The sequence below is a fragment of the Heteronotia binoei genome, chromosome 6 (assembly GCF_032191835.1).
Source record: "Heteronotia binoei isolate CCM8104 ecotype False Entrance Well chromosome 6, APGP_CSIRO_Hbin_v1, whole genome shotgun sequence".
In the NCBI taxonomy this organism is placed as follows: Eukaryota; Metazoa; Chordata; class Lepidosauria; order Squamata; family Gekkonidae; genus Heteronotia; species Heteronotia binoei.
This window is the reverse complement of record NC_083228.1, coordinates 85,759,982-85,832,070: the sequence shown is the minus strand read 5'-3', so window position 1 is coordinate 85,832,070 and position 72,089 is coordinate 85,759,982. Positions and strand designations below refer to the sequence as shown.

Here is a 72,089-nt window from a genome sequence, read left to right as displayed (position 1 = left end):
ACCCCCACGGTAGAACTTCAAATTCCACAGATCTGGTCAACCCAGTTATGATCACTCTAGCATAGGGGTTTCCTCCCCCTCCCTAGGTTTTATCACCCTGGAGTGTTTCACCCTATGGTTCAGGAGTCCCCTCCCCCCTAGATAACTGTCAGCCTTGTCATGTTTAAATCCTGGAAAAATCATTTTAGAAGCTAGACCTATGTTTCCTTTTCTTATCTCAGTGCAAGCATATCTAAGATCTAAAAAAAGTCCTCCACTAACAACTAGAGTTGTGAGAACAGCAAAGACCTTAAAGAAGATAAATTCAGCCAATGTTGCCAACTTCTGCCACCCTGGGGCCAGAGCATGCCATGGTGAATGAGATTCTACTGTCTTGGAAGGACTTGGCTCTCCAAGATGGACATAATCTCATTTAGCACTAAGAGGTGTGCAGGTCTGCTAGGAGGGAAGCTTGAAGGCAGCAGCAATGGCAAAGGAGGCACACTACTGAGAGGGATGCCTGAATGTGCTCTAAGGCATCCTATTCAGGAGCTTGATTTCCTTTGCCATTTTTGTTGTCCTCAAGTTTCTCTCTTAGCACACCCTTTGTCTCGCAATGAAACACTACCCCAAAGGCTTCTGAGTAGGAGCAAAGGCCTAATTGGGCATCTACAGGTGGGTAGAGGGTTACTATTATCATAGAGGTTTTTTTTACAAATGCTAGAGCACCCCCCACTTCTGGGTGAAGTCATCATGCTAGGAGCATCATGGTTGCCAGTGCTCTTTGGGGGCAAGGCTTTCCCCCCTGGCTAGTTCCATGGCAGCAGGTTGGAGGCCCCAAAATGGGAAAAATCCCAACCCCTAGCAGGAGGCTGGGAACCCTAAGTGGGCAGCACCTCCTGCTGAAAAATACCACCCAAGGCAATGTATCCAGTTTGATGAAAACCCCACTCACATGCTATTATATGGTTTTAGAATTTCACCATTTCAAAGGCAATGCCTCAAAAGTTGCCTTGCAGCACATGAGGCACTGCTTCTCACTCAGCACTAAATGAGAAAATGCCCAAGAGTATATTGTCAGCTTCACAGGCACCCCTGAGCCTCACTCTCATTGTTCCGGGGTGGGGGGGTGGATCCTAGGAGAAATGCTTGAAGGAACCAGCATTGAAGAGAGAAACCAGAGTGTAGTACTGATCAGACAGAAGTCAGCACACTCTAGAGCTTCCTTTCTGACTGGTATCTCTCTCAAATGAAGTGAAGTGGTGGTCACAGAATCCAGGACATAGCTGGACAACCTGATGAGCAACCTTTACAAATTCTATTGTTGTTAAATGAAGGATACCAATTCACTTGGCCATCATGGACTCATTTGCATACTAGGCCACACCCCCTGGCATCACCAGAAGTGACATTACTCATTCAGTAGGTTATTTTCCACATATTGACACAGAACAGTACAGTGCCATCAGCTGCATTTCATGGGTGTGTGTTCTCATAGCCCAATGAGAGACTTTGTTTTGCTCCCCCCAACACAGCTGGAAAGAGAGCCACGTGTGGTGGAGCAGGCAGCGGCAGGCCCAGCTTCTTCCAGGAAGGGGTGCTCCTAACATCTCTCGCTCTCTTCGCAAGTCCATTGGAGGTTGGAGGCAGCAGAGAGGACAGTGCACAGTCTGGGAGCACATGGTTGCTTAGTGCCTTCCCTCTGTCAAAGACCTTTTTTTGAGCCAGAACCTTGGCCAAGCCAACCAGAACAGTGTGCCTGTGTGTTCCTGCTAACCCCTCCCCCCACAAAAAAAGTCCTGTAATTAAAGATCATTTCAAGTTTCTGATAACCCTCCAACAATCACCACGGCATACACACAGTGGGTAAGTGGCAAAAAAGTAGATTATTTTTCAAGCTCACTCAAGGGTGTCAGTGATCACGAAGGATGATTGCAGGCTATTAAGATTGAAGAACACTGTGAACTATTTAGCCAGGGCATTCATAATTAATCTTTCCATTTCATATGCCATTCATACTGCCTGCAGAAACATCATAAAATCACCCTTTTTCACATAAGGTACTTATTTTAGGAAAGTGTTCTGTGCTTAAACATAAGCATTCTTATTCAGCTCATGCAATTCTGACACTAGTATTTCATAGGTACTAGTGTACACATGCATTTGGGCTTCATTACCGAATTTTCTATAGTTGTGAGGCAGAGGAAATAGCTGCTTGTCCCCCATTGGAGCAACACTTGGAAATGTGGCAGCCCCACCTCCCAGAGCTAATGTGCAGAGAAGTAGTCTGGAATGAGTTTGCAATTTAAAATAATGGAGACTGCAGCCTTGTGGGTGTTGCCAGAGGTGCTTTCTGGGGATCTGACACAGCACCAATGGATTTATTGCCTGTTGTCAGAGTGCCTACTTGTTTCCAATAAGCCTTGCTTGCATATTGGAAGGTAAAGCAACTATTACAAAGATACCATATAAGATTCCTGGCAATTTCATCCCAAGGAAACTAAACCCTAGAAAATACTGGTATACTTGGTTTATTAGGGGAGTTTCTTTGCCCTCAGATTTTGCATTTCCAAGCATCTCTCCTGCTCCTCTTGCCATTTTTGACCCAGAGGTAATTTATAAGTTTCCCTAGAGGTCATGCTCTAAATGCTGAACTACGGTAACAACCTACCCCAGCCCCTTGTTTATAATCTCTCACAATGTCACTAGCATGAGCATGTGTTTGACCACATACACATGCCTTATACCAAGTCAGACCAAGATCTCAGGCACAGAAAGGTTTTTCCCATTGCCTACTCTAATGGGAAATGCTAGGCACTACACAAAAAAATTAGATGCTCGCCACTAGGGTTGCCAAATTCCTGCCCACCTGTGCAGGGGAGGTATAGGGTGGCAAGCTCCAGGATGGAAAATTCCTGGAGCTTGGGGGTAGAGCCTGAGAAGGACAGATACTCTAGTGTAGTATAATGCCATAGAGCCCACCCTCCAAATGCATCCATATTTTCCAGGGAACTGATTTCTGTGGTCTGGAGATGAGCTGTAATTCTGGGGGATCCTCAGATCCCAACTGGAGGCTGGCATCCCTATCTGCCACTGAATTACCGTACATCCTTCCATGAACCCCAACCAAAATGGATAGGAAAGTAAGGAAAATTAGCATTTTTAGACCACTATTAATTTATTGTGACTGTAACTGGCTTGTTAATGTTCAATAAAGGGTGATTTAATCTGCATTAAATGATCATCGTGCACCCTTAGAATAAACTGCTTTCCTTACCTTTCCCAGAAACCTGGCATAATGACAGACAATCAGATGATTGGTAGAATGTTCAATTATTCATGTCACTTAGAATTTGCAGCCTTGCTGCTACAGCACATTGCAAGAAAGGACTCCAGTGCTAAACTTCCATAAGTGGAAATTCTTACTAAAAAGCAAATCTGACAAAAGAAAGGATAACATTTTAGCAGGCACTACTGGAATCAGCATCTCACCAAGAAGAGCCTTGAAAAATTCAACTGCTTGTCCGCAGTGAGTAGATACTTTTCCAGAAAGACCTGCAGATGCAAAGCTTTCGTTTAACTGGTGCCGGCTTTTTGTGGGGCAGTAATATTTTTCCCAAGGTGAAAAAGAATATTGTTAGAAAGATCAGACAATCATTATGTGTCCTTTTAAAACCAGTTGGTGCAACAAGCATACAGCATTTTAAATTTGCACCATCCAGACAAGTGTGGAGAGGATGCTGCTGGATTTGCTTTAAAGAAACCTACTAGTGAGGAAGAGTTGATACAAACAACAACAACAATAATGTGTGAAGCAGGGCCCAGAATGCTAACTGGTGGTTGAAATTTGAGCTGCTGCATTTTCCTGCTGAGAAAGTTATCTTGGAGCAATTGCAGGCATCTGTAGAGAAAGACATCAAGCTGGTTCCTCTGACAGTCCATTCCCAGGATAGCCTCAAGGACAGGCATCATCCCTCTATGTCACAGCCTGGGAGAAGGAGTTGCCCATTCTGCCCTAAAATATATATATGACCAAAAAGGGAAATGATTTTTGTTTGCATTTATATCTGCACAGTCAGTGAAGGACCTCATGGACTAATCACCCGTCTTTGCACCAGACTGAACTAATCTTCAAAGACTTGCTTTTATCTTCACTGTTATGGCAGAGACATACATAATCAGTGAGAAAAGGACCATGTCTAGAAAGAGTTTGAGTCTGTCAGCATCCTGTCTGCAACAGAGGAGAAAGCCACACAATTCACAGGGGATTTAAATTTGTTTTCAGTATTCTGTGCTGCAAAAAACAAGTTGATAGCAATTGCACTCGACCCACTACAAATGTGAGGGGGAAGCTTTAAATCACCACATGGTAACTTTAGGAAAGATCTCCCTCAGCATATATATACAGAGAGCGGGGGGGGGGGGAGCCTGGTCAGTGTTTCTGCATCTTGAAATTTCTGTTGATTCTCTCTCTATTTCCCGGATTTTGATTAATTTCAGATTTTTTCCCATGCCTTGCAAATATCTGGTGGAGGGATCAAGGCCTCTGTGCTCTCAGAGTAATAAAAAAATCAAATAGGGATTTTCCTGAGATTCAACCAGTGTTAGCTGATTCCTACCTTCTCCCTATCAACACACTCAATTTTTCCAGCAGGACTGAATTAACAAAAACAATTTAAAAATGGCTTCTTATCTCAAATCTTAATTGAAAGAGCACTGCCCTGTGCTTAGGAGGAGATTGACATTCCAACTAATGTGAAGCTTATAGATCACAAAAGTTCAAATGTTATGTGTGTGCATGCATGTAAGAAAGAATGCTATTAAAATGCATTATGTTTTTATTAAGATCAAAGATCCAAGGAACAGTCATTATGCTGAAGAACATTCAACTGTACCTGTGTATCTTCTTTGTGTTTGCATTTGGGATATTTTACGAGCTGTCCATTGAACCTGGTTGCTTCTTTGACTGCAAACCTATTTCCAAGAAGTTTCTGACTCAGAGAGAAGTCATGACCCAGGGCGAAAAAATCATCTTTCTGGAAACAACCGATCATTTACAGCCTCCTCCACTAGTCTTATGTTCTGTGGAATCTGCTGCTAGAATTTACTTAGATAGGCCTGTTGTTTTCTTTATGAAAGGGTTGGACAACAATAACACATTAGTGGATATCAAGTCTTCCTATCCAGCACTTTCAGCCATATCTGCTTTGAAGAATATTTTCATTTTCCCACTGAAGATGGATATTTTGTTCCAGGACACACCTCTACTGCCATGGTACCTCCAGGTGAGATGCACTGGATAACAGTTTGGGTGGGGTGCTGGAACTGGACAAGTTTATTTTTAGTAGATCACAGTGACACCACTGAGAATCAGTGTTGTATAGTGTTTACAGTGTTGGACTAAGATCTGGGAAAATCAGGCTCAAACCTCCATTTTGCCGTGGAAGCTTGAAGCTTGTTGTTTGACCTTGGGCTAGTTATGCACTCTCAGCCATTGGAGATAAAGGTAGGGTATAGGTGTAGCAAACAAATAAATAGTGGTGACAAATATTGATCTTTCTGGGGAGAAAAAACACTAATTGGTGCTTGTTTACTAGTTCAGGGTTGGGGGATGCCTTTTCTACCAGGACAGCCCTTCTGCAAAGAGCTCAGGGCTGGAGCATGTGCTTTGAATGCAAGAGGTCCTAGCTTTAATCCATTATATCTCCAGTTAAAGAGTAGGGAAAGACTGTCGTATGGAACAGCTGCTAGAACTGGGCAGCAGCTCCTCAGCATGATTACCCAAGCTGGATGTTAGTGAAAGCAATAGCTCAGGGAAGAGGTCCTTAGGCAGTGTGGCTGAGTCAATAAGTCACACCAGAGCTGGGAAGCCAAGTTTGCAAAGGAATGCAACTTTATTGCAATAGAGGAAGCTCTGTTAGCCAAGATATTCAGCCTCAAGAGCTTAATTAAACAACAGCAGCATACAATATTATACCTGAGGTTGCCACTCCTCAAAACCACCCCCATTGACATCATCGGGCATGCTCAATTGGAATTTCTTGGTTTAAAACCTGAGCATGTGTATTAACAAAACATATTTGTCAGCACTTTTTAAATGAATGGTGCTGTTGACCCCACCAGCAATATAATATTACAAACCCATGTTTCAAGCCATAATTTCAAACCAATGGTTCAAGGTTCCATCTCCAGATACTTATTGAGCAAAACAAACTATAAATTTCAAATAACAAAAATTCAAAAGACATGATCAGGCCTTATTTAATAAAATTTACATAGCAAATTTTTTATAGCAAGTTCATGAAGAAGATACATGTTGAACTCCAGATGATCCTGTCCATTTCTCCCATTACATACAACAGGTGTTTAACTTACAGCCTTAGTGAGGACTAGTTTTGTAATGTGTGCCAAGTTTAGCTGGTAAGCGACTTCAAAATGCAGCTGCATGTCTGTGAACATAGCTATATGGGATATTTAATGCTTCAAGGCCAAATTCAAAGCTTATTGTCAACCTTTTGCTTAGAGAGTTCACATTTAAAGTTCAGGCCTCTCCTTTTTACTCCAACACCTGATCTGAATTATTACTCAGTAATCAATATAAAGCTAGAAACAATATTCTTGGGGGAGGGGGTCCTTGACCCTTACACTAGGCCAGAAGTTACTTTGGACCACCAGCAATAACCACACATTGGAGAGGAAAGCAGGGATTCCTGGGGTGGGGAGTGGAGACTTCAGTTAGTCTAGTCTCTAATGATTGCTATTGGCAATGGCAGAGGATTCAGTGGTGTAGAATACCAGGAATCAAGCAGACCAGAAACCTCTAAAGGGAAGGATAATTACTCTTTCTGAGTAACACTATATTCTCATTCCCTAAGGAAAGAAAGAGCAAGCAGTGAGCAAGACCGTCTTTTCTGCTGGGATTCCTGTAAGAGATAGTATGAGGGAAGTCTGCCTTGATGCCCCCCCCACCTATATCTGAAGGCCATCACTTCACAGCTGGCCAGAGACACAACCCATGGCTGACATCTCTCCCTAAGCCATCACCCATCTAGGACTGCCAAGCCCTGGGCCGGGTGGGGGTTCTCCTGGCCTGGAGGTTCCCAACCCACTGGCCCATATTGGGCCGGTGGGGGGAACCTTCCCGGACATTGCCAGTGCAATGATGTCACCCGGAAGTAATGTCATCACACTGGTGATGCCACATGCTGGCCGCTCTAGGCATTTCCAGGAAAACTCTATGGTTTTCCCAGACACTCTAGTAATTTGGGAGGGAAAACAGAGGCCACGGGGAACTTGGCAACCCTATGCCCATCAGAGCAGGCAATACAAAGATAAATAGAATTATCTGACTCAGTATTGTTGAGCTGAGAACATGTAGAATTTGTGTTTGGTGCTGCTGAGGAAATAAAATTCACACAGAGCCTACTTTTATTTATGGCAAAGAAATATGAATACTTTATTTAAAGGAACTCTGTTCAAGATAGGACAGAAGAGAAAGAGCATTCCTATACTAGAATAGCCATGGTTGCAAGGTGGATAGAGAGAAGTGTTAGCTGGAAGTAAGGAATATTCCTTGACAGTAGCAATCTATATGTCAAAGGGACAGTATTAGAGCAGCAGAAAGGAAGGGATACACAGGTGCTGACCTATCTATCACTCTGGCTCTCTATGATGGTGGTGGAAAGTGCTGTTAAATCCCATCGGGTTTTCAAGGCAAGAGGCATTCAGAGGTGGTTTGCCATTGCCTACATCTGCGTCATGACCCTGGTATTCCTTGGAGCCTCCAAGTTGGAGGTCTCCTATCCAATCCTGCTTAGCTTCCAAGATCTGGCAAAATTGGAGTAGCCTGGGCTATACAGGTCAGGGCCTGGCTCTCTATAGTTCTCCTCTAAAGTGTGAGCAATGGGAGGGGTCAGGAGGCACATAATTCCATACCTTGACCCCTAACTTCCATATTACGTTAGATCTACACTGAGTCTCAGAGAGTTGGTTCAGAATTTCTACTTTCCATAGTTTATAAATTCCATTAAACATAGGACAAAGAATTTAGTAACATGGTTGCTTATTATTTGAGAAACTGTTATAAGTATTTGCAAAAAGTAAAGTATTCATCTTAGAAATGGAAGGCTATTTGTGATTCTCTGTCCGTTTTGAACCCTGTAGATCAATACAACAAAGGAGAAGTACTGGGTCTATGTTAGCTCTGATGCAAGCAGGCTTGCAATGGTCTGGAAATATGGCGGGATTTATATGGACACAGATGTCATTTCTATCAAACCCATCCCAGTGGAAAAATTTTTGGCAGCTGAGTCTTCCCAGTTCTCCAGCAACGGAATCTTTGGCTTTCAGCAGCATTACTGGTTCCTCTGGGATTGCATGAAGAATTTTGTTGAGAACTACAATGGAGATATTTGGGGACACCAGGGCCCTTATTTAATGACAAGGATGCTGAAGAGGCTATGCAATCTTACAGATTTTCAGAATATGGAAGATCAAAGTTGTCACAATATTTCCTTCTTGCACCCCCATCGCTTCTATCCCATCTCCTATTCACAATGGATGAAATACTATGAAGTGTGGGACTCAATGCCAGACTTCAATTACTCATATGCTTTACACCTATGGAATTTCATGAACCATGAAAAGAAGAATATGACCATTGGAAGTAATACACTAGTGGAAAACATATACAAAACATATTGTCCAACTACTTACTGGAGTCTCGTTCAAGAAGCAGAAGGAAGTAAAGGGACATCTCTAAATAAAACGAGCTGACCAGTAAAAGAGGACAAGGTGATTTTTCTATTTAAAACCCTGGTAATTCTTGGATAATATAGATCAGGGGTAGCCAAACTGCAGCTTGGGAGCCACATATGCCTCTTTCACACATATTGTGTGGCTCTCAAAGCCCCCACTACCCTGTTGGCCAGCTTGGATAAGGCATTTGTTTCTTTAAATTACTTCTCTAAGCCGAATCAGCTTGGAGAATGCATTTAAAGTTGCTTTCTTTCAATATTTCCCTCCTCATCTATTTGCCTTCCTTCTATCTCTCAAACATCTGTTGTTCATGTCTTACAGATCTCAAACATCTGACATTTATTCTATGTGGCTCTTACGTTAAGCAAGTTTGGCCACCTCTGATATAGATGATCATATGGGCTTCCATTTTAGCCTCTAGTTCTAAAACACTGCAGTTATACAGATTACCTTGCAGCCAGGGAGTCAAAACACAAACATAAAAACCCGTTCAGAGGGTTCCTTTCACACCAATGAACTGGAACTGAACCTAAGCCTAAAACCTCTCCATTGCCTTAAACACAAAAAATTGTAGCAAGCTCAGTAAAAGTGGTTCAGTAGCCAGCGAGGCATTTAGGTGATTCTGTTAAGGCCTGATTTTTGTCTAGTAGCACCTTAGAGACCAACAAGACTTTGGAGGTATAAGCTTTAAGAGAGTAAAGGTTTTGGTTTCTTCCCCCCCTCCCCCCACTTCAGCTTTATTACTTATTTCATAGTAAGCCATCCGGAAAGAATGAAGAGCAGGAGAGATTGGTAGGTAGTGCCTAGGATTGGTAGTCTTTTTGGCATTAGAGTCTTGCCTACCCAAAAGCTTTTTAAAATTATTATTCCAGAAGAGCAACATAAAAAATTAAAATACAAAGGGCGCATAATATTATTCCTGAATTTAAAAGATGTACGTATTTTAAAACATAGGTTAAAATTCACCGAAAAATCAACAGGGCTGCTTCTTATCCTAACACTGAATGAATGGTGATGGTTCAGATTTCAAGAGCAGTTGAAATATATTTGGTGCCAATATATGGTGTGAGGAATTTCATAAGAACTTAAGAAGAGCCCTGCTGGATCCAACCAGCATCCTTTCACTTATAGATAGGACATTAATTAAGTAAGAATCATCTGAACAGTCAGGAAACGTTACAAGAAAGGGGGTTATCAGTAGAGCTTTTAAACTGCCATAGAATTGGCATGCCAAAAAAAAGGTTCTTCAAGTTTCAGGGACAAAGCCTTTGACCATGTGGGGTATTGAAAAGCCTATCAAGTAGCTCTAAAACTGGTAGTGCATTAAAACAGGCCATGGAGGGGGAACAGAGGCATGAGAGAAAAGTAAGAATAGATACTTATTTTTAGCCAAAGGCCTCGAGGGTGTGAAACGCAAATGTAGTAGAGGACAAATTCATCTGGCTTCTGTTCTAAGATATTCCCAGTCAAGTAATTCAAACTGGTGTGTTTAAACTCTACTAAACCCTAACTCAGTCAAAACAAAAATTAATTCTAAAATGTTGGAATCCAAGAAGTGACTCCAAGCACTAGCAAAAGAATCAGAGCAGAACCAGAGCAAAAGGGGTGAGAGAGACTCTAAGAGATGTAAAGCTGATCTGAATTTTATAGCAGCAAACCAGATAGAAGTGGCAGCTGTTTTATACCAGTTTCTAGTGGTACAGCGGATGATGCAATGCATTTGGGAGTACCAAACAGTGCTCAGAAAAGATGATTGGCTGACTTCCATATTAGAACTGAAAGCCTGGGTCCAAATAAGAGCTAGGCAGGCTGCCATTTTTGCCTAAAACAATTGTAAAACTGATGGGATATGTTGTCCACCAACAGGGAAGAAAGATCTCTGGACAGCTGCTATGTTGGATCTAGTACTCGCTAAAATATAGAAAGAATGAGGAATCTGTGTGAGAGAGGCATGGACTGTCTAAAAGCTGTTGTCCAGCAACAAAGTTCAGAACTGAGAGTTCTTGAACTGAGGATACAAGCTTCTTGTGTTTTCTAGGCACTGTAGTTACCACTTGCTGTCATTCTATTGTATGTAAACAGGACTGGCTAATGCCTCTTTTTCTGTGTATATATAATATGTCAGAGTCTGAGACACATAAGCCTCCAATATATAACATATTTTTGCACTAAAACTGCCCAAATGGCCTCTTTAGATTCATTCACAGACAATTTGGTCTTATGGGTACTGTTGCAATAATGAAGTACAATAGCCTTCTAACTTACCAAACACCATCTGGTGTTTCTCAGGACCACTGCATATCCCCCCACCCCCACCTTCAATGATCTTAAATGGGTAGTATCCAGCTAGGTTACCACCACTCTCAGAAATGTTTGAACTCACTCTTTGATTTGTTTTATTAAAATGATACTGTTCAAAAATCTCATTTTTACTCGTCATACAGTGCTTCTCAAACTTTTTTTTTATCACAACAATAGATTTGTAATTTGTTGTTAGGGAAAAAATCTTCAGCTTGGGGCCTTGCAGGGTTCAAAAATAGGCTATTTTCCTCTTATCTAGTTGCTCCACAGTTCTACCGGTTTCAGTGAACAAGTAAAAAAAAAAAAATTGAGTGTTTGAGTGTTACCTGGTTGGTCCAAGCATCATTGGAGAAATCCAGTATATCTGGGACTCTAAATTACTGCTTTTTTATTCTTATACACTCTTTCCAACTTCACTACCACTTTTTAAATTTGTACCATATTCTTGGTACCATGTGGTGTTGTAGCCTTGCCAATCCCCAGGTCCCAGCAGGGGATTCTCCCGCTCTCCCAGGCTCCTTCCTGCTCCCAGTCAGCTGGCCGGTGAGGGGAAGCCCTGCCTCCACAGCCACCATGTCCCTTTCCACCTCTGGAGGCTTCAGACTCCACTTGGAAAGACTTCCTCTTGGGATGGCATGTCTGTGTCTTTAAGGTTGAATGTGGGTGGGGTGGAGGAGTAGGCAGAAGAACATGGCTGCTCCCGGTGGCTGTGAAAGCAGCCCAGACCCTCTGTTGGTTACACAATCTTTTCAGAGGTCCTTTGCATAGGAAAGGTAAACTTGAACCTTTTGTTGCTCTGTGTTATTTTGATGAAGTTTGAAGTTCAGGAACCCATGAGGAGAGATGTCAATCCCCTGCTTCAGAGTTGTCAGAAACGGGGTTGGGGGGAGGGAAATGTCTGCTGGGCACTTCATTATTCCCTGTGGAGATTGATTCTCATAGGTTATAAGGGAGAATAGATCTGGGGGTATCTAGGGCTCTTGAGAGGCTGGGTTTTTTTAGTTAGAAGCATCAACTTTTCAGCATAGCATCTTATGACTCTCCTCAAAATGCTCTCCAAGTTTCAAAAAGATTGGACCGGGGGTTCAATTCTATGAGACTCGAAAGAAGGTGCCCCTATCCTTCATTATTTCTAATGTAGGGAAGGTGTGTGGTTCCTTTAAATGTGATGGCCAGAACTCCCTTTGGAGTTCAATTGTACTTGTCACAACTTTGCTTATGGCTCCACCCCCAGTGTTTTCTGGCTTCACCCCCAAAGTCCCCACATATTTCTTGAATTGGACTTGGCAACCCTATGGGGTTCTCTGGTAAGTAATGCAGGAATCTTTACAAGTTAGCAATACTTTATTAAAATTAAGAATCAGGGGACAACATTTTTAGAGGAGCTTTCTGCTGGCTTTGTTAAAGTTCCTGCGCCTGATAACCACACCCCTACTTTAGTCTCTATCTGGTTGTTCCTTCCAACCCATCTCTCTGGAAAGACAGGAAATTAAAGAAATCGGAATAGAGTTGCAAACCTGCAGGTGGGGCCCAGGGTTCTCCTGGAACTACAGCAGATATCCAGATGATGGTATTCCTGCTGAGCACACTCCCAAAACACTGCCCTCCCAAGGCTCGGCCCCATATCTGCAAGAATTTCTGTACTCAGAATTGGCAACTCTAAGAGGGGAGGTTATATTTAAAAAGGAAGTCTAAGAGATAGGCTTCCCAATCCTCAGGTCCCAGTGGGGGATCCCCGGCTTTTACAGGCTTCTCCCCACCCCCAGCCAGCTGGCTGGCAGGGGAAGCCCCACCCCTCACAATCACCATGTCGTTTTAGAGCTCCTGCAGGTCCGTTTTTAAAATATGTGCCTTTAAGCCTGAGCAGGAAACAGGAAGGGCTTTGGAGAACGGCCCCTCCCTTTGTTTTGCTTTCGTTTTCAGATGGAGTAAAGTTCTGCAGTAACAAGCCCCAGTAAGTATTTGTGTGTGAGAGAGAGGGAGGGGGCAGGGGATTCCCTGGTTTGGAGGCCCTCCCCCGGCTTTAGAAAGCGTGGGGGGGAGGGAAATGTCTACTGGGCACTCTATTACTCCCTATGGAGAACAATTCCCATAGGGAATAATGGGGAATTGATCTGTGGGTATTGGGGGCTCTGTGGGGGCTATGTTTTGAGGTAGAGGCACCAAATTTCTAGTATAGCATCTAGTGCCTTTCCCCAAAATAGCCCCCAAGTTTCAAAACGATTGGACCAGGGGGTCCAATTCTATGAGCCCCAAAAGATGGTGCCTCTATCCTTCATTATTTCCTATGGAAGAAAGGCATTTTAAAAGGTGTGCTGTCCCTTTAAATGTGATGGCCAGAACTCCCTTGGAGTTCAATTATGATTGTCACACCCTTGCTCCTGGCTCCACCCCTGAAGTCTCCTGGCTCCACCCCCAAAGTCACCAGATATTTCTTGAATAGGACTTGGCAACCCTACTAAGAGATATGGAGGAAAGTTAATTCAGTTTGAATAAAACTGCTTAGCTATTTCAAGGAGATTATAACTCCGTTGTTTTCCAAAGGCTTTCTAGTGTAGCTAGGCCAGAAGCTTAGTTTTAATATTATATAATAGTACTGTTATGTAAAAATATGGAAATATCAAAATCACCATGTTGTCTCCTCTTTCACCAATTCTAAGTGTTTTTAAGATCATGCAAACCATTGTTGGTAGGGTTGCCAAGTCCCCTAGCACATGAGGGATCCCCCAATTTCCAGTGTTCCTCAATGCTAGCCAGCTGACCAGTGAGGAAGAGTTACCACCCCAAACATGACGTGCCTACATCATCTGGAAGTGATGTCAGGGGTGGAACACTGTATTTTAGGCAAAACTCTATGGCAGAATTAATAGCGGCCCCGTGGCACAGAGTGGTAAAGCAGCAGTACTGCACTACTGTGGTCAGAACTCTCTGCTCATAACCTGAGTTCGATTCTGGCGGAAGGTTGACTCAGCCTTTCATCCTTCCGAGGTCAGTAAAATGAGTATCCAGCTTGCTGGGGGGGGGGGATGTAAAAGACTGGGGAAGGCAATGGCAAACCACTCCGTAAAAAGTCTGCCGTGAAAACATTGTGAAAGCAGAGTCACCCCAGAGTTGGAAACGACTGGTGCTTGCACAGGGTAGAGTTAGCTTTAAACCATAGAGTTTTGTCCAAAAAACAGCATCACCCCAACGTCACCAGTATGCCTCCAACAACACTGACATGCCTGCATCACCCAGAAGTCTGATCAAGATGTAAAACAGATGTCCCCAGTCATTTTGAGCTTGCAGGCTCCTTTGGAATTCTGACACAGTGTAGTGGACACAGCCACAAAATGGCTGCCATACAATGACTGCTGCAGGAGGTGCAGACAGCTACAAAATGGTTTTCTTAGCTTACCTTCAGCCCTACAGTGAGGATTCTTGTGCTGTGGTGGCAACTGTTGTCAAAACAACATTTTTTTAAAAAAAACTGCCACTCAGATCTCCAGTGGGCAATCAGAAATTTTGATGGGCACTATGGTGTCCCTGGGCATGTTTGGGGACATCTGCTATAGAAGATAATGAGAGTGAAGATGATGAGGCTTTCTGTGGAAAAGAGACCTCAGGAGATATTACAAAACAAGTCTAGCAGCTTCAGATGATCAATAATTCAACATGGCAGGAGTTAATAGTCTTACTCTGCATGGAGTTTGCTGTTGTGCCGATACATCACAACTTGCACTTGAAGATGCCATGATAATTAATAGCCCCATCAACAATATAGTGAGAAAAGGATATTTGTTTTTCAAAAAGACTTAGGAATCCAACTACTTTAGTAATCATGAAAAGTTTAAAGTAAAAAAACAATAATATGTTGTCCTATACATATTTCACATGTAATATGCTTGAATATGACAATGTCAGATCAAGACATTTATACAACTGTCTTGAAAGAAAGCTAATAGATTTGGAAAAACTCCTAGTGTACCAACAACAAAACTTCAAAGGTCTTATTTCCAACCTGTACAACATATTAATAGTTTTGCAGATGACAAATTACTAGCTTATACCAACTGCTAGTGTAAAGACTGTCAGTGCAGAAGAATGGCGTAAGATTTGGCAGTCTCAGCCTTTCTGATTAAAAGCTATTGTGATAAAAATGCAATCCTTTAAAATGCTATCAAGATAGTACCTCATATTGCAAAAATTATACCATATGCACTCAAACTATACTTCATTGGAAGGGTCGTGGATCTGTAGATACATACACACATTGCTGGTGCAACTGTAGGGTTATCCAGCAGTTTTGGGTACAGGTACAAAAAACAAATTATCATATTACTGGTTATACAGTTCCACTGAGAATAGATTTTTTTTTTTTTTTGCTTCTCAATTTTGAAACAAAGAATTGAAAAAAAAATAATAGTAAAACTACGGTATGTGCTGCAGGAAGAATGGTAATACCTAAGTTTTGGAAATCTTCAAACCCATCCACCATCATCAGTTGGTTTGACAAAGTGTTTGATTTATGTTTGATATATAAATTGTCATCTCAAATGGTGTGGGGTGATTCTGGTCCTTATTCATCAGATTTTGATTTGATCTGGTTCCTGGATTTAGAATTTGCATCTGATAATGTTGTGTTGATTTCCTGCTTTATTTAATATATTTTAAATGTTTGATTTCTTGTATTATGTTGTTATTAACCTAATTTTTTGTAGTTGTGTTGTTGGTGCTTTGGAATATGTAAATTTTGCTTTTGGATTTTTAATGTTGTTTTGTTGTAAACCCAATGATAATTATAAGTTATATATTCTTAATAATAAAAATTTTTAAAATACAACTGATGTAAAATGGGTTATTAAAATAGTACTGGGAGATTAAAAGCCTGCTAACCTATCAACAAATGCACTTCAATCAGAAATTTACAATAGGTGATTTATTTCAATTTCAGTCAATGTGGCAACCTCACATATTAACATTCATCTTAGTAACCTCAATAAAGATCCTTGAAAATATTCTGTAAGACAATTATGCATTTCAATCCTGCACTTATATTGATCCAAACTATAACTTGCTACTTTCATCAATGGATAAATAAAAGGCTAAAATTTATTCATGTAAAATATGGGCTAACCTGGAATTTCTGAAGTCTGATAAAGCATCCGAGGCTCACAAGAAACACTTGATTAAAAAGACAAAGCCAGCAAAAGTCCTCTCCTGGAATTTTGTTGATGAACATTGTTTCAGTAAAAACAAAAACATTCTTCAATATTGAGGGGGGACAAAAATCAACATAGCCTGAGCTGTATCAGACAGGGGAAAAATTAATTCCTGCTATACAAATAAGTGCAGAAGAACTTTTTCTGGTCTAAGGTTCATTCTGTCACCTTAGTAGGGTTGCCAAGTCCAATTCAAGAAATATCTGGTGACTTTGGGGGTGGAGCCAGGAGACTTCGGGGGTGGAGCCAGGAGCAAGGGTGTGACAAGCATAATTGAACTCCAAGGGAGTTCTGGCCATCACATTTAAAGAGACAGCACACCTTTTAAAATGCCTTTCTTCCATAGGAAATAATTAAGGATAGGGGCACCATATTTTGGGGCTCATAGAATTGGACCCTCTGGTCCAATCATTTTGAAACTTGGGGGGTATTTTGGGGAGAGGCACTATACTAAAAATTTGGTGCCTCTACCTCAAAAAATAGCCCCCCCAGAGCCCCCAATACCCACGGATCAATTTCCTATTATTCCCTATGGGAATCGTTCTCCATAGGGAATAATAGTGCCTAGTAGACATTTCCTCCCCCCCCCCCACGCTTTCTAAAGGGGGGGAGGGCCTCCAAACTAGGGAATCCCCTGCCCCCTCCCTCTCACACACACACACTTACCAGATCTTCCTCCGGACAACTCTACTTCCTGTGAAAATGAAAGCAAAAGAAAGGGAGGGGCCATTCTCAGAAGCCCTTTCTGCTTCCTGCTTCCTGCTCAGCCTTAAAGGGGCAGACATTTTGCAAATGGCTCAGGAGCTCTACAACATGAAGCCTAAAGGTATGTTCTCCCCCCCTCCACCCCCCACCCCCGCTTCCAGAATTTTGAAGAGCGGGAGATGAGGCTGCGAACCCAGAAGTCTCCCGCCAGAGCGGGAGGTTTGGGAAGCCTACACCTTAGTGATCAAATGTGACCGACAATAATGGAGGAAATACCATGAGTAGAAGTAAATAGCATGTGTAAAGAATAGCTTCACTCTAATTCATTTTGTCTTCTGTTTCCAAAGTAAAAGGTTTAGTTCACTTTCTTACCCTATTGCAAGGGTGGCCAAACTTCCTTAATGTAAGAGCCACATAGAATAAACATCAGATGTTTGAGACCTGCAAGACATGAACAAATATTACACACATATCTTTATTAAAACTCTTAATGCTTTATTTGCACGGAAAGATAAAATGCATGTGTGCATTTTACAACATGACCATTCTAGGAGGAGACTTTTTTAAAAAAAAAGCTGGGAATAACAGTTCCCATAAGTCCAGCACAATGAAAGGTTAGGGTATTATTTTTGGCACCAGTGAAAGAAGGAAACACACATATACCATATAAATCACTGACCACTATTTGCATCATTATGATATCTCTTTGCGTTGTCACCAAGGTTAGTAAATACAGCTCCTATAAGAGCTACGAAACTAAGGGGAAACCCTGCAACTGCCCTCTTTAATTCCATCCCTCCTTCCAGTGCAGGCCCATAGCCAGAAAATTTTGGATGGGGATGCCCAGGGGATAAAAATTTAGGTGGGGGTGGTGGGGCAGGCGAGTGATAAAGGCAGAGGGCGACCAAGGAAGAAAGGTGAGGAAGCCAGCGGGCAAGCAAGGAAGGTGGTGGGTGTGTGAGGAAGGTAGTGGGTGGCCAAGGAAGGGGCAAGGAAGGTGGTGGGTGACTGAGAAAGGTGGTGGGCAGGCAAGAGAGAAATGCAGGAGAGGAAGGCAGCAGGCGGACGAGGGAGGTGGCAGGTGGGCAAGAAAGGTGGCAAGCAGGAGATAAAGGCAGGAGAGGAAGATGGTGGGTGACCAAGAAAGGCGGCTGGTGACTGAGAAAAGTAATGGGCAGTAAAGAAAGGCAGTGGGCAGCCAAGGATAGTGACAGAAGGGTGAGAAAGGCAGCAGGCAAGAGAGAAAAGCAGGCAAGGAAGGTGGTGGGTGGGCGAGAAAGGCTATGGGCGAGTGAGGAAGGCCGCGGGCAAGCTGTGGAGGAGACAGAAAGGTAAAGCAGGGAGAAGATTAGTGGGGTCTGGCCCCTCCTGGGCCCCTCTGTAGCTATGGGCCTGTTCCAGTGGTTTCCTCAGCTCCCGGCAGGGATCGTGGGGCCCAGCCATGCAGCAGCCTCCTTGGGGCTTGGCTGGTTGGCCAGGATTGCTGTGGGGCCTGAAAAAGTCACTGTCACAGTTCAGGTAAGTTTTCCCCTCATTTCTCAATTTCCCTTTCTTTCTATTTCTTCTCCCCATTTCTTATTTATTTATTTATTTATTACTTTGCATTTATATCCCGCCCTCTCCGCAAGCGGACTCAGGGCGGCTTACAGTATCATAAAAACAATCATTCCATAAAACATATAAAACCATAATACATTTATCAGTTTAAAACTATTACGCTATCTCGATCCAGTCTGGCGGTATTGGGTTCTGACTATGACCACCAGCTTCTGTAGGATGTTCGGTGGCAGCTCATTTTCAGTCAACCAGAAATGCCTGTCTAAACAGTTCGGTCTTACAGGCCCTGCGGAACGCCGACAGATCCCGCAGGGCCCTTATAGCTTCTGGGAGGGTGTTCCAGAGTTCTGGTGCTGCCACCGAGAAGGCCCTTAATGCCTCTTTATTTCCCCCATTTCTTATTTTCCTTTCTTCCCCCCTTCTTTATTTTCCTTTATTACCCTTCCCCCATTTCTTTCTTTCTTTCTTTCTTTCTTTCTTTTCTTTCTTTCTTTCTTTCTTTCTTTCTTTCTTTCTTTCTTTCTTTCTTTCTTTCTTTCTTTCCCTTTCTTCCCCATCTCTTTATTTCCCTTTCTTCCCCATTTGTTTATTCTCCTTTCTTCCCCCCATTCCTTTATTTCCCTTTATTCTTCTTTCTTCTCCCCTTTCGTTATTTCCTTTATTACACAGCTACCACCAGTTCAATTTGCACTTGTTTATCCCAGATGAACTCCCTTGGACCCAATATGCTAATGAGTGTGTGACCTAATATGCTAATATCAGGGGATGTTGTCTAATATGCTAATGAGTTCCTGCTGGGCTTTTTCTACCAAAAAAAGCCTTGGACCTAGGCATTTGCCTAGAGTGGTGGGTCGTGTGTGTGCCAGATTAGGCTCTCCCCACATTACTTCAAATAGAAAAATAATTATTTGCATTGATTTTAGCAGCCTGAACCATTCTCCCTCAACGGAGCACTGTTTTTTAAGCTGATAATTTTGTGTGGCCCACCAATGATGTTATAAATATTCAAATGGCCCTGGGCAGAAAAAAGGTTCCCCACCCCTGATCTAGAGGCCTTAAGGTTTTTTGTACTTCAGAAAGTAGTAGGTTCTGACTATAGAGGGAGTGATATTCAAAAAATCTTACTGCAGAAGGAGGCTAGATGGATCCGTCATCTCAACACGATTGAACTCTTCGGTTTAAACCAGCGTAATGATCTCTCATTTGGTGTTCTGAGGTGGTTATTGTTTCTGAATATGTTGTGGTTGTACTTGTAACTATGTTTTGTCCCTTTAAATCGCTAAATGTGCAACAGCTGCAGTTTGTCTTTTAATGACTGTTAACTTTGGTTTTAGCAAGCTGTCACTTGAGAAACTGAAAATGGGCGTGTATGAGAATTAGTCAGGATGACTTTGTAAGGTAGTATGGCTTGCTGGCACACTGTTTCAATTTTGATGTAATTTGAATGTTTCTTAGTTATTTTTCTGTCTGTTGTCACAATTTGTTTATAGTATATTTGTTCAGTTTATGAAGAAGCTGTAATCAGTGAAATGTGGTGTCAAGCCGGTGATCACATGAAGGTGACCTTTCCTTTGAAGCCGATATCTGTGGATGGACTCTGCTTTGTATATCATTGTGGAGTGAATATACCCGGTGAAGATTTGTGAATTTCTTCGGAGTCACCGAGTGAAATTGACATATTCTGTATGGGACTCTCAACATAGGACTGTAACTATTTACATTTTTGCAATGTTTGTAGGAATTCCTGGATGTTTATGCACTTTCGTATAATATGATAATCTTCTAATTTTGAATCAAGTGTTTGATATTTTTAGCGCAGTTGTTTTGGGTTTATATTCAATACGGTGCTGCCACTGTTTCTATTCGTTAGGATTAGTCATAGTCAGGGGGTAATTGTTCACCATACTTGTGGTTGGGATTCAGGAATTTTCTGCTATGCTTTGACTATAAAGTCTGAAGAATGTTCTGTCATGTGTTTAAGTTGGCTCTTTCAGAGGCCATCTCTAGTTATTTTTTGTTAGAAATATTGTCATTTGCTAATGTCTGCTAATGAAGGTCCAGTTACCTATTGGCAGAAGAGCAGGGACTGGTAAAACACTGACTACCTTACCTACATGATGTTATGATGGCCCTATTCTTCAGGAATTACCGTAACTGCTTCCTTACATCAAAACTACAGCCCATGCACTGGTCTTTAGTATTTTCAAAATATTGCAAAGAGCAATATGACCACCCCCACCCTGCCATTTTCTATGCATCAGGGCTGGGGTATTATCTGACATTTTCTTTGTGTTTTAAATTGTGATGCTTTTAGTTGTAATTTGTAATTTCCTTGAGCAGAATACAAATAATTCTAATACATTTATTTTTATTTTCCTTTTTCTGAGATGTGTGTCTTATATTGTATGAATGATCCTTCCCTTGGGATCCTGAGCACATTATTTTTCATTAATATCTCACACTTGGATAAAACGCTGTTACACACTGGCTCTTCAGGGGAGGGGGGAAGGAATCAACCCTGTCTTCTTTCCACAGCTGCAAGTTGAGGTATGATTATAGGTACATGGAGAAAACATTTCACATCAACCAAGCTAAACCTTAATAGTCCCCCTGAGTATCAATGTTTTAAAACACTGGGGTTGCCAGATCCTCCCCCTCCATTGCTATGAGGCTGAAGCCAATGACGTTACTTGCAAAACTAAGCAAGCAGAGACCCAGCGAAAGGCGTCTAGTAATTTATAAAAACGCTGGCGTTGTGTTTCGATAAGTTACTAGAGCAACGGCTCGGAATTGGGGAGAGCTTCACCGCTGTTCACATCTAAGCAAAAGACCTGCGAGGCTTTTCCGAAGCTCTTGATTCATCCCGAGAGGTTGCAAATTAGCCGCAGGTGATTCGTCGCTGTAGGGAGGGGGACTTGGGGGGGGGGGGGGGGTTGAATTTCCTGGGCGGAGAGGAGGAGGATTACAGCTCGAAGAAATCCTGCCTGTGCCCTCTGCTGCTTTCGACCAGTCTTTTCTCTCGCACGCACCTCCCAGCTCCGTTTCCTAAATATGAATTCTCAAGACAGGTAAGAACTTCCTTTGTTTGGTATCTAAAACTGGGATTGAGCTCTGAGGCGCTGATAGCAAATTGGCGCGGGGCGGAAGGAGAGGAGGAGCCGCCTGCGGAGGGCTGGGAATACATATGTGGCTTCCAAAGTCGGCCTCGCTTTTCTCCCTTTTGGTTGGTTCCGTTGAACAACCAAGCACTTGTAGCTATTTACGTGTTGGCTGGAAAAGGCATTAAACTTTAGGAACAAATCTACGAAGCCGCCTCCATGTCCCCCCGGTTTATTATCACCTAGCTCTAATTGAGCTGCTTTTCGTTTATGTTTCAAGAGAGGTGGGCTTGTGCTGGAATAATGTTTCCAGCGCTTCAAGGCTCCCGAAGGTGTCTTCTGAGACCCCTTTTCGAAATCAGATTTATAAGTAAAGCCCAGCAAATTGGGAGTAATAAAAAGATTTGAGTGGCGATAAGGTTACAGGGGAAAGGGATGGTGAGCCAGGCCAGGCATTCCCACGCTTGGATTATAAAGGACAGGGTCAAAAGGGTGGGAGGGTAAAATGCAGGCTTGCTAATTGCTTTTTCGCCCGTGGGTCTCGGAAGTGAAGCTCGCAGCACAGCGGCTTGTGAGCCAGATGGCTGGAAAAGTCAGCAGGCCTTGGATAGTCGGTCGCATTCCCCCTTTCTGAGCCGCTGACGTGTCTTGCGTTTGCAGATCCGGGGCCAAGTTTCCACATGAAGAGAGGCTGTTGTGGGGAGGAATACAAATAAGGCTTTTCTCCTTTCCTTTTCTTTTTCATGGCGCAGAACCAATTTTCAGTTTGGCTAGGAACTGCTACATTTTTTGTTACTTCTACTTCATAAAGGAGTTGGGACCTATCTATTAAGGATGGAAACCAGCAAGGGCTAACTTTTATATTTTCAAGACTAGCATGAAAATCTTTGCCCTGTAAACCTTGAATACAGCTTGGGCTTAAAAAAAAAATCCACTAAACAACACCTAACCTCATTAAGGCACTACACCAGATCCTTCACAATCCAGTTTTATGCTGTTTGTGAAGCGAGTGTTGTCATCAGGCCTTAAAAATCCCACTCCTAGGAGACCACATCAAGCTTCTATGCTTTGTTTATTAGCCATGCAGGGCAACTGGTTGACCACTGCAGAACAAGATATTGGTCTTGGGCCACTGGACTGATCCAGGAAGGATTTTGTATTCTTATTTGCTTCTTCCCTTAATACCCCTTTTGTTTTGGCTTGCCACATTTACTGTGTAAATGTAAATACACTGCTTTTGTTTTGGCTTACCATCTATCCTGGTGAGTTTCAACAAACCTGAAAATTTGCTAATTTCTTTGTAACTCCTCATTTGGTCCCGAGTCTTGCTATGACGGCCCCGTGGCGCAGAGTGGTAAAGCAGCAGTATTGTGGTCTGAACTCTCTGCTCACGACCTGAGTTCATTTCCAGCAGAAGCTGGATTCAGTTAGCCGGCCAAAGGTTGACTCAGCCTTCCATCCTTCCGAGGTCTCTATTGTTAGAGAGGGATCTAAGAGCATCCCTAAGCTTTTAACCTTGGACGCCAGCATGAGCTGTGCTCCATCAAAGGTCAGTAAACGGACCTCCGGTCCTGAACTGTGGTAACTCAGATACAGGACCTCTGTCTTCATCGGATTTAATTTCAGTCTTCTCAGCCTGAGCCACCCCACCTCAGTTTGCAATGCTGCAGACAGATCTTCCAGGGTGGAGTCGGACTGGCCACCCATCAACAGATTTGGGTGTCATCTGCATACCGGCAACAACCCAGCCCATACCTCTGGGCAACCTGGGTGAGGGGGCGCATGTAGATGTTGGATAACATCGGAGAAAGAACCGCTCCCTGCGGCACACCACACGTAAATGGATGTCATTGGGATAGTTTGTCTCCTAACGCCACCCTCTGTCCCTGACCCTGGAGGAAGGAGGAAAGCCACTTCAAGGCCAACCCCTGGATCCCAGTGTCGGCGAGGCTACAGGTCAGTAGCTGACGGTCGACCACGTAGAACACCTCCAACAGGTCTAGCAATATCCGCACCGCCGAGCCACCTCTGTCCGGGTGCCTCTGGAGGTCATCTGTGAGGGCAACCAGAACCGTCTCCATCCTATGACCCGGACGAAAACCAGATTGATGTGGGTTAAGCATGGAAGCATCATCCAGAAAACTCTGAAGCTGCAGTGCCACAGCCCTTTCAATAATCTTGCCTAAGAACGGCAAGTTAGACACCGGTCGATGATTCGCCAATTCAGCCAGGTCAGAATAGGTAAGAAAACTAGAATATTAAAAACTTAAAGGCAACAAGACTATAGGTAGTGAATGTGTGTAGCTTTTTTTCCAGTTTGAAATAAATGAAGCCAGTGACATGACATCAAGTCCAATAACATCAAGGAGATGCATAGATCATTTTATATGCTTCCTTTATAGACTTAAGGCAGTAAAAAAACCAAAACCCAGTTAAAAAAAAAAAAAGATTTCCTTGTAAGACTGCTGAACAATTATTCTGGTTGAAGAAGTATGCATGCATGCAAAAGCTTACATTCTGAATAAAACTTTGTTGGTCTTAAAAGTGCTACTTGACTCCTACTTTGTTCTGTTTCTTCTGGTTTGTTTGCAATTTGGTGTTTCTAAAAAGCAATGGCTTTCATAAATATAGAAAACATTGCATCTTAGAGTAGCCTAGAAATAGAACCCAAGTCTCCGAACTTTATTGAGAGACATCTGTTTAACACCTAGCGGGGGGTTAGCAGATAGGATGCAGAGACCTAATATATAATTGTTGGGACTACATGGACAGGAACCAGATTTAGTTCCAGTAGGATCAATGAACACATGGTACATAGTTATCATTCCCTCTTATAGTTGAATGGTTGGTGCTACTTATGGGGACACTTCTGATTAGAGCAAAAATTGATAATTGGTGGTTCAGCCATAATCAACAGAGATCCTATTGAGTTGTTGTTGTTCAGTCGCACAGTCGAGTCCGACTCTTTGCGACCCCATGCACCAAGTCATGCCAGGCCCGCCTGTCTTCCACCATCTTCCAAAGTCCGTACAATTTCAGGTTAGTTACATCAGTAATGCTGTCCAGCCATCTCATCCTTTGCCTTCTGTCTTTCCCAGTATCAGAGTCTTCTCCAGTGAGTGCTCCCTTCTCATTTGGTGGCCAGAGTATTTGAGCTTCAGCATCTGACCTTCCAGGGAACAGTCAGGGTTGATTTCCCTTAGAACTGACAGATTTGATCTTCTTGCAGTCCAAGGAACTCTCGCCTCCTCCAGCACCACAACTTGAAAGCATCTATTCTTCTGTGCTTGGCCTTCCTTATGGTCCAACTCTCACACCTAGCTTCCATGATTATGATTATGATAAAGGAAGCAATACATTTCTGTGCATAGTACACAAAGGTGCATTTCACCCCTAGAGACTCTTGCACCTCTTATAATAATGACGGCCTTTTTTTTTCACTGTGGAAGATGAGAAGTGTTTGCCCGCTCCAGAACCACTAATTTTGGAAAGGGTGTTGAAATACACGAGTCAAATTGAGGTGACAAGAGAGGAGGTCCTACAACTGATTGATGAATTAAAAACTAATAAGTCAGCAGGTCCAGATGGCATACATCCAAGAGTTGTGAAAGAACTCAAAGTTGAACTTGTGGATCTCCTGACAATAATATGTAATCTTTCATTGAAATCTGCCTCCATTCCTAAGGACTGGAAGGTAGCAAATGTCACCCCCAACTTTAAAAAGGGTTCCAGAGGAGATTACAGGCCAGCCAGTCTGACTTCAATACCAGGAAAGTTGGTAGAAAGCATTATCAAGGACAGAATGAGTAGGCACATTGATGAACTCAAGTTATTGAGGAATACTCAACATGGGTTCTGTAAGGGAAGATCTTGCCTCACTAACCTGTTACGGTTCTTTGAGGGGGTGAACAAACATGTGGACAAAGGAGACCCAATAGATGTTGTTTACCTTGACTTCCAGAAAGCTTTTGATAAAGGTCCTCATCAAAGGCTCCTTAGTAAACTTGAGAGTCATGGAGTAAAAGGACAGGTCCTCTTGTGGATCAAAAACTGGCTAATTAATAGGAAGCAGAGAGTATAAATGGGCAGTCTTCACAGTGGAGGACGGTAAGCAGTGGGGTGCCGCAGGGCTCAGTACTGGGTCCCATGCTTTTTAATTTGTTCATAAATGATCTGGAGTTGGGAGTACGCAGTGAAGTGGCCATGTTTGCAGATGACACTAAATTGTTCAGAGTGGTGAGAACCAGAGAGGATTGTGAGGGACTCTAAAGGGATCTGTTGAGGCTGGGTGAGTGGGCGTCAACGTGGCAGATGAGGTTCAATGTGGCCAAGTGCAAAGTAATGCACATTGGGGTCAAGAATCCCAGCTACATATACAAGTTGATGGGTTGTGAACTGGCAGAGACTGACCAAGAAAGAGATCTTAGGGTCGTGGTAAATAACTCACTGAAAATGTCAAGACAGTGTGCGATTGCAATAAAAAAGACCAACGCCATGCTGGGAATTATTAGGAAGGGAATTGAAAACAAATCAGCCAGTGTCATAATGCCCTTGTATAAATCGATGGTGCGGTCTCATTTGGAGTACTGTGTACTATTCTGGTCACCGCACCTCAAAAAGGATATTATAGCATTGGGAAAAGTGCAGAAAAGGGCAGCTAGAATGATTAAAGGTTTGGAACACTTTCCCTATGAAGAAAGGTTAAAACGCTTTGGGCTCTTTAGCTTGGAGAAACGTCAACTGCGGGCTGATATGATAGAGGTTTACAAGATTATGGATGGGATGGAGAAAGTAGAGAAAGAAGTCCTTTTCTCCCTTCCTCACAATGCAAGAACTCATAGACGTTCAATGAAATTGCTGAGCAGTCAGGTTAAAGTGGATAAAAGGAAGTACTTCTTCACCCAAAGGGTGATTAACATGTGGAATTCAGTGCCCCAGGAGGTGGTGGCAGCTATAAGCATAGCTAGCTTTAAGAGGGGATTGGATAAAAATATGGAGCAGAGGTCCATCAGTGGCTATTAGCCACAGTATACATATATATGTGTGTGTGTGCGTGTATACATACACACACACATATATTGGCCAGTGTGTGACACAGAGTTTTGGACTGGATGGGCCATTGGTCTGATCCAACATGGCTTCTCTTATGTTCTTATGTTGATAATTCAGTATATAATAATTGAATAATATATACATCTGTTATATAGTGTTCGTTAGCAAGCAAGACAAAGATCCAAAGGTGGATTTTGCAGATTGCAAATGACAGCGGGCTTGATTTTGAATGGCAGGAAATCACTGTGGCAGAAGGGACTATAACTCCCATGCTAAAAGTGCCCCAAGTATGTATATTATCATTGTTTTAACCTATTGGATCTTTTAACCTATACTAGTGAGTAGTTGCAGTTCATGCTTGGAAAGTACTAAAGCACTCCCTTTGTGGGCAGTGTTACAATGGAAGTAATTTTTTTTCCCACAGATCATTAGCTGGCCTGAGTCATTAAAACGGATTGGGGGACAGGGAGGAATCCCAGAATGCATAGTGACCCACTGGATTCCTAGAAGGCCTTGCAATATACAAGCTCTGTTTCCATACTCACATGTTGCTCCAATTTTTGCAAGTGTCTTTCCCTGCATGAAAATCAGTTCTAAAGATTCTGTCATGCTCTAACATTTCCATGAACTAGAGCTCAGACTATGCAGATGAAGAACATGGGTCTTTAAACAGTGTTATGCAAATAGGAGCAGACCTGATTCTCAGTGCCTCAGGTCCCCAAAGTGTGGAAATAAACCCACATTGTACTCTTAGGTAGAAGAGTGCTTAATATTTGATATTGTTGCGGTAAGAGCAATAAAAATGTTACCAGTGCTTTGCTTTTAAAATGATTTGCTGTCCACTGCTGACACTGAATATTCTGTCTGAAAGTACATGGATCCAACAGCAGTGGGACAGGAAATGAGTCTTTTGGTTTCTTTATGGAAATTACTCTGTTGCACTGCTCCCACAAAAAATTCTTGCACCATAAAAGTTTTCTCTTCCTTTCTTGTCATAAAGGTAAACATTTTGCCAATTAAGAAATAAATGACAGTTTGGACAAAAGCACAAATGGATGTTATGTGCAAATGGATGTAAACATAGTGCAATATATAAACCAAGTGTTGTATAGGGATGAAAATCTGCAGTTGATTTCCTGAGGTATAGTGAGATTACTATAGTTCTGTGCTTCAGTATTCAACTTGGCCTTGTAGCTGATGATTGCAAATGTATTGTCTAGCTTGGTTTTTAATTTTTTAAAATGCAGCTGTCATTTTATGTCAGTGCTTCTGTTTGAATGGTAGCATAGAAATCTCAAACAGGTCTTTATTTTTGTGTTGTCTCCTAGCGTTAGAGAGTGATAAATGAAAGAACTTTGTCTGATATAATATATTCTGACCCTGTGCTAGGACTTGGCTCCCAGGTTACCGGGTATTCTTCACCTGTAGGTAACAATTCAAATTTTATGTAACATTAATGGCTTATTAAGAATATGGTTTCAGTGCAGACACAATTTGCCAACCTTGCCATTGACATTGCCTCTTGATGTTGAGTGTATATAGTTGGCCCCATGGCGCAGAGTGGTAAAGCTGCAGTACTGCAGTCCAAGCTCTGCTCATGACCTGAGTTTGATCCTGGCAGAAGCTGGGTTCAGGTAGCCAGCTCATGGTTGACTCAGCCTTCCATCCTTCCAAGGTCGGTAAAATGAGTACCCAGCTTGCTGGGAGTAAAATGTAAATGACTGGGGAAAGCAATGGCAAACCACCCCATTAAAAAGTCTGCCATGGAAATGTTGTAAAAGTAGCATCACCCCAGAGTCGGAAACAACTGGTGCTTGCACAGGGGATTACTTTTACCTTTACCTTTAGACGTGAAAGAAAGCAAGAAAATACTGGCTAGAGATGTATGAAGAAATGCAAAAGATTCTAAAACTTAAGTTTGCAATGGACCTAAAAAGTATGCTATTGAATGTTTTACCAAGCAATATTACAAAAATACACAGTGAATTATTTAAATATATGGTGACAGCAGCAAGAGTAATATTTGCAGCAAAATAGAAAGCTGTGATTGTCCAGACTTAAAGGAATGGAGGAATTGAATGAATATGTGACAATGGCATAGTTAACATCTATTCAGATATGAAGATAGATGGAAAAGATAGAAAAGGTGCTTAAATAGAAGTGAAAGATTAAATATTACAAAGTAAATGTAAGTTAAATGTATGTAACAGCACAGCCCTAAGGGGGGACTGAACACTCTGGGAGCAAACCTACCCCTACGTTGGTGTAAGTTATGTCAGCATGAGTCTCAGTTGCATTGGTGTAACTGGCACCTATGTCAGCGCATGCACCTTAAGGCACCCCATTGCTCATGGGCACCAGAACCAGGGTGCAGCATCCAGCCATCAGTGCAACTGAGGTGTAGGCCCCTGTGCTGGTGTGGTTGGGGGTGGTGTTGGGGGTGTGGCCAGAGTTAGTCAGCTCTGTGGGCAGTTTCAGTCTGGGAATGCCCACTGCCTGAGGTGGAAAGTTCTGCCGACAAAACACATGGCATAAACAGCCTATACTATCATAGGAAAAGGAATGTTTACTTATTTGTGTTCTGCAGCTTTGAATGGTGCCCATGATTAGATTGATTTCTATTGATTCCCATGGAATCTGGCTTTAATAGCTTTACTTTGGAAATAACACTACCTATGTGTACAAATGTGTTCACTGAAGAAGGTGACCGAAACAAGTTTGTCATCGATTGTTGTAGATTTTCTGGGCTGTGTGGCCGTGATCTTGACCTTGTGAGACCTGCCATTTTGCCAGGTCTCACAATACCAAGGCCCCACAGTCTGGAAAATCTACAACAACCAATGGACTCTGGCCATGAAAGCCTTCGACAACATAAGAATGCCGTTACCTGGGATTTCTCATGTGATATCTTTGGAATGGATGATTATCCTAAGTGGAATTCATCTTCTGTCATTGGACTTCTAATGCACCTACCTGATTTTCAGGATACTGATTAATTTTTTGCTGTATTTTCTGTGTCCAATAGAATTTTTTAATAATTGCAGCTTTGTATATGTATGGATTCTTTGGTGTGAATTAATTAATAGTAGTAATAATGATACGCTTCTTGCAATTTTTTGTTTCTGAATATTTATTAATATTTAGTATTGCATTACAGTAATTTTCCATTGATGGTAACCTCCATGTACAGCCTGGCGATCTCCTGGAGTTTAATCTCTCTTGTAAAAAAAAAAAAAAAAGGCAGCTTTTGATAGTGGACAATATAGCCTCAGATCCCTGCTGAGTTCCTGCCACTCTGCCCAGGCTCTGCCCCAATCTCCAGGAACTTCCGAACCTGAAGTTGGCAGCCCTCCTGGATGCTAAAATTGAGACAGTATGTCATAAGCAGACCCTTCTGCTTTTTCACCAAGAGTTTCACCATAGAGATGTTTTTCATCCTTAGCCTAATTTTATTTGTGCCGCCAATCCTGAGCAGTATGGTTAATTAGACTAGTATAGCAGAGTTCAGCTTTTCTGAAAATGCACTGAGAAATATATCACTCAGTTGCCTGTCTTGATCATTGTTTGCTCACACTGGAGTCTCAAACAAATGCACACAGTATTCAACCACTTAGAGCTTTCTGCTTAGCTATGGTGCATTATATCTACAGAAGGCTAAACTTTGGAGTCCTGTTACCAACCCACAAGACACACCTAGTAACATACTGTTGTTCAACACAACTGTGTAATATGTTTCAAGTCAAGATCATATAGAAATGTTGTTCTAATCTGAAAACATGGTATGTATTATTTTAGAAATAATGTAATTTGTAAGTGACTTTATAAAATTGCATAATGTACATTAAATAATTTTTATAATAAAATGTTAAAAGCAAATATTTAAGATGAAGGTGCAGTATTTTAAAGCTTTGTTTCCTGTAACCACATCTCAAGCTTTATTGAACCATAACAAAAAAAATTGCTGAAACAGGGATTCATATACCAGCATAATACAACCTAGTTAAGTATATCTGTTTTACATAGAAGTGGGGGGGGGGGAGATAATAGTCATTAGTGTTGAATGACAATTAGATACAAGAAGTTGTTTTAATCTGAAATAAAATGAAAATTTACACAACTGTGAAATAATACCCAAACAAACAAACAAACCAAAAAGCATTTATCATGCCATTGTGAATGGGGGAAATGCAGTGCTTGAACCTGATTCTTGCACTTAAGGTAAGGTTGCCAGGTCCCCCCTGGCTGCTGGTGGGGGATGGGGAGGTAGGGTTCTCAAAACCAGGTTGGGAAGCCTCCTCAAGATTTGGGAGTGAAGTCTGGGGAGAACGGGCCTAAAAGGGGTACAATGCCATAGAGTCCACACTCCAAAGCATCCATTTTCTCCAGGGGAACTGATCTCTGGGGTCTGGAGATCAGTAATTCTGGATCCCCATGTCCTAGTTGGAGGCTGGCATCCCTAACTCAAATACATGTTGCTATGTTGCATTTTTCGCAGACTTAAAAGATGTTAATAGTGTTAACTACAATTTGTATCTTAACAAACTATTAATCTTCTACACATTAAAGTAATTCTTCAAACTGAGAATAACCCAAAAAAGATTCCTCTCTGTACTTTAAAAGATCTTTTACCTCCCAATATCCTTGAAGGCAATCTGTTATAGAAACATTTTCTTCTGTGTATTAAAAAGGGTGTGTGAATTGGATTTGTCTGTGGTTGATGTGAATTGCAACCTATGTCTTAAATCAACTTGTGCATACAATGCTGTACAGTATGAGGTGATAGTATTAATGTGTCAGTCTTTATTCAGATAATTGATGCAGAGAAGAACTGTGTCTCTAGTAGATGCAGAATGACACATAATGAACACAAAAGCCAAGATCTTCAAAATTAAGCTTCTAAAAATATGCGATATTTCTGTCAGGAGGTCAATTTTCTCACTAGCTCTCTAACGTTTTACATCCGTAGGTAACAATACGCGCAACACAAATTGTGATGTACATTTTTATAGTCTTTTAAGCATCTGAAAAATCAGTATAAATATCTAAGGACAGTGCAAACATGCTTTGTGTATATCTGTTTACTTTTTTGCAGGAATTGCCACATCCACCTGTATTCCTAGTGCAGGTGCTGAAAGTAAAATTTGAATTCAAATTATTCATCAGACCATTCAGATATCAAACTGACACACAATAATGTCATACTGAAGAGCTGGATACTATATGGGCCATTATCAAGTTCACTGGGCAACTCCTAGGACCTGAGCAGCTAGGAAGGATTGCCACCTTCCCAGAAGGTGCAATAACCTGCTTTCTTTCTCTAGTTTGTGGTGATGGTAGTCTTACCCAAGGAGATATAGAGTTCTTTTACAGACATCTCACATTTCCAATACAAGCAGCTGAAGTGGTAATGTAGTGCTACATTAAGATATACCTTCCTTAAATCTCCTTTCTCCATTGTAACTATGACAAATCAGTTTGTCAATATAACCAACCCATGAGATACTTGGCCAGCTATAAGGCCTAGGGATGGATGGGGGAAAGGAGGTTTATCCTGGTTCATAGTTTGTGAGGTCACACAAATCTCCCTGTTTTCCTCCCATTTGGTTCATGATGTTTGAGGGAATATCTGAGATCTTTCCTCCTTTTCTGCTGGCGTGGACTCCCTGAGGCCAGCAGAATGGGAGTGGGAGAGATCTTGCAAAATCCATTTAAAAAACTGAATACTATCTGGGCCATTATCAAGTTCCCTTTCATGGCTTTTGCAAGCAAGTACCTCACAAGAGTGAGTGCAAGCATGGGAACAGTTGTTTCTGTGTTTGCCTAATGGAAAAGCAGTGGCAAACAATGGCAGCCATTGTTACATGCCCTTTGTGTCTGCTTGGGTGTGACGTGGGCTCAGAGGAGGAGGAACAACCATTTCAGGTAGTATTTAGAGCCACCCTGAACCTGAAGCAGCCCTGAATAGTATGGTGGAATGCTACATTCCAAAGCTATGGAATGACTGATGAAATTAATTTTATAAACTTCATGAAGTATTTGATTATATCTTCAAATGCATGAATATACTGTGTTGCAAACATGCTATTATCCATTTGTTTGAGCTGTAACCCATCTATATACTCTTTTCCTCCCCCAGCCTTTTGCATATAATACTTACTACCCATTACTAGCACCTGTAGCCAGATGCTACTGGTCTGGTATTCCAGGATCTGTATTTCCTATGAACTGTCCAAGCAGTGGGAATCTCTTTGGAAACATGCTGGCCAGTCTCAGTGGAATCCCAACTTTTAAATTCCAGTCACGGCGAGATACTATTGATTGGCGACGCTTCAGTGCTATTGATGTGGAGCGAGTGGCTCGTGAACTGGATCTTGCCACCCTCCAGGAGAACATCAATAGCATCACCTTTTGCAACCTGGATGCAGAGAAGTGTCCCTACTGTCAACAGCCAGTAGACCCCATTCTCTTAAAGGTTCTTAAGATGGCTCAGCTGACCATAGAATACCTGCTGCACTCTCAGGAGTACTTGAGCATGAGTCTGACACTACAGGAGGAGCAGCAGCAGACCACCCTAAATGATCTCAAGCGTCTCAAGCAAGACTTGGATAAGCAAGCTGAAGAGCTGAAGCAAGTAAAAGAAGAAAGCAGGAGACGGAAGAAGATGATTTCCACCCAGCAGTTACTCTTGCAAGCTGGAGCTAATAACTACCACAAGGTGAGTTCTGCTAGGGCAAGTGGAATTCAGCCTGTGCAGGTACACCTTCTTTCAGAGGTGGATTTATGCACAAGCTAAAGCTTAGGACCTCCAATTATTTTTTTTGGAGGGGGGCTTCACATAAAAAAATCGCTGGATTACAATTCGTAATAGTATGGGTTGGGAAATTGTGGGAGATATAGGGGTGCACCTGGTGATGGTGGGGTTTAGTGAAGGGGGTTTGAGGGGTATAATATCATAAAGTCCACTCTCCAAGGAGCCATTTTCTCAAGAGGAATTTGCAATGCGGAGATCAGTTGTAGTTCCAGGAGATCTCCAAACCCCACCAGGAAGCTGGCAACCCTAGTATAAGGCCTTTTAAACTGGACATAGTTTAGGATTAAACATGTGTTAATCTGGTCCTGTGTGTTTTGTTCACAATCAGTTCTTAGCCACAAAACATGAATAATTTGTTTTTCTTCTATCTACCTCTGCTCCATATTTGTATCCAATCCCCTTTTGAAGCTGGCTATGCTTGTAGCTGCCACCACCTCCTGTGGCAGTGAATTCCACATGTTAATCACCCTTTGGGTGAAGAAGTACTTCCTTTTATCCATTTTAATCTGAATGCTCAGCAATTTCATCAAATGCCCACGAGCTCTTATATTGTGAGAAAGGGAGAAAAGGACTTCTTTCTCTACTTTCTCCATCCCATGCATTATCTTGTAAACCTCTATCATGTCACCCCGCAGGCGACGTTTCTCCAAGCTGAAGAGCCCTAAGTGTTTCAACCTTTCTTCATAGGGAAAGTGTTCCAACCCTTTAATCATTCTAGTTGCCCTTTTCTAGACTTTCTCCAATGCTATAATATCCTTTTTGAGGTGTGGTGACCAGAACTGCACACAGTACTCCAAATGAGACCGATTTATACAGGGGCATTATGATACTTACTGGCTGATTTGTTATCAATTCCCTTCCTAATAATTCCCAGCATGGCGTTGTAGTCTTTGAGGGGTGGGGGTTGGAAGGAAGTAAAGGTAATTGTGGAGAAAAGGCTACACCAGATGGGATACTAACTTTTCAGTTGAAGCTGGTGGATTGTGTTTTACTGCATTTTCTAGCCATTTCCTTTATCATGTCTCTATAGCAACTTTGTAGTATTGGGTTAACAATAGCCAGTTGCTGCTTTTCTTTTGAAAGACCAGGCAAGAAGATAGGTCAAAAGACAAGTGGGAGTAAAACAAGCATTGCTTTGAATTTTTCCAGATAAGTTTTTGTAAATAAAGAGCACCTTGTTATGAACAGAGGCTTCTCAGGTAGTGTGACTTCTATTCTCATGACATTGGTGGTGGAGGTGAAGTCAAGTAGTCAAGTCATGACTGACTGACGGTGGCCTGATGGGGTTTCCAAGGCGAGGCATTCACAGGTGGTTTGCCATCGCCTGCCTCTATGAAACAACCTTGGACTTCCTTGGTGGTCTCCTATCCAAGTATTAATCAGGACCAACCCTGATTAGCTTCTGAGTTCTGATGAGATCAGGCTAGCCAATAGCATTAGAACTATAGATAGGCTTTGGTCTCTTTCTGTTCTATGAAAGCAAAAAGAGAGGGGAAATGACAGAAGCAGTTTGGGGATTTTTTTCCCATGTTGGGCCTTGGGTCTTATTTTTCTTCCTCTATCTTTGCCTAGTGCCAGCTGTGCGATAAGAGCTTCATGAACTACTCCTACCTTCAAGCACACATGAAACGCAGGCACTCTGAAGCCACTGAAGCTGGTGAGCTCTGGGAGTTTGCCTGGATATTTCATCTTGAACTCCCCTGTGGAGGGCAATTCAGGCTAAAAATGGTGATGAAGAGTTGATTTTGTTTTTCTCCTAGGATCACTAAATAACCTTTTTTAAGATTGTTTTGGGTCAAGGATGATAATTGGAGAACTGTTTCATAAATCTGATTTTGCAGTTACACTTCCTTGGTTGGTATCTATTTGTGGGTTGAATCCATCCATTTCCCGCTTCAGTCTCACTTCATTATCTTCCTTATTACAGCCCTTATCCCACATGGGTTTTGTATGTGCAAGACCCATGATCCCCAGCATAGATGTTTTGGTGATCAAAAGGGTCCTCCTCATTTGAATCCAACCCTGTTTTCCTGAAGCTATTTCCAGTGATTTTCCATAATTATTGTCAGAACTCATGGGCTAAAGGTTGGAGAAGTACCCTTTTGTATTAAAAAAAGTTCCTTGAACTAGCTCTCAACAGATGGAAAATGTACCACTTATCTTTATTTATATTAGTTCTCCAAATGATCTAATGTCTTAGCTGATGTTTAAGTATAATAAGCTGTCAGTGACTTGATTAGAAATTGTGTCTGTGAAGCTACTGAGAAAGGTTGATACAGTCAAGGTTAAAAATGAGAATTTCCCACTTTTGAAGGGACATACTACCTATTGCACATTAAATTTGAAGATTTAAACTGTGGAAAGTGTATCTTGTAACTGAATTAGACTTCTAAATGATAAAGAGGATTCTCATATTTGTCAAAACATAAATTATAAACCTATTTAGCACTAATAGGAAACCTACCAAAGTTGCACAGAGGTGGCAGGGGAGTTCACAAATTGTCATTCACTCAAGCATACAAAATTTAAGAGGAAAGATAGCTGCAAGCATGATAGACATTTTTTCCAGCAACAACCCTTAAATGTTTGCTTAACCTATGTATATGCAAGAAAAATCAGTTATATTAAGCACATAACTCTGGGTTGGATCCTGCAGATCTGTTCTGCTAACAGTGGTGTTTTCCTTTGGCACAAGGCATCTCCTGTAGAGACTTCTTTGTCAGGTGAAGGCTCTTTAAGGTAAAGAGGAGTCTTATGTCACCACTAGCACAATAGATCAGTAGGATCCAGCTTTTCATGTGTTTTTCTCGCTTAGTTTTATTTATTTATTTCCATATATTTATATTCCGCCCTTTCCCATAGCGGGCTCAGGGCAGATTCCAACATAATAAAACCATTAAAACCAACAATAAAACATCAGTGCAGCTAAACAGTTAAATAAGTGATTTATTTAGATCATTATGTTTTTGACATAAATTAGGATTTAAATTAAACAAAGTTTGGAATTTCAGACATCATACTCATGAAAGCATTGAACTATTTGATACACAGTGTCAAAAAGTTAATTGCTCTCCCCCCCCGCAAAGCGTTAAATTTAAAAATGAAAAGTGTGAAGAATCTTTAATAAGGTACACTTTGAAATACATCATTGTTTGCTTTTCTTGCCCAGTAGATGAACATATATCTAACTGTGCAGGCTTTCTGCCAAAATTTGTCCCCTCTTTGGTAAATAACTGATCTTATTGTAAGAATGCAGGCATTCCATTCCAGAGAAGCTAATGCCAAACTGATAGTTAAATGCAGCTGATAAGCTAATACCAGAGAAGCTAATACCAAACTGATAGTAATATGTAGCTGAGGCCCTCACTAATGGCTCCTTTTTTTCTGAATCATCTTTGCAGAGATGGAGAAGAAAAAACAGGTGGATCAAATGGAAAATGAGATTGAAGCATTGAAGATCAAGCTGAAGGAGACCCAAGCCCAACTGGAGACTGAGAGCCAACGCAGGGCTCAGGTATGAAACCATGAGAATGTGAAAAAGAAAAAAATGAGCCCTCAGATACCTTTGTTTGACAATTTAAAAGAACTGATGTCATAAACAGAAATGTGATATTCTGCTTGTCAACCATGGAAACAGAAATAATGGAAAGGGAATTCTGCTTGTCAACCATGGAAACAGAAATAATGGAAAGGAATTGTCCTTCTGTTCCTATAAAATCATAGCATTAGAAGGGACCACCTGGGTCATCTGGTCCAACCCTTGCTTGAATTTCCAGGCAAGCTGTCTCAGCTTTCCAACAGGCTAAGGAGGATGAGGATGTTTGACTGCCTTTCCCAGCGCTCAAGCTAGTTTATATCAGGTACACACAAAAACATTAAAGCCAATATAAAAATAGTAAAACATAGATTCTTTAAAAAGCAGATTGCATCAAAGTCCCAATAATGCTGCTGTCTTGCAGCATTATCTAAATTCTTGGTGAGGGGGGAGTGGAAGTGGGGGTCCCAGTTTGAACCATTGCTGTCCTCAACCAAATTCTTGGTGAATTATCTCTGCTTTACAGGCCCTGTGGAAAGACAGTAAATCCTGCAAGGCCTGGCTGGAATTTGGCAGAGTTCTACCAGGTTGGGTGTTCCATCAGAGTGCCACCTGGTTGAGGACAGCCAGATATTGCTCAGGCTGGGGATCACCAGCAGATGTTGATCATCAGAGTGTAAGGCTCTCCTAGGCGTACAATTTTTAAAGAACTGGGTCCAGCTACAGAGCAACTGAAAGGAACAGCTTCTTTAAAAGTGGGAGTTGCCAAGAGCTCCTGTCACCTCCCAAACTGTTTCCCTATGCAAAAACTGTTGGGGGGGGGGGGGGAGTTATTTCCCTGATTTTGCTGCTCCACATGTACAAATACTCTACATGGAGCAGCAAAACTGCCTCCACATGGAGGAGTCCTTCCTCTCCTTAAGTACCTTTTTAGAGGCCATTACCTGCAACTGCAAATAGGACCAGGGAACATAGACCCACCTTTTTAAAATGTTAACATTTAATTTGTCCCTGAGTATCCAAATGAATCCAACTTAGGAACTCCGTATCCAGGGAGATTTATCTGTCTCCCTGTCTCACTTCTGCCAGAGAGTGAAGACTTTTTCTTTCATTTGACATACCCTTCAGTAGTCATTATTGGCCTTTCCCTGGCTGTGATGTCGTTTACATGTTGTTGGATCATTTTATAATTTTAAATGTTCTCTATAATTGTTCAAATGTTTCAATGTTATGTTTCCGCCTTGGAGACCTTGATTAATTTGAGTGCCTGTTGAGTTGAGACTCCTGGAAGCAGCTCCAACCATTCTATAATTTCAGTTCTTTTTTTCTAACCCATTCCCTATCATTATTTCCTTGACAGGAAGCAGAGAATATTCACCAAAGAGAAGAAGAGGGAAGGAAGAAATTTGAAAGCTGGAAAGAGGAGGAGAGAAGGAAGTTTCAAAAGGAAATGGAGGATCTCCGGCAAATGTTCCTCACTGAATTCAAGGACATTTCCAACAAGAATTCTAACTTGGAAGAGGTATGGCCAAAGCATGGCTTTCTCTTTTCAGTGTATTCTCCACTTTCAATAAACTGGTATGTTGTATTTAATCATCAGGTTGCTATTAAAGTTCAAAACTAATTAACAAGGTTTTTCCTTTGAGGAAACTTGAATTATAGTTTGGGGGATTTATGCATGGAAATATGGAGAATATATAAAGGAAGGGTTTGATTCACATAAAGAGCTAAGAATTCTCAGCCACTGATTGTAATGATAAAAACACATAAACCGTATTCACTACAGCATGCACAACTTAGCACTAAACCAGAACAGCAAAAGTAGAAGTCTTAAGAGCTATCTCTAATTGAGCATTTAGCCAGTTCCTCTGTTGGGGTTGCTATATGGAGAAAGGCAATGGCAAACCACTGCTGCTTGAGTGCCCCATGGATGGAGTCGCCATGAGCTGATTGCAATGCAATGGCACACTCTTCTTAGGCTTCTAATTTGCCTTATGTGCCACTTGAACTAATAGGATTATCATGAGCATGGAGTGGGGCTCTTGGGGACAATGAAATACCTGAAGCAGTTTTCTTCCTGGAAGAGATAAAGTTCAGTCACATGGTTAGAATTATGCTTCATTCAACATTTGGCACTTGCCATGCATGACTTTAGGGCCTGGTTTCATGCATCTGGTTTTAAAACAACAACAACGAGCTAGGGATCCATCTTTTTCTGCTACATTGAAAAGTATTTTCTGTATTATGTTTAACAAACCATTCATTAGAATGTTGCAAAAAAACCCCACAACATTTAGATTTAATTTCATTAAGAAATATATTATTCATAATATATTTCATTAAGAAATATATTATGAATAATATATTCATAAAATATAAATGATTTTATTCAATTTTGCATCTAAGCATATATGCTGAAGATTTACAATAATTTATGAATATTAACAAATAAAACATTAATTTTGGAACCGAAAGAGCAAAATGATTATAATAGTAAGTCTTCCTTATATACTACATTGATTGGTCTTACCTTTAGGAGCTAAAATAATGTCTTCTGTCCCCTATACTTGAGCATCTATATAATGCTGCCCATGTGCAGAGCAACAGTTTTGTAAATTAAGCCAACCATATTTAATAGTATAACTACAGCACAGTTTGTAAAGTGTGTTTTCTTTTACAATTTCAGTATTGGTTCAGCTTGACCTATTCTGTGTTAACAGTGTTTTCTTAGTAAATGTTGTTCTTTTATGTGAGTAAATGGGTTTCCTCCCTCCCCCTTAGGGTTTTTTTAGGTCATCCTATTATGATTTCCATGTTTTTTAAGTTGTTCCTTTTGTTAGGAATAGCTGTGTTTATAGAAATATATACAGTTCTGAGGGTTTGTTAACTTGGGGTAGTTGTCTATTAACAATTGCAAGACTTTTTGCTTGAGTGGATGGCTCCCCTCAACATGAAATCTACACACAGTTTTTTCACCTGTGCATGAACTGAATATCAAGAACCATAGCTGTTATTTATTATTAAACACCCAGCTGCTAACATGTCAAAACAGACATCCAGGCCCAGGGAGTATATGCCATGCCCTTTGAGGCTTGCTAGAAGGAGGGGAGAAAATTAAATAAAATAACTTTGGAAAACTTAAAATAATATCCTCATAGGTTCTTGTGGTCAAGTGTATTACCTGGTCCCAGGTCTACAGAATAAAGAGACAAAACTATAGAAAAATATATACAATTTATTTACAGAAAAAGGGGGGGGAGAAACATAAAGAGGGATATAAAAACAAACTAAAATGTAATGTAATTTATTTGTTTTAACTGTCCAATTGTTTGCAATAATATTGTATTTTACTGTAATCACGGTATATACCGTGTCGTGTTAGCCGCCCTGAGCCTGCCTTTGGCGGGGGAGGGCGGGATATAAAAATAAATTTATTATTATTATTATTATTATTAAAATTAACTCAGTATGCACAGAGGAACACAGAAACAAAACCTATGGCAATTAGCCAACCTTTCTCTACGCTGGACTGTGCAGCTTACTTTGGCTAATTAACCTAAGCCTACTTACTAGATACTTTCATAGTTAGGCTCACAACACTGGCCAGACATCTTCATGTCCCGTCTTCCTTGTTGTTATCATCAGTACTGAATGCACATCCTGATCATGCTGGATCTGGATCTTGATGATGTAATGTTGTTGGGCACCTAGCCTGAATATATTCTGAATGGCTAATTGGCTATCCAGTCACTGACATGATCTAATTAGAGAGCTGTCATCTAGCTTTGGATTCAGATGTTAAACTGTCAAAGCTAGATCAAAAGGATCTACCTGTCAACTGGGTGTGACTTTACAGGTGTGACAAATTACCTCTAGACTTAATTAGGTAATTGCCTATTGATTCATGCTATACATTGGTGCAAATCCTGGTAACATTTACAGACAAAGACATTGAGTGACATAAACACTTACATACATTACAAATTACAATAAATTTCTTGACAATGAAGATGATTTGTGAGTTTGTTGACCATTCTCCTCTTAGACTTTTGAACCGTGATGGAGACACAGGATGTTGACTTTGGAGCAGTCATCACAGTTACCATTAATTTAGGCAGGTACTGGGGGGGGCGGTTGAGAGAGATAAGGAGTCTCAGTGGTAGCTGTTCTTGTTGGCAACTTTGCTGGTGTAAATGGGAGACACAGGGTGCTTTTATTATACAGGTGGTGTCAATCAGCTTTTTAAAGTTAAGGCAGATTTGTGGTTGTTGGTACCATTTGTCCTGTCAGGTGTACTTGGTTTAATTTGGGAATGGTTATTGTGACAGTAATACTGCCCAGCACCCATCTGTAGGAAAACATATATGCCTTAGGCTTTTCTGGTTTGTTTCTTTTACATACCTTTCAAACACCCTGCTGCCTTCTCCATTTGGGTACTAAGATGCAACATAGACTTCACAGAGTTTCAGTGGTTGCCAAAACAACCATTGATGAAATACAGGTTTGCAAATAAAGGAATAGTCTTTGAATTATAACTCAAAGAAATTGTTAAGCTCCCTTGGTTTTGTACAGGAGAGGATATTTTCCACTCTCCTTGTCTGTGTTGCCTCTATGTTCTTGGCTTCTAGGAAGTAAACCATTGTTTCCACTGCAAATAGTACAGGAATGTTCTGATTCTCTTCATTTTTGATATTGCAATTCCTATGATCATCCTGAAATTGGTAACCAATTTTCAAAGTAGTAGCTTTATTTTCTTATTATTTGTGCTTTCCGCAAACAGACATATACATCCCTTTTATTATTACAGATTTTTTAAAAAATATAGTTTGTTCTTTAGCATGTTTTTGAAGCAAAGTACATACAAGTTGAGAAAAAATATGCAATAAATGCATCAGCAAAACTATGATAAGCTGTATTAGTCCAGCACCAGTTCTTGTTGTACCGGTGCTTTTTCCCTCAGGAGTTCTCAGACTTTGTTCCAGCAAACATCTCTAAGAGACTGAACCGAAGTTAGCAGACTTCAAATCGAGGAAGTTATTCCCTTGATTCTTTAGCTGTTCCTAAGTAGAAAAAATTGTGGAGGAGCGGGAGGCATGGAGCCAATTATAATGATATTTGTGGAGGATGACTGACATTTCATCTCCTTTTCCAATGAAGAGAAAACTTGAAACGAGGCAGTGAATAGCTTATGCCCCTTCTAGCAAATACCTCCGTAGTGTGGCCTATGTCATATAGCCTCCGTGGCTGTTCTGTTTCAACTGCAAACCTGCTTTCAGAGATTCTCCCTTTTCCTTGGGAGTGCTGCAGGTTGCCCTCTGACACTTGACACTTTACATATACCAGCTATACTTTCTTTAGAAACTTCATGCACTACAAGCCAAGAATATGGAAGGCTCCAATCTGGGAATACTGAAGGATGATGACTTCAATGATAAGCATCAATGGAGCAAGACACAGAGAGAGCTAGAGGAAATGAAGACTAAGATAGAGCAAGAGGTAGGAAAGTGTGGAGGATTTGATCTGTGTGGTCCTCAGGGAATTCATTTCTTACTGTTTTATACATTATGGCTAGCTAGACTAATATATTTGCAGTCTGCTAAACTCCATGGTCTTCTAAACAGAGCCAAATCACTAAAATGAAGCTGTTCATAATGGCATTTTACAAGAAAAGAGAGACAGCAGATGGATTGCTGCAAGGCAACTTGGCAGACATTCGCTTGGCTAGGGCAGTTATACTTCAACAAGCAATTAAAGATGAGTACTGCAGCACTAAACATTAGTATATCTTGGTAGGTAAGTGTTAGAGGAGATGGTCACCCTTCCAAAAGGGAATGTTACACAGCAAGCAAAATGCCAGCATTTTTTTAGAGGCTGGATGCCACAGATTAGTTCCACTAGGGGCCATGGCTTCTTCTGGCAATTAAAACTGTTTTCAGATGAATGAGGTCTTTCCACCTGTGGAAGGCTCCATGTGCCAGAGGAAGGTGCCAGCAATAGCAGCACAATTCTGCATGATCCTTCCCATTGTTTTCAATAGATCATTGAATCAGAAAGACATGATTGCAAAAGATTATCTGACCTTACATTAAAGTAGCTTTACACCATATGTCATTTTAATTCATTCATATGTCAGATTCAGTGCAAAGACTGGAAAACTAAGGCAGTAAATATATATGTACCCTTAATGACAGAAGATACCATGCAGTAGCTGTGAATAAAATTGGGGTATCTTTTACTTTGTCAGAAAATACAGTGGAAGAAAAGACTGAATGAACTTCAAAAGGTGCACCAGATGGAAAAGGAAGAGGTATGTGCACCATAGAGGATATCACATAGCTTTCTCATCAAATGTCTGTTCCAGGGCAGTTGGGTCAATTTGTGCAGCTCACATTTAAAAAAACACAGCCTCCTGGTCACCATCCACATCAGCCTCCCAAATACAGTGCTTTTTCTATCATTCTGTGTTGTGGCTTAATTGGAATCTGGTGAAGAGCGATGCTCAGTAACAACTTGCATTGCTAATATTTTTAACTATATTTGTATGCTACCTCATTAGCCAAAAGAACCTCAAGTTTACAAAAATGAAGCTTAAAAGACATTTAAAACTCTAAGAACAAAGTATTAAAATGTCCACATAGTACATGTATGCTAGTTGTTTATGCTAGCTATGTTTACATAAGACACATTGTTAGTAGGGAAAGACAGACTTAAAATATTTTTTAATAAATACATAGGTGATACACTGTATGTGTACATTTGGAATGTTGAATCCTTACTGGAAAATCAAATGCCAGTGCAGCCCTATTTAGCTGTGGGTCCAATTGAATGTCGCCTACTGTACTGTACCAAGGAATTTGTATTAATACAAAATGATAATTCTCAAATCTCTATATTATTTGCTTTCTCCTTCCAGCTGAAATGTGAAAATGAGAGACTGCGGGCCTCCTTATCTTCTGACCAGTGGAAAATGGCTGAACACAACAAGCAACAAATGACATCACTCACTGCAAAACTCAGGCAACAGGCCAAGGTCATCCAATCACAAGAGAAAACAGTAAGTTTAATATTACCTCCTGGCCACAGCCATGTTAAAAACTCTCTGTCCCCCCCTTGAGGCTGAGCCATATACAAGTGAGGCTTTTGAATCTTTTGAAACCAAAGTAATGGCTTTGAAGGTCCATTCTGTTGTGGGAGCCAAGCACGAAGTCAGCAAAATCACATGATGCAGTTCTTTCTGGAATGATTTTATAGCCAATTCAGACTACAGATGGGAAACGTGTCTGAGTGATCTCTTGATACAAATTTGTATCTAACTTGTTCTGGTAATCAGGTTGTTACAAGAATGTACCTAACTACAATGGAGCACCACATAGAGATTCTGGTCCTATTTCCCATTTCCTGGCATAAAGTATTCAACACACATAAGGGCTGCTTATAGGATTTTGTTTTGAAATTATTCCTGTTTGTGTAGATGCTAATAATAAGTAAGCAGTTACTAAGCATTGTAAGCAAAAGTTGATCTTTTAATTATTTATTTTTGCCTTGCAGATTAAACTTCTGTCTTCTAGCAAAGCCCAAGGTATTGTCCAATAATGAGGATGAGTGGATTACCATCAACATATGTCTGTTCTTTCTGTCTGTTGACCAGCTATATAATACATGAGCAAGTTTAGTCAGGTGGATAAGGAAATTCTGCAATGACTATATCTTCATTCAAAGCACACAGTAGAATTAATGATCCAACTCTTGTTCTAAGGCTATTCTGAACATTCCACCTCTGATCTCGGTGTCTGAGGCATTAAAATTGAAACAGAAGCCTAGAAGCAAAAAAAGACCAATTTATTCCAGAGTTAGTTGCTGGTATAAATAGTGACAACCACAGATTGTTTCCTAGAGACTAAGATTTCTTGCAATACCAGTACAAACCACACATCAAGGGTTAATGATTAATAATGTTTCTACAGTTGGAGATTGATTAAAGGGAGAAATTGCATTAAAGCAGAGCTGTTAAGGGTGAGTTTTTATAGTCAGACTTTTCATTATGATGCTAAGAGGCTTAAAGTCCTTAATTGTCTCTAGAGGTTTAGCAGACAATAAGGATTCTTAGTTCTGGAATGAAAGCAATCGCTCCTTTTTTTTCTCTGTCATTGGTAGAGTCCAGCATACTCATCGATTGGCAGAAAATGCAGTGCAGCAGTACATTAATCCTTGAATTTTTGCAGAGCTATAAAGAAAGACTGAAAGTCTGGGAATAACTTTAAATTTACCGCTTAAAGTGCTTTCTGCTTGTAGTCATGTATGAAAGACCACATTGTTAAATACACTTATATCAGGTTTCAGAATCAACTGGTGGGCAAGCGGGGAGTTGAGTTTACGATGAGATTTGTGTCACCTATACACAAATGGTTTGAAGCACAGTTTTAGTCCTCTGCTCACCATTTTTCCTCATACAATTGTAGACATTTGCTGGGGGAGGGCACCAAATGCCTGGCCTACCTTCAGGTTTCCAAGATCCAGTGCAGACAAGAGAGAAAAATTCTTGCCTCTGTCTGCTTGATTTACCTGACCCCTTCAGCCTGTCACAGCATCATACAGCCAGCCAAAAAGGGTAAGGCTGTGGGTAGCAATATGGAACCCATGGCTGTCCTGGTCTTCTTCTCCCCTCCTGTTCTTCCTGGAGCTCAAAAGACACCCCCATTTATTTCAGAAAACTGGTTTTAACTAAACTAGGTGAAAGTTCCTGAGTGATCATTAAAGTGCTTGAAGGAAGTATATGTGACTTCAGACCGCTAAATATTTGTCTTGGTGCTGCTCCTGAGATTCAGTAATAGGGGAAGACAGGTTTGCTTACTGTGATTCTGTCAAGTAGAAATTTCAGTAAGAATTGTATACTGAAATCTGCAATTATTGTTTTTGTTCCTCAGAGTCACTGTACACTCATCTAGGCACTTTTCAATTATTTCATGCCTATTGGCATTTTAAAGACCAGTCTTGCATATTTATTCCTTAATGATGAAGTGGTTTCATGTCAAACCCTACAAATTACAGCAGATATGCATACAAATATACTTACATGACATCTGCATGCAAAGTAATTAATTTTGACACAATGCTATGAATTCCTGAAGAAACTTTTTCTTCTGAATAAGGATGGACCAGACCATGGACCTAATTTTTCCACAGATTGGGACCCAGTTTGTGGTCTATAAGCCATCCTGCTGACATGGACCTCTCATGACTCTTCCAGGAGTTTCATACACCGCCCGGGTGAACTGCCTTTTTTAACAATCGTTATGGCATCCACTGAATAGGTCTTTGTGTTAGTCATCATATGCCCTGCACTTGTGGGAGGCATTTGTAGACTCCAGAAATTTTGCTGGTTTTAACCATTTTAACCCTGCATGAATTATTGTGTTATATTTAACTGTTGCCCCCCCACCTTGAGCCTGTTTGTGGGGAGGCTAGGATATAAATCCAACAATGATAATACAATAGTATTAATAAAAACCTTGTCAGGGGGGCCTCGCAAAAGCCTCACAGTGCACAAGTGAAGGCTGAGTGGTGACTTCGCTCACGTGAGTGAAGTCTCTTTAAATCCTTTCCCTCTTCTCACTGAGTCACCTCAGGGAAGGGAGGCATTTAAAAATCCTCCTGTCATTCTCTGGAATCACACTGCCTTGTCAGCACCTCTCCACAAGTGAAGGATCACTTTCCTTTCACTTGTGGATGGCTGGTGTGGCACAACTGGGGGAAGGAAAGAGGCATTTTAAAAAACAGAATCATGCCACCTTTGTAGAGCACCTTGTGGAGGCATGTCACCAAGGCCGCACAACTCCAGAGACATGAGGGGGGATTTAAAGTTTAAATGCTTGATTCATAGAGCATGACTCTGCAAGTCGTGCTCCTGGCTTGGCTTTGAAAAGCCATTTAAAGGGAACGTTCCCTTTAAATTGCTTTTGCAAAGCTGTGTGGCATGAAAGTTCATCCACTTCTGGTTCACCTGGAAGTGAACCAGAAGTGGATGAAGTAATGAACCAAACAGACTGTGGCCTGGTCCATTAAACGGAGAGGTTCATGGTCTGTAAACCCCATTGACCTTGAATCTCCATGATCCATTTTTTTCTGGACTATGCCCATCCTTAGTTCTGAATGAAAAGAAGTGGATTACTTCTGGAAGATTGGAGATGGGCTATGTTACATCCAGGAACATGTGGTGCTGGTAGTACCGGCTAGAATTTGAATAATGCACCTCTTCTTTTTTTGCAGAAATCCAGGAGATACCTAAGGCTGAAAAAGCAGAAGAGTCTACTGAAGAAGGTCTCTTTTTTATCAGTTTCAGTTACTGGTGTTAACCAGGTGTTCAATTTCAAATTTACTGTGTCTCTCAGCAGAAAAAAAAGCGGGAGCTCTAACTATTATTTCCAGCAAGGAAACACAAAGTATTACACACCAAGACTTCTTCCTCATGGACAGTTTTGCTCTGTGCTCTCCCTTCCCACAAAAAAGGGGCAGTAGTGTTTTTTGAAGATTCCACACATCTTCATGAAGTTGGCTCACATTTCAGGTTTTCCCTGACTTTACTGTGTTTCTTCCCACACCTGCTTTGGTATTACCTTTTCTGAAAGAACCCAAAGAAAATGTGAAGAGTTACAAAGGGAATGTGTAAATATCTGAATCTCCTTGTCCACCTCTGGTGTATTCATCTTTTATTTTCCCTTCTTCCCACAATTCCCGCCCCTTCCACTGGTGGGCTTTCTGCTGGGCTATTTTTTAAATTCACAACCACTCCCCTCCCCCAAGGCACCACACCAATGAGTGTACAATGTGAATTGTCCTTATATGGAAGCAAATCTGGTTATAATAGATTTGCCCTCTGTTGATTGACATTTAAGGAGTAAACTGACAGCCCTATGCTAAAAAAGTGATAAAGCTGAAGGAGATTCAAGTAGCAGCTATGTAATTTTACTGTATATTAGACATAGTAAATAAAAGCAGCTGTATTTGGGTTACCTAGGACAAACAATAGATCACCACTCAGTTCTGAACTGTGGACCTGTGATAATGGGTTTTGTTCCATAAATGGACCAAGAACAGATAGTGTTATCCTACAAATAAACTACTATAACATCAACACCATCTTGTGCTAAAGCAGTTAAAACTGCATCTTTACTCTGCCAAGTAGGCAGAGGTGTTGTGCTGTATTCCACAGCACATTGCTAATAGGAAACAACATTTGTGCTGGGGTCAAGGAAAGGAGATGTAAACGGCCATCACTGATTCACCCCTGCAATCTTTCTTGTGTCATAAAACCTATTAGGTGGCTTAGCAATGCTCTGCAAGGGACTGTTAGTGCAGGAGAGTCAGTGATTTGAATCACCCCAGTGCTTCAGCTTAGTTCCTTGTCAGCATGAAGGAACTTATCCCCTTGCAATGGCCATGGAACCTGTATGTCCAAGTCTTCTCAGCCGTTTTCCTCAGTGCAGTGCTTTATCCAGTCAAGCTGCATGTATATTTTCCCATACTATAGTAGCATACAGATCTGGTATCGTGGGAAGGCTAAGAGCATGACTCAAAGTCAGGCTATCACTGCATCCTACTATTCCTCAACCAGGAATTCAGCATGTGCCCTTAGACAAGCCACTTTGTCACCACCTCAGCCCTTTACCTGCAATGTGGGGTGAATAATAGAGGCCTAAGGATCAAACTATACCTTGTACTGGAAATCTGTGATTCTGTGTCCCAATATGTTTATTTTTAAAAGAAGGCAATCATTTTGTCTCTTTCCTTTGGGGCCAATAGCAGTTCATACATTGTGGCTCTGATCCAACTTCCCCTTTCCCATGACTATTATTTTTTCAGATCATCCAGTCAGGAATCCCCCTAGTATGAGATGTGATGGGACTTTGATGTCAAGTGCTTGAAACACTCACTCTAAAGTGTTGTATAAATGCTATCAATAAAAGTGTCTTCTCAGTGTTACTGACAGTGCCAGGGAAAATATTTTGCATATCACCTAAACTTAAACTTTGGATAGTAGCCTTGTACAGGGATATGAAAATAATACCAAAACTTTAGAGTACTAGAAATTCCTCGAGGTTTTGGGGGGTTTTTTCGTTCTAGCCATTTTTCCCCCTACAGAGCTGGAAGATACTCTGGATAGAAAGAAAAGGGTACTAGAAGCATTGAAGAGGAATCCAAATTTACTGAAGCAATTTCGGCCAGTTCTGGAGGAGACACTGGAAGAGAAGCTGGAGAGCATGGGAGTGAAGCGGGTAAGTTCCTAGACAAGGAGAAAGGATAGACTCTTCCCTTTGGGACAGCTGTAGACTTCTAATGGCAAACTTTGCCAAGGATCATAGTGCCCATTAAGCAGGGCTTTTTTTGTAGCAGGAATTCCTTTACATATTAGGCCACACACCCCTGATGTAGCCAATCCAAGAGCTTACAGTAGACCCTGTAATAAGAGCTCTGTAAGCTTTTGGATGATTGGTTGCATAAGAGGGTGTGGCCTAATATGCAAAGGAGTTTCTGCAACAAAAAAGCCCTACCATTAAGTATCCAGCAATGAAGAGTGACACATCTATCCACACCACAGTGAGAGCTCTTCCTTCTTTCAACACTAGAAATCTTCATGTGTGAGGAAATGGCTTGTGAAAGGGAGACCATGCCTCTCTCATTGCCCCGTCCCCTGGCTGGGAATCTTGGGAAACTGAAACTGCATAATTTCACGAAGTATTAGTTAAGCAGCATTCTGCCTTTGGGGGTCCCAGAAATGCTTTCCCTCGGAGAACCTGCAGTGATTGTAGCATAAGAGCAAGTTATCATTTCTTCTTGTGCATGGATTAAGACAGAAGATTTGGAATTAAAAAGCAGAAGATCAAGCCATCAAAAACAGGCAGTATTACAATCATTTGAATGCTGGCCTAGTGATTCAGCCTCATGAAACAGCAGTTATACTGTGAACCCCTTGGCTGCATACCAGTGTTTGCCTGTCTTCCCTTAGGAAAGCAGAGAGCCTGGACAGAACTGTTCACTGATTCACCTTGTCAAGCTAATGTGACTGATACGATGGGGCTAACATTTGGGCACTTTAATCAAGGCTTGAATGTAACTAAAGCACTTGGAAAACCATATCCCAATGCACAAAACTCATGGAGAGGAGGAAGAAGCATAGAGAACTCTCTAAAAGTATAGTTTGTGCAATTTATTAATCTGTGAATGACTGAGGATCCAAATTGGAGGATCTCTAGCAATGACAGACCTTTGTTTAAAAACCAACTAACCCAGTTATGTCAACTACATTTTTCCTCAAATCCAAAAACCTGCTCACTAAACATGTGTAACATTGCACTCATCATGCAAGGAAAAAAAGTGTTTGGTAAGAGCCTTGCTAACCTAATATAGAGGACTTTAAACTAAATTGTATGAGGGAGTAAGACAATAATTCAAAGTTTAGTATGATGCCAGTAACTGGAGATAAGAATGCTAAAGTTTTGCGGGAGGTAGCACATATGTTAGGTAACATTAACTCATGCAGTATTGCAGTCCAAGCTCTGCTCACAACCTGAGTTCAATCCTGGTGGAAGCTGGGTTCAGGTAGCCGGCTGAAGGTTGACTCAGCCTTCCATCCTTCCAAGGTCGGTAAAATGAGTACCCGGCTTGCTGAGGGTAAAGTGTAGATGACTGGAGAAGGCAATGTCAAACTGCCCCGTAAAAAGTCTGCCATGAAAACTTTGTGAGTCAGAAATGACTGGTGCTTGCACAGGGGGGATTACCTTTACCTTTTTTTACATAAGAAAACAAAAACCTCAGGGTGCATAAAACATGGATTCCAATGTCTCTATATTAATGCATAGAGTATGGGAAACAAGCAGGAGGAGCTGGAAGTCCTAATACAGGAAGGGGACTATGACTTAATAGACATTACTGAAATTTGGTGGGATGACATTCACAATTGGAATATTAGGATTCAGGAGTACAACTTATTTAAAAGGGACAGACAAATAAGGCAGGGTGGAGGAGTAAGAAAAAGGAATAAGAAATAGCAGTGATATTATGGTGGGAGTCTGCTGTAGATCACCAAGCCAGGCAAAAGACTTAGATGAGATACTCCTACAACAGATTGTAAAGTTCTCAAAGAGAAGGTACACAGTGGTCATGGGAGATTTCAGTTACCCAGACATCTGTTCAAAGTCCAACTCTGCTAAAAATGACTGTCTTGCTGACTTATCTTACTGACAACTTCATTTTCCAGAAAGTGGAGAGGGAAACAAGGGGATCTGCTATCTTGGACTTGATTATCACCAAGAGGGAGGAACTGGTTGATGAGGTAGAAGTAGTGGGTACTTTGGGTAGTAGTGACCATGTGATTTTGGAATTTGCAGTCTCGAGGAAGGGAAAAGCTGTATGTAGTCAGATGTATAGGTTGGAGTTAGGAAAGCAAATTTTGAGAAACTTGGGTTATGCTAGGTAAAATATCATGGTTAGAAATACTTAAGGAGAAAGGAGTTCAAGAGGGTGGGAGTTTCTTAAAAACAAAATATTGAAGGCACAATCACAAATTATTCCTATGAGAAGGAAAAATAGGAGGAGCCTAAAGAAGCCAAGGTGGTTCCTTAAACAGCTCTTTGGAGACTTGAGAAATTAAAAAAGATTCATTTAGGAAATGGAAGGAGGGTCTTGTAACCAAGGATGAATATAAACAAATAGCCATTTTAACAAGCTGTTGCCTAATATTATGAATGAAGAAACAGGGCTAGTAAACTGAATAGATGAAATAGGATTGTATTGAGTCAGTTAAATATATTGCCTGAATGAAAAATAAATAATTTATTTGGGAATACTGACTATCTACGTAGCCTAGCATCCTGAAGAAGCAATAAGGAGAACAACTGGTGGTGATAGGAGTAAAGGTGTGGTTTAGGAAACTGCCTGGTGTCAAGCAGAGGTAAAATTGGTGGGAATAGCTAAGAATGCAGTCCCAAAGAGAGTCATACTCTCTTTCAGTCCACTGACATAAGTGAGTTTAGATGGATGTAATTCAGTTTAGGATTATTATGATGATCTGTATTATATCTTAATGTTGCCTGGGTGGTGTGGGTTTGCTTCTCTTATTTATTGTTTCAGTGATTTCTGATTTTACGCCATTTTGTTTCAGATTGCATTGGGGGACTAGACATGGTCAAATGACCTTTTAGAAATATACTAAATGAATGAATAAATTCTCTCCATCTGCTGAAGAGAAGATCATCAGACTCATCACGGAGCAAGATGGTGCCTAAGCAGCCCTTGGGTGGCAGCTGGAAAGAGTTACATTCTGCATCCAACAACTTTTGGTGTTTAATGAGGAGCACATTTCTCCAGCTGCCACCAAAAGGCTGCACAGAGTGAAGGAGAGAGCTGCTCACCATCTGCTTTCCACTGATTGTTGCTGTGGTGGCCCCTTTCACCATCACATGCCATTACAAGATTACTTAAGAGCAGTTTGCAATTATAACATTGTATTGATCTAATTATTTTAGGCCATCTCGAGTGCTTTATAAAGATACAGAAATAGGACATGACTTTCCAAAATAAATAAATGGAGTTTTGAGGCTTTCTCCATTGAAATGAGTGGGAATGAAATAGAAGGTACCTGCCATTAGGTTGTATCCCTTGTGACTAAGGGGAGAATTACCCCACATTATTTATGTTGATCGTGATTGCTTTTCTTACAGGGTACAAAAGGTATCTCATCTCACAACTATAAGAATTTGAAAGGTGTGATTAAAAACCAACAGCAGCAGAAGGCCAAAAAATTTCCACATCTCCTCACACTGAGAGACAAACTTGAACAAGCGGTGAAACAGAAACTTATCTGGAATCAGAAGAATGAAAATGAAGCATCAGTGCCATTGTCTGAAATATCTGGTAAAGTTTTATGATACAATTGTTAATTCTAGAATTCTGATTCCAAATACTTTATTTTTGTATACTGCTTCCTCTTCTACAGTTTCAAAGTAGCTTACAGCTTAAAGAATAACATTGCTTTAATTGGTAGATTGATCTGTATTGAATCTACAGATGTAAATGCTTACCTCAGGGGTGGGGAACCTTTTTTCTGCCAAGGGCCATTTGGCTATTTATAGCATCATTCGTAGGCCAGACAAAATTATCAACTTAAAAAACAGTGCTCCATTGACGGAGAATGATTCAGACTGGCAAAATTAATGCAAATAATTGTTTTTCTATTTGAAGTCATGTGGAAAGAGCCTAATTCAGTACACACACACACACATGACCCACCACCCTAGGCAAATACCCTAGGCCAAGGCATATTAGACCACATCCCCTAAAATTAGCATATTAGGCCACACCATCTGAGATAATCACATGCAAATTGAACTGGTAGTAGCTGGCTCCCACCCCCCACCCCTGCCACCCCTCTCTCACTTCAGCTGCTCCCAGCAGACCTTTAAAAGCACCCACATATCCTAGCAGCAGTCTTTCACAATGCCCATGAGAGGGGGAGGGCTTGGCCCAGCAAGCCCTGAAGGCCAGACCAAATGATCTCAAGGGCCGTAAATGGCCCTCGGGCCTGACGTTCCCCACCCCTGGCTTACCTGAATAATAAACATTGATGGTGCACCCTTTTTCTATGTAAAGAGGGTTTTAAAAAAATTATTTCTCCATGGCTAGAGGAAGTTTTCAGTATACCAAAGCAAACAGCAATATTTAATAAAACCAATACAGGCACCCTTTTTCACATCAACTGCAGCTGAATTATGGCAACCGTATAGCGTTTTCAAGGCAAGAAATGTTCAAAAGTAGTTTGCCATTGTCTGCTTGTGTATAATACTTGGATCCAAAACCATCAAGACTTCCTTGATGGTTTCCCATTCAAGTACTAACCAGATCTGAGCCTGCTTAGCTTCTAAGAACTGACAACATTCGGTTTGCCTGGGCTATCAAAATCATGGTGATTGAGTAGTACGTGATGTGACATATTCTCAGCCTGAGAGCCTCTAATCATACTGGCTTCTGTTCTGGCTCTTTGTTTTACATTATGATGACTGGATATTCTCATAGTTGTAATGCAAACCTCACATATCAAAATGCACTTGGCTATTCAGTATTATGAGGATAATAGCCCTTCTCATTGGTGTTTTTAATATTCTCTCTTTTTCAGTTAAGACCCAAAGGAGCCCATATTCCCCTCTTCAAGTTGTATCTTCTAAATCCAAAGAGTTGCAAGTTGAATTACAGCTGTATGACTTGGAAGTGCCTAAACCAGCTCCTCGGAGCAAAGTCAGCTCCATGACTAGTTCACTGGAGGCTCCCAGGCTATCTTCTCCAAAGCAAGCTAAGAGTAATCTGTCTCCTCAGCCCTCTGCTGTCCAACATCTTAGGTGAGTTCTGTGTTACTTTCTGCTCTAAAAAGAGATTTTCCCTTAGGCCTTACTAGTTGATTTATATTTGGAAAGTGCTTAGCTGCTGGGATCCTTCAAGATGCCATTGTTGCTTGGTGGGGGAGGACCACTACTACCACTATCAATCCTATACAGCAGCACAATTGAAAAAAATTATTCCTCTAACGTCTCATGTGGTATGTTTCTTTCTCCAGTACTTCACCTTTCAGCTCTGAAGAAGAATCTGAGGAAGAATCAAGCTTTACTTCTCCAAAGCTCAGAGCCCTCAAAACAAAACCAGATCCTCCCAAAATGCAACAGAATGAAGACAGTGACTGGGATTCATCTGACATAGAGTCATCTCAGGGGAAAAGCAATACAGGAAGGGTTCTCTCTGCTAAAGCTGCACCTTCAGGTGAATCATAATAGTGTCCTGTAAGCAAAGACAGTTAAGGCCATGCTTAAGGCTGCTCTTTTGTTTGGTTGAGAGCCTTGTGGCACAGAGTGGTAAAGCTGCAGTTCTGCAGTCTGAGCTCTCTGCTCACAACCTGAGCTCAATCCCGGCGGAAGCTGTGTTCAGGTAGCCAGCTCAAGGTTGACTCAGCCTTCCATCCTTCCGTGGTCGATAAAATGAGTACCCAGCTTGCTGGGGGGAAAGTGTAGATGACTGGGGAAGGCAATGGCAAACCACCCTGTAAAAAGTATGCCGTGAAAATGTTGTGATGCGACGTCACCCCAGAGTCGGAAACGACTGGTTCTTGCACAGGAGACTACCTTTACCTTTGTTTGTTTGTTTGTTGTTGCCTAGTCATGCTTTACTGTAGTCTGGTTAGAACAAAGGCTCCTCAGGATGCAGTTATAGTATGGAGATAAGCGGTTACTGTGTTGGAATGTTTGTAAGGTCATGACTAGGGATGGATATGGACCAGAAAAATTGAGGTCCATGGAGGGCTGTTAATTTCATGAACCAGAAACTTCCACAAATTTTTCCAGTTCATAGACTTTACTGGTTTCCCAGTGGCAGAGCATTCTGGAAGTGGGCTCAGAAGGCATTTAAATGCCTCCTGAGCTCACTCGTGGTGCTTCAAAGGGTTCCCTGGATGCCAACATGTCTGGCTTTCGGACCGCACCAGTGGACCAAATGGACCGCCTTAAAAAAACCTTGGTCTGTGTATGGTCTGTAAAATTCAAATGCATGGACCAAGCAAATAGATCACGAACTGGCCCCTGGTCCATGCCAAAATTAGACCCATGGCCCATCCCTAGTCAAGAGTGCAGCACATATGAAATGTTGAGAAGGCTTCTGCTTCTCAGGTCTCAGGCAAGAGCTCTTGTTGGAGTGTGAATTTACGCAATGAGGTAGCACCCTGATGAAATTCTGAGACTGACCTGTTGTGGATACAAACAGTTTAATCTGCAAAAACAGCAGAATGAGCTACTGTGTCTTCTGGGTTGTCATAATCTGGAGCATAATGTAGGTTCATGCTGAACATTTCTCCATACAGAAGCAATGATGGAAGTTTTCTCATTTTGCCCTCACACTGTGGACCTCTGGCTTTTAGCTGATTCTCTTCCTGGGGATCCCATTTTATGGATTATCTGTGGTTGCCTGAATGAGGATGGAGAGCCATGCTGCCAAAAAACCCCCTTTCTGTCAGAAAATTTACCGTGGGATCCAACCTGCAGAAGCCCCCTCATCACAGGGTACAGCTCTTCTTTGCAGACTTGCAGTGGTGATGTGTACTATTAACACCACAGAGCAGGCATGAAAATATGCTCTGGACTGTGTCTGTTCATGTCCACTGCAAGTTTTTCTGTCATTTACACTAGTGTAGTCTGGTAGCCTGCAATTCCTCTGTAACAAGAAACAGAATGGGCTCATTGAGATGACAGAGAATGTATTTTAGTTAGTGCTAGTGAAAATAAGCTCAGTCATGCTAGAGCCATACAACTTACAATGCAAACAAACCTATGATCTAGGAGAAAAGGAGATGGGTCCTTTCTGTGTCATTACAGCCCATCCAACAGAAGGCAATGTCTGTCCTAAATTATATGTGGAAGTCACATTTCACCACTTCTTAAAGACCTTCACTGGCTGTTCAAAATGCTGTTTATCACCTCTAAAACCAGGGCACTCAAGAAATTATCACTCACTTTTCTTTTGTGGCACCATGAAATAACCTCCCACAGAACTTCACCGGGTGCCAAGAGAACATTTTTACCTTCCCAAGAGGTTGAAAGAAGTTTCTAGCCTCCCCATACCTGTCTTGCAGTGTTTTTATTTCTGGTGCCTACATGTGTATTTAAGGTGAGTGTTGCTGTTTTACGGCTTCCTGTTTTTAGATTTGTATGGTTTTGCCTGCTAGTTGACTACTTTTAATTGGTTTTGCTCTTGCTGCAACAAAGATTTATGCCACTGGTTTTTGCATGATTTTATATTGTTGTAATGGAGGCTTTAAGCTGCCCTGAGAATATTTATTGAGGATTCTGGATGTGATTTAAATAAGTAAATAAACCCTTTGCTAGTTGTGACATAGCCTCAGTCACCCTTCTGAAACTGCTTCCAGTGCAGACACTTTAACTTGATGCAGCTGCTAGTTACTCATCTGCCTGCAGCTGCCAGCAATGTAAGCTGAACTGACCTGTGACAAGGCTGTATGGAAAGGACTTGCCTAAGAAGACATTCCCCATCTCCATTTAAAAGGTGCTTACCATGTATTCTGAAGCAATGGAATGTAGTGTTAGGATGCCAAAAACCTGTGACACAAGAGAATATACCACCAGTGTGCTACATTGCATATGAATGGCTTCAGCATATTTAAATCTGGCCCATTCATTTACAAAATAGGAAGGAAGAGTCTGTCATGTGAAGCTGGCCACAGATTCCATTGGAACATATATTTGGTCAAAAACAAGTAATCTCTTTCTTAGTTCTGTCTTTCTGAAAGCTTTTACTGTTCCCATAGAGTCTTTTTGGATAGATGTGACCTTTACAGAAGCCACCTGATATAATGATCAAGTCTAGATTCTGATTCTGAATGACTTTGTGCTTCATACAGAGACACTGGTGCAATCAATGGCTAAAAATCTGGAGAGGACTCTGACTGTGCCAGGAAGAAAACCTGTTGGTGGAGTGAAACTATTTTCCATCCAGACCAAAGAAGATCTTAAACCCAGCCACTCCATTAAAAAACTTCAGGTTACCTATAGTATATATTAGCTTGAAAAGTCAGATTGTGTGTGGTATTCTTGCTGTCTATAAACATAGATGCAGCTTCTGTTCATGTATTATATACTAAGAGCTGTTATGGTGATGAGAATAGCCTTGTTGCAGTCATTATTTCAAAATTAAGAATAGGCAGGAGATATTTATGGACTCCTTAAAAGAAGACTGTAAGGGTCCCATCTGCTGGAAATATTTAACCTCCTGTAGCATTCCATAATATTTATTTATTTATTTAATTCAGTTTATATCCCACTCTCCCCGCCGAGGCAGGCTCAGGGCGGCTCACATGTTCAAGACTATACATAAGTATAGACATATAATAAACATAAAAACAACTTAAAACATAGAAATTGACATTTCAGGTGCCACTTACAAAGTACTTAGGAGAGTAAGAGCTCATATTTGTGTAAAGCTGTGAAATGCAAGAGATAGTAACCTCACTGAGCACAACTCTCCAGGAAGTTCTCATGGAAATGTTCTCCCACAGCTCGTACTCATTTCCCAGGTGATGCCTGGAGACAGAATCCCAATCATCAGTTTCAGAGTGGGTGATCTTTGCTGTACAGCTCTCCATGAGGGCTGTTATGGACAGATCCAGATGTGTTGTTTTGAGCTTGCAGTAAAACACCAAACTCTGTTTCATGAAATAGAGATAGCAGATATACACTTCCTGAAGTGGTGGTGGGGACGGCATGTAGAGGTTACAGAACTGTGTTACCTAGCAATCCTTGGATGTCTTTCCCAGATATAAAACAGAAGTGCAGAGGCTGCTTAAAAGATTAACATCATTTATTCCAGCAGGAGCTTTCATAAGTCAGTGCTCATTTCTGCAAATACAAATTAGAGAAAAATCATTTTGCACACATTCATCAGGAAAATTACACTGGGAAAGGAGGAGTTGGGGCAGAGAAAGGCTGGGTGTGGAACCTGTCATAATGATTTCGGATGTAGTTCTCTGTATAAGGGACTGGAATGGATTAGGTTACTTCATATGATGGATAATGAGAGAGGTCAGAGGTTTCAGCCTCTCTTTCATGAGGTGCAGATCAACCAAAGTGTAATGAAGTAGAATAAAGAACAAACTAATCAAGGAAGAAAGTTAGAAGCATAAGAACTGACTAGCCCAGTTTTCCTGGCTTGAAGATAAGCTTAATTTCATCAGTCAGGCAGAAAGAGCCTTGTATAATGTGTATTATTGGTGTAGTGGTTAAGAGAATAGGCATCTGGGAGAACCAGGTTTGATTCCCCACTCCTCCACACGCAGCTGCTGCTGGTGTGATCATGGGTCAATCATGTTTATAATTTGCAAATTCCTTCCCATAGATTTAAAACTATTAGCTATCCATGCACATTTTCTCACAAAAAAAACCATATGAGAATGAAAGTCAGTTTCCTCTTGACACTCACTGTAAAGAGAAAAGTTGCCACATCTCTCACAGTTTGCCAGTCTGCTTCATAGCAGCGTCCACTTCTCTGAAAGTGTTGTTAGCTGTTTTACCCAAGAAGTAATATGTATATTTCCATTCCTCTGCAGAAATTCTATTATATCTCGCTTGCACCTCAGCTGAGTCTAATGGGCTAGACCAGGGGTGCCAAACACATTTGTTATGAGGGTCAGATCTGACATAAATGAGACCTTGTTAGACCTGGCCATGCGTGTCATAAAATGAAGACATAATAGAGTTATGTCCAGGTAGTGGAGATGTAAACTTTATAAAGAGTGCAGACAAACACACACAAAAAAAATTAAAAAAAAAACTTGAAATAAAACATGCTTAAAACACTAGCACTCTTGCAATATTTTGTTTATTTAACAGTCTCTGGTAACTGACATCTCTTGCTCTGAATTATTGCATCAAAATCTGGAGACAGTGGGTGTATTCACACTACACTGAATAATGCATTTTGCAACTGGATTTTTTCTCTCAGCTTGACTTCGCGAACGAAGATTTAAGAAGGGTGCAGTAGTCCACGTCTGCTGCAGGCTCGCTGGTGGCTGACAAGACCAATGCGGGACAGGCAGATCCGGCCACAGTGGCTGCAGGGAAAAGTCTGATTTGGGGTTGGTGCTGTAGCAGTGCGATTCTTCCTCAATCTCCTTTTGTCCTCAAGACCAGCTATGCGTGCGTTCTCAAAGGAAGAGACAGCCTGGTGGATGGTGTGCCTCCATGCTTTGCGATCTGAGGCTAGGTCAGACCACTGGTGATAGTTGATGTGACAGGTGCCAAGGGATTTCTTCAAGGAGTCCTTGTACCTCTTCTTTGGTGCCCCTCTATTTCGATGGCCGGTGGAAAGTTCACCATACAGAGCAATCTTGGGAAGGCGGTGGTTTTCCATCCTAGAAATATGCCCTGCCCACCGCAGCTGCGTCTTCAACAGCAGTGCTTCGATGCTTGTAACCTCCGCCCTCTTGAGGACTTCAGTGTTGGTCACAAAGTCACTCCAGTGGATGTTGAGGATGGTGCGAAGGCAGCGCTGATGAAAGCGCTCAAGGAGTCGCAGGTGATGACGGTATAAAACCCACGATTCGGAGCCGTAGATGAGGGTTGTCATCACAACCGCTTTGTAAACATTGATCTTTGTGCCTTTTTTCAGATGCTTGTTGCTCCACACTCTTTTGTGCAGTTGGCCAAATGCACGGTTTGCTTTTGCCAGCCTGTTGTCAATCTCCTTGTCGATCTTGGCATCTGAGGAGATGATGCACCCCAGGTAGCTGAACTGCTGGACTGTCTTCAGTACTGATTCACCCACAGTGATGCAGGGAGGGTGATAATCTTCCTGGGGTGCAGGCTGGTGGAGAACTTCTGTCTTCTTCAGACTAACTTCTAGGCCGAATAGCTTGGCAGCCTCTGCAAAGCAGGACGTCATATGCTGCAGAGCTGATACCGAGTGGGAGTCGAGTGCAGCATCATCAGCAAATAGTAGCTCTCGGATGAGTTTTTCCATTGTCTTGGAGTGAGCCTTTAGTCGCCTCAGGTTGAACAGGCTGCCATCAGTGCGATAGCGGATGTAGACACCATCGTCATCATCTAGATCTACTGCGGCTCTTTGAAGCATCATGCTAAAGAAGATCGTAAAGAGAGTTGGCGCGAGAACGCAGCCTTTCTTTACACCTGTGCCTATTGGGAAGGGCTCCGAGAGGATTTTTACTGTGAAAAAAATAGCAAAAATCCAGTTGCAAAATGCATTATTTAGTGTAGTGTGAATGCATCCCCATATCTGTGCTGTAGTAATCTTGAGTACGCTGTTCAGGTGTATATCTGTAAGTTGCAAACCTATTTTTTTTTATTTATTGCTATTAATTACAGAAATCCCATAGGACCCAGGGAAAAACATGAAATGGCTGGGCATTGTGAGCTTTTGTACAGAAGTTGCTTCATGTGCTGTTTAAGAACATGTGAAGGCACCATGGCACAGACTGAGGGCTATGTTTGTCTACAGCTGCCTCAATCACACTTGAATTGAGCAAAGCAGCCTCTCCTCACTGTTTCCCTCTTTCCCCTCCCTCTTCCCTAAGGGATGGGGACAGGAGTCTCAGCTAGTAGAGGACCTTGGCTCTACAGCTTTGCTGTATGACTGAGCTGCTGTCTCCATCTATAATAATAATAATAATAATAATTTTTTATTTCTATCCCGCCCTCCCCGCCGGAGCAGGCTCAGGGCGGCTCACAACAGAAAACACACATTACATCAATTATACTTATAAAACATGGTTAAAACAATTACAAATTATTAAAATTAACTTAACAATATGGCGTTAACAATAAGCCTGATAGCTAAATGGCTAGCATAAATCATGCCTATACCAGAGAGTAAGCTTAAAGGATGGTAGTTAGCGGGATCATCTTTTGTTGAAAAACAGAACTACAATTGCAAGTTTCCAACTATCAGGTATTACTTCAGTCTGATTTACCTCAGTAAATAATGATGCCATAGAGGAAGCTGACCAATCTGGGTCTAGTTTAAGTAATTCAGGTGGAATATAATCACAACCTGGAGATTTTTAAGATTTTAATACACTAACTACTCCCCTTTATGATATGTCTTGGCCTTTTGGTTAAGATCAAGTGTCTGTAATTTGTTCTAAAAATATATATCTCTCTCTCTAATAAAAATGGTAAAATCTGATACTTATACTGAAGAAAGTTCCTTATGAACTTAACCGCAAACTGCTGCTTTGAAGCACTCTCCCTTATAGTCCTGATGAAAAAGAGGTGGGGAGTTCCTAGCCTTTTCTGATATGCACTCACTAAGTCATACATCCAGTAGTGAGCTTGGAGCACTCCATTCTCTATATTAAATACAGTGTTTATCAAATGCAAGAATAGATTTTTTCAAAGGTATGCCATCAAAAGGGGGGTGAGTTGTCTTACATTCACGTACAAGTTAGAGTTATGCCCAGTAATAATTGTGCGTATGTAATACTTTTCAGGGGGTCTCTTACAATGAGTGTCATCTTTCTTTCAAGTAAGTAGAGGGATTAATTTGCCCTAGTGGTGGCTGCAATTAATTTAAGGGGTTTGTTTTCTCTGGAGACTATGTAGACTGAGCATGTATCAAATGCTCAGCTAAGATCAGAGAAACCACCTGAATCTTTATAAAGTCTCTTCAGTCTTTTCACTGTTAGGAAAGTTCTTAGAGCAGGGGTGGGGAACGTCAGGCCCGAGGGCCATTTACGACCCTTGAGATCACTTGGTCTGGCCCTCGGGGCTTGCTGGGACAAGCCTCCCCCCATGGGCATTGTGAAGAACTGCTACTGGGATATGTGGGTGCCTTTAAAGGTCTGCTGGGAGCAGCTGAAGGGAGGCAGGGGTGGGAGCCAGCTACCACCAGTTCAATTTGCATGTGATTATTTCAGATGGTGTGGCCAAATATGCTAATGAGTCTGTGACCTAATATGCTAATATTAGGGGATGTGGTCTAATATGCCTGGACCTAGGTATTTGCAGGTCGGTGTGTGTGTGTGTGTGCTGAATTCGGCTCTCCCCACATGTCTTCAAATAGAAAAACAATTATTTGCATTAATTTTGCTGGCCTGAATCGTTCTCCCTCAGCAGAGCACCGTTTTTTAAATTGATAATTTTGTATGGCCCGCGAATGATGTTATAAATATCCAAATGGCCCTTGGCAGAAAAAAGGTTCCCCACCCCTTTCTTAGAGGATGGACAGGCTATTTGCCCAATGCTGTATTTTACATATTGCATCTCTCTGGCCTTCTCTCATAGCGTTTGCATTATCTCCTCTCTGTTCTCCTGATATAGTTCGTTGAAGAGGACAGTGATTTGGACATTTCTTCTTTTGAGGAAATCACCCAGCATCTGGACACCAACAGCATACCAAAGAAGCAGCAAGCTGTGAGAGGTAGTGGAGACTCAGCTGGATCTCAGACCACCAGCGTCTGGGGTTCCAACAGCACAAAGACTGATGCTTGGTGATTCTTGCCCCTTGTAGTTGAGCTGTGTCAGAAAACACAAGCCACTTGAGATAGAACTGCAGTAAATGAAAGTTCACAAACCAGCAAAAGGATTGCAGAACTTGCAGAGGGATCATGTGAATAGAGGACATACATACTCCAACATCATGGTGTGCACACAGGTGTGCACACTGGGCTATAAGTTATTTTTTTCCTTTGAGACCATTCATATGATGTGCCTCAGAAGAATAAGACTGAATTACAGTTTTCTCTGAGAGAGATTCCCCACATAGGCTTGTGCTCCTGTGGTCCCTTTGGTGGATGCATTTCATCCCACACAAATGCTGCCTTTTGTATAGAACTTTGTAGCATCATTCTTCAACACAGAGACTAAAGAAATAACTAATCTGGGAGAGGAGGGAGATCCACAGAATTCTCTGTAAAAAGATAACCCAGTTTCAACATTTCAGGAGTAGGCAACAAGCTGCTAGCAGAGTCCAAGTTAAGTGGCCCCTGCTCTGAAGTTCAGCTTGGCTTATTACTGGCCACATGTAGCCCTGCAGCCCAGTAGATTAAAGGGCAAATCTGCCCCTGCAAATTGAGGTACATACATGATTCAGTCTAGTCCTCAGCAGAGCTTCACCCTTCTACGCTCATTAAAGCGAACTCTGTCCAAGATAGCACTAGAAAGGAACTTCCATGCTAGAACCACTTTCCAAAGTTTTCAGTTATAGAGTCCCTAAGTGTACTCTGAAGTGGGTAGGCCAAGCTTCATTTTACTACTATTCTGAGAAGAATGAGGCCTAATTGAATCAGGGCCAGTGCAACCTACCGCATCTTCCCAAGGCTGAGCAATGGGGGTTTTTTCCCCTTTGGCTTCTCGTGTTTTGTACAGCAGCAGTGTATTCACTGCAAAAACCAATAATGCTATTAAATGCTGAAGGCAGTAAGAAAAGAGGAAGACATAACATGAGGTGGATGGACTCAGTAAAGGAGCCCACGACCTTCAGCTTCTAAGACCTGTGCAAGGCTGTCAATAATAGGATGTTTTAGAGATCATTATTTCCTAAGGCTGCAATAAGTCGGATTCACTTGACAGCACATAACATATGCCATTACATCAATTTGCACTCTCAGAAACTTACAGAATCATTTTGTTGGTTTCAAGGGTCATCTCAGAATATATCACAGGCCACCAGTGCCATGTAGGCTACCGTTTCAAATAACATTGACGTGATGTATTTTGAGTACTTTAGAACTCTTAAAAATTGGTGACGAGAGCTGACCACTTGATGGCACCATAGCTCAAGAAACAACATGTAATATTTCTGCTTCAAATAGCCCCAGTTACTAGAGAAGCACCTTTTGATTTGAAGTCTTCAGAAACCACATAGAAAGGCTAAGTAAATTTGCCTAAAATTAATTATATAAAGGTGTACAATTAATTTCCCATTTTTTTCATATTGTCCATGTACTTAAAAGCTCTGTGAGTGACTTTGAGATTCAGCAATCTCTGAAAAACTTCATCTGTGTACTGCAAAATACAAAAAATATTAACACTGTCAAAATTATCCCCTTTGTGTGCCAGATGTAAGTGTGGTTTGGGTCCTAAGCAGCACAAATGGAGTCCTGGTTGAGAAAGGAAACTTTAGTCTCCTTCCTCCCACTACAGCCTTCTGCACTTTCTAAACCTGTGGATCCTCCCAGAACAGTGTTTGGGGGTAAAATGGGAACCTCTGACAGGAGAGGAATGGTGAACAAGCCAAAATTTAATCCTGACAAAGCAGAGGTTCTCTGGGCTAGTGGAAAGGGAAGCCTGGGATAGGAGATCTCTCCTGGCAAAAACCAGTTTGTTGTAGTGGTTAAATGTGTGGACTCTTATTTGGGAGAACCAAGTTTGATTTTCCACTCCTCCACTTGCAGCTGCTGGAATGGCCTTGGGTTAGCCATAGCTCTCACTAAGAGCTGTCCTTGAAATGGCAGTTTCTGTGAGAGCTCTCTCAGCCCCACCTGCCTTAGATGGTGTCTGTTGTAGAAGGGGAAGGTAAAGGAGATTGTAAGCCACTCTGAGATTCAGAGGGAAGGGTGGGTATAAATCCAATATCATCTTCTTGGATAGGAAGTTATAATGCCCTTGAAAAGCCAGGTTTGCAACTTGAGCATACTACTAAATGCAGTGGTCACCTTTGAAAACCAGATGGCTGTGGTGGTTCAGTGTACTTTTGCTTGATTTTGGCTGGTGTATCAAGTGCGTTGGTTCTTCCTGGGTCCGTTAGATCTAGCCACAGTGATCCATGCCTTAGTTACATCCAGACTAGACTACTGCAATACACTCTACTTGGGGTTGAAGAGTGCTCGGGGCTCTAGTTAGTGCAGATTGCAGAACACTGACCAGCTTGACTGCTGGTCAGAGCCAGCTATCAGGAGTGTGTGACCCTGCTATTAACAGCAATTAATTAAATTAGCAATAAGTAAGTAAATTAACAAAAAATGTCAATTGTAAATGGAAAATGCCTTTCCATTGAAAGGACTGACAAAACCACACTTTGAGGTCCATGCCTGAAGTTTTAGTCTCCTATTATATTATTCTTTTTATTTTATTACATTTATATCCCACCCTCCACTGACAGGCTTGGGGCACCTAACAACAGTTAAAACAACAGTGCTAAAATAAAATCACAATAAGATCATTAAAAACATTTCAGACAATTTTGTACAGTTTAAAACAATCCTTCAGTTTATGTTTATGTTGCAAGGCAGACTACTTTTTCACAATTTTTTATACTTGGGATTGCAGAAGTGTAAACACATGGTTATTTGCCCCCTTTTGTCACTGTGAAAATGGGAAGAAGATTCTCATCTTAATTTGGGAGTTCTGTTCCTTGACTTCTATGATAGCTCAATGTAAAATCATTGTATCAAAACCCATACATTAAATCTGAGACAAATCCTAACTAAACTGTGTCCTTAAAAAGTGAGTAAAATTCAGGGGGCGAATCAGGCCCTTGGAGGGCTCCTTTCAAGCCCCGAGCAACTGGCTGTCATTTGCTTGTTTCTCCCTATATCTTACTTCCTTCTGCATAACAGCTTGCTCTGCAAGGCTTGCTCAACTGCACAGGAGCTACAGAGCAAAACCTCGATTTTCTCCATTGACTGAGGCTCCACTCTTGGAAAGGAAGAGCTTGCTTTGCCAGGCTCTCTCAGTTGCACAGCAAAGCTACTGAGCCAAACCTCTCTTCCTTCTATTGGCTGAAGCTCCCCCCCCAGTCCCCTGGGGAAGGAAGGAAAGAGCCAGAGCTTCCTTTGCTCAGTTCCCTGGATCCCATGGGAGAAATACAAAGAAAGCATCTTTAACACCATTGAGTGCTAACGTTTTAAGCATGCTTTAAGTTTTTAAAAAATATATATTTGTGTTTGTCTGCCTTCTTTATAAAATTTTTATTTCTGCTACCTAATCTTAAATAGGTATACACATGGCCCGGCCCCACATGGCTCGGCCCAACCTGACCTGGTCTGGCCCTACAAGATCTCATTTATGTCAGATCCAGCCCCCGTAACAAATTAGTTTGATACCCCTGCTTTACATGTTACAGTGTCAATGTTGATAGTGAAAATTGTGAGGGCTGTTCTGTTTGTATTTACATTTTCTGTTGTGTCATATAAAAGCGTTACATGTATTTTTTAACTCTGTGCAGCTCTAGAGAGTTATATTTTAATGATTTTTATAGAGACTATATAATCTGTTTATCAGTCCTGGCATCTGTATGTCTGTCAATAAAATGACTAAGTGAATGGTAAAGTAGCAATGATCTCAGTCTTGTAACTATACCTGTTTCTTTGCCTCAGATTCTCCTGCCATCTGATCTCAGTCTAAATGGAAACTTACCGTGGTATTCTTATGGTGGATTTCCTGTATCACAGCTGCAAATGTGAACTCTCCATGTTAATGAAAGCCATCACTCAGATTCTATAGCCAAACCAGTTGTTGAGGACTGGAGCAAGAAGACCTGACATGTAACATTTAGACCAGCTCCATATAATTTCAGTGGCACCTAGTTTTAAGACTAGGGGGTTTTTTTTCAGCAAAGAAGTTGCATTTACACTATATTGGAACTCCACCAAATGTCGTTAACATAACAGGCTAACAAGTATATTAAAAGACTGGAACATTGTTCTATGAACTACACTGTTTAACAGGTTTAGAATGCAATCAATTGTCCTTTTGTCAAATAAACATGGTTTCACCTAATTTAAAATCTGGCTTTGTTCATCGACTCAGAAAATATAATCTAGTCAAAAGCACAACTTCCTATTGATAAAGGAGAATCAAATATGGACAAAGTGTCATCTCAGGGTTCTGCTATTTTCAGAGAACATGAATATCCTGTTTAGCATGCTTATGACCAGCTTGCAGTTTTATACAAGAGATGTTTTACACTTCCACATGACTACAGTTTCTAAAGCTAGAAGGTTTGTGGCTCCGCGCTAAGAAAGCATGAACTAAAACAGCAGCCCACCTGTAGAAACATTTTATTTTCCAATGGATTTGTTTGCAATATACCTATGTCAAGGGAGAGATGATGGCTCAGTGGTAGAGCATCTGCTTGAGCCCGCTTGTGGGATAGGGTGGGGTATAAATCGAAAAATTAAATTAAAATTAAGCAGAAGGTTCCAGGTTCAATTCCCGGCATCTCCAACTAAAAAGGGTCCAGGCAAATAGGCGTGAAAAACCTCTGCTTAAGACCCTGGAGAGCCGTTGCCAGTCTGAGTAGACAATGCTGACTTTGATGGACTGAGGGTCTGATTCAGTATAAGGCAGCTTCATATGTTCATATGGTGGGTACCAGTTCTGCTGTGCCTAAATGTTGGATTGTAGGCATTAAAACTTGATGTTGCATGCAACATTCAAACTGCACTGTAACAATTGTAACAAAGTTTTTAAAACTGTATGAAGACTTCTGTATATTTAACATATCTCTGCTCTTAGAATTTTGCTTTCAAGGTGATTTACAGGTAGGGTGGCCATAATATCTGCAGGCCAGCCAGGGACACCTCGAGGGGGGGAATGACCCCCGTGCCACCTGCTGGAAACAGGAAGTGACGTCACTTCCGGTGACGTCACGCCACCGCCGGAAACAGGAAGTGACATCACTTCCTGTGACATAATTTCCCCCGCGCCACCTGCCGGAAGCAGGAAGTGACATCACTTCCTGTGACATCATTTCCCCCAAATGACATCATTTCCCCCAAATGCCACTGCCGGAAACAGGAAGTGACTTCACAGCACTTCCTGTGACGTCCCCAAAATCCCCCCAAAAAATCCCCCAAATATCACTGTAGGAGGGCACTAGAGCAGAGACACTGTACACATCTTTTAGAGAAAGAAGTACTTTTCTTCCTTTCTCAATGGACACTCAATTAAATTGCTGAGCAACGGATAAACAGAAGTTCTTCTTCACTCAAAAGGTGATTAACACATGGAATTCACTGCCACAGGAGGTGGTAGCAGCAACAAGCACAGACAGCTTCAAGAGGGGATTGGATAAACATATGACGCAGAGGTCCATCAGTGGCTATTAGCCACAAGGTATAGATGGAACTCTCTGTCTGGGGCAAGTGATGCTCTGTATTTTTGGTGCTTGGTGGGGGGCAACAGTGGGAGGGCTTCTAGTGTTCTGGCCCCACTACTGGACCTCCTGATAGCCCCTAGTTTTTGGGCCACTGTGTTTTTGCACCACCTTCACTACTTTCAGGGTGTGGATCCCCCAGTGGGGTGGGCTCCCGACTCCCTCCGCCGGCTGTTTCTGATAGCCCTGCGCCCCCTCTTTCATTTGATATGTGTCCCGTGCGGGTGCCACCCTCCTGCCGGGAGATGCCGCAAAATGAGCCCCCTTGAGGCTTATGGCGGCAGGGCTCGGGGGAAGCGAGCTAAACTGCTGTTCTTTTGAGGGGTTATAGAGGGAGGGAGGGAAGGAAGGGAGAAGGGAGGAAGGAGGGAGGGAAGGAAGGCCGGCCGCCCCCTCCCGCCAGCCGCCCCCCCCCGCTTTCGGCCCCCTCTCTCCCTGCCTGCCTGGGGGGGGGGCTAACCTTCTCCCAGGGCGCGGGTGGCGGCCTCCCCTCCGGGCGGGCTGGCCAGGAGGCGCAGCGGCGGCTGGTGCTGGTGGCGGCGCTGCTGGTGGGGCTGGCGGCGGCTGAGGAGGAGGCGGCCGAGCCCACCGACCCGGGGCCTCCCGCCATGCTGCCGCCACTGCAGGCGCCAGCAGCCCGCCTCCCGCCGGGCCTGCAGGGAGGGCGGGGCGCCTCGGCCTCCTCGCCGGGCCTGCAGGGAGGGTGGGGCGGGGCACCTCGGCCTCCGAGCTTGAGCCGGCGGCCTGGCTGCGGCTGCCCCGCTGAGGGGGGAGGGGGTCCGAGGAAGGAGGGAGGAAGGAAGGAAGAAAGGAAGGAAGGAGGGAGGGAAGGAAGAAAGGAAGGAGGGAGGGAAGGAAGGAAGGAGGGAGGGAGGGAAGAAGGGAGGGAGGAAGGAAGGAAGGAAGGAGGGAAGAGAGGAAGGAGGGAAGGAAGGAAGGCCGCCCCCTCCCGCCAGCCCCCCCCGCTTTCGGCCCCCTCCCTCCCTGCCTGCCTCGGGGGGGGCTTACCTTCTCCCAGGGCGCGGGTGGCGGCCTCGGCCTCCCCTCCGGGCGGGCAGGCTGGCCAGGAGGTGCAGCGGCAGCTGGTGCTGCTGGCAGCGCTGCTGGCGGCGGCTGAGGAGGAGGAGGCCGAGCCCACCGACCCGGGGCCTCCCGCCACGCCGCCGCCACCGCAGGCGCCGCCGGCCCGCCTCCCGCTCCGGCCGCCGCCTCTGCCACGCTGCCCACTCTCTTGGCCCTGCGCATGCGCAGAGCCGCGCGTACGCGCAGGGAGGAAGCTCCCAGCCTCCCCTCCAGACAGGCGCTCGCTCGCCGCCACCTTTCCCGCCCGTGCGCTCGCTCGCCGGCTCCAGGAGCTGGCTAAACCGGGACTTTTAATGGTCCCGGGATAGCCAGCCCGGGAGGCGGGAATTTGGGGGCGGCGGCGGGACTTTCCCGGGCAACCGGGACGATCTGGCCACCCTATTTACAGGGGATATGCATAGTACGGGTAGAAAATAACTGTGTATTCCAGTTATTCTTACAACTGACCAGCAGGAGGGTCCTTGTTCACTCCCGTTCCTTCCATGGGATGGTTAATAGGTGCCAATACAGTCTGAGAAGGAGGGTCCAAGTGATATTACAGGCAGCTTTATTTTCTCTCCCTCTCCTGCAGAATCTTCTGATTTCCTGAATAATGCCTGTCCAGGTCAGAGGTCCCCAACATGGTGACTGAGGGCACCATGACGCTTGGTGACATCTCTCCTGGTGGCTACCATATGTTTTTTAGAAAGCAAGTGGGGTCAGTGGATCTTTTCCCAGCAGGGCTTCTGACAGGCCACTGGGGATTTCATTGGCTGTGTAGATTTTTTTAAAAAAGCTGTTTCAGCAGCAGCTGCCACCACAGCACAAAGATCTTCACTGTGTGACTGAAGGTAAGCTGTGTGCAATATTCCTTCTAAGGTGACTTAGTGTGAGCTAGCTCACAGTTTTTTAGCCTCTGGCTTACTCATTTTTTGTCTTGGCTCAGGAAGAATGGCCCCAGAGCAAACTAATTTATGCAGTAGCCAAATTGCTCGCTCACAACTTTAATGCCAGTAGCTCACAAAATAGAATTTTTGCTCACAAGACTCCACAGCTTAGAGGGAGCATTGGCTGTGTGTATGCAAGAAAATACTTTTTAATCAATATCCTGTTAAGCAGAGCTTCTGCCTGCATGTTAAGGAGTTACTATTAGAGTCATGCATGACCTCACTCCCTTAAATTTTATAGTTTGCTCTGCCTCCTGTGGCAGTCATTTGGTGGTTGAGTTTGCCACCTGCTGCAGCTGTTTTATAGTTGTTCCTGCCATCCTGTGTCAGAATTCCAAAGATGCCTGCCATGAGGATCCCTGGTCCAGCTTGTGAGAAAATGATAACATTCCCATATACAATAAAAAACTAGGCAATAAAAATCAGTTATGAATTTATTTATTTATTTACTTATTTTATTCAATTTATTCCTCAGGGAGCTCGCAGGGCCCTAACCTCCACCAGCTTGGGGCTACAACAGAAAAGGCCCTGGCTCTAGTTGTCATGAGCCTGGCCTCTTTAAGGCCAGGGATTGAGAGCAGATTTGTGACCTTGACCAAAGTACTCTCCGGGGAATATATAGGAAAAGGCAGTCCCTAAGGTGTGCACATCCCTGGCCATATAGGTAAAGGTAAGAACCAGCACCTTGAAACAAACCCGGTATGTGATGGGCACTTTCAGCACAGGTTGAATGTGCTCCCACAAGGTAAGGCCCATTAACAGCCTGGCTGCAGCATTCTGCACTAGTTGAAGCTTCCGGGTTTGAGTCAAGGGCAGCCCCATGTAGAGGGCTTTACAGTAATCCAATCTCGAGGTGACCGTGGCATGAATCACTGTTGCCAAGTCATTATGTGATAAAAGGCTGATTTGGCAGTGACTGCCACCTGGGCCTCCATTGTTAAAGAGGAGTCCAGGAACACCCTTAAGCTTTTAACCATAGGCACCAATGTAAATGGCACTCCATCAAAGATCAGTAGTGAGACCTCTGCTCCCAGACCGCCACAACTTATATACAGGACCTCCATCTTCATCAGATCCAATTTCAGTCTACTCAGCCTGAGCCACCCTGCCACAGCTTGTAGTGCCGTGGTCAGATCTCCCGGGGAGGAGTCGGACTGGCCACCCATCAACAGGTAGAGCTTGGTGTCATCTGCATACTGATGACATCCCAGCCCAAACCTCTGGGCAAGGGTGCACATGTGGATGTTAAACAACATCGGGGAGAGAACCACCCCTTGTGGTCCACCACACACAAGTGGATGCTGTCAAGATTGCTCCTTCCTTACTGCCACTCTTTGTCCCTGACCTTGGAGAAAGGAGGAGAGTCACTGTAAGACCAACCCCTGTATCCCAGCATCAGCGAGGTGGTGGGTCAGTAACTGATGGTTGATC

At 42.2% G+C, this 72,089-nt stretch overlaps 2 protein-coding genes across 2 annotated transcripts; both read left to right on the top strand.

Annotated features, from left to right (window-relative positions):
• Positions 1-4,850: 4,850 nt before the first annotated feature.
• A4GNT (alpha-1,4-N-acetylglucosaminyltransferase) lies at positions 4,851-8,754 on the top strand. The gene is made up of 2 exons (XM_060240867.1): positions 4,851-5,264; positions 8,143-8,754. Exons 1-2 carry the CDS (start codon positions 4,851-4,853, stop codon positions 8,752-8,754), a joined length of 1,026 nt encoding a protein of 341 aa, XP_060096850.1.
• Positions 8,755-21,386: 12,632 nt separating this feature from the next.
• On the top strand, positions 21,387-63,098 carry DZIP1L (DAZ interacting zinc finger protein 1 like). The gene is made up of 16 exons (XM_060242061.1): positions 21,387-21,568; positions 32,787-33,365; positions 35,034-35,118; positions 36,863-36,975; positions 38,357-38,518; positions 42,355-42,492; positions 43,241-43,303; positions 43,910-44,050; positions 44,545-44,575; positions 47,263-47,313; positions 49,135-49,268; positions 52,713-52,905; positions 54,164-54,383; positions 54,599-54,798; positions 57,443-57,582; positions 62,871-63,098. The coding sequence occupies exons 2-16, from the start codon at positions 32,871-32,873 to the stop codon at positions 63,042-63,044; spliced, it is 2,340 nt and encodes a 779-aa protein (XP_060098044.1). The 5' UTR covers positions 21,387-21,568; positions 32,787-32,870; the 3' UTR covers positions 63,045-63,098.
• The last annotated feature ends 8,991 nt before the right edge of the window (positions 63,099-72,089 follow it).

Excerpts from the sequence above, each read along its gene's own strand:
- A4GNT (XM_060240867.1), top strand. The coding sequence starts at position 4,851 with ATGCTGAAGAACATTCAACTGTACCTGTGTATCTTCTTTGTGTTTGCA. Across the intron at positions 5,265-8,142 it reads TACTGCCATGGTACCTCCAG|ATCAATACAACAAAGGAGAA; the intron begins GTGAGATGCACT and ends TGAACCCTGTAG.
- DZIP1L (XM_060242061.1), top strand. The coding sequence starts at position 32,871 with ATGAACTGTCCAAGCAGTGGGAATCTCTTTGGAAACATGCTGGCCAGT. Across the intron at positions 33,366-35,033 it reads GAGCTAATAACTACCACAAG|TGCCAGCTGTGCGATAAGAG; the intron begins GTGAGTTCTGCT and ends ATCTTTGCCTAG. Across the intron at positions 57,583-62,870 it reads ACTCCATTAAAAAACTTCAG|TTCGTTGAAGAGGACAGTGA; the intron begins GTTACCTATAGT and ends CTCCTGATATAG.